Here is a 72,089-nt window from a genome sequence, read left to right on the forward strand (position 1 = left end):
GATATTGGCCATATCATGTCACTATTTGATTGCATGTGATGTTTATCATGTTTATACATCTTATTTGCTTAGAAAGACGGTAGTAAATAAGATGATCCCTCATTAAAATTTCAAGAAAGTGTTCCCCCTAACTGTGCACCGTTGCGACAGTTCATTGTTTCGAAGCACCACGTGATGATCGGGTGTGATAGATTCTAACGTTCACATACAACGGGTGTAAGACAGATTTACACACGTGAAACACTTAGGTTGACTTGACGAGCCTAGCATGTACAGACATGGCCTCGGAACACAAGAAGACCAAAAGGTCGAGCATGAGTCGTATGGTAGATACGATCAACATGAAGATGTTCACCGATGTTGACTAGTCCGTCTCACGTGATGATCGGACACGGCCTAGTTGACTCGGATCATGTAATCACTTAGATGACTGGAGGGATGTCTATCTGAGTAGGAGTTCATAAGATGAACTTAATTATCCTGAACATAGTCAAAAGGTCTTCGCAAATTATGTCGTAGCTCGCGCTATAGTTCTACTGTTTAGATATGTTCCTAGAGAAAATTTAGTTGAAAGTTGATAGTAGCAATTATGCGGACTAGGTCCGTAAACTGAGGATTGTCCTCATTGCTTCATAGAAGGCTTATGTCCTTAATGCACCGCTCAGTGTGCTGAACCTCGAACGTTGTCTGTGGATGTTGCGAACATCTGACATACACATTTTGATAACTACGTGATAGTTCAGTTAACCGGTTTAGAGTTGAGGCACCGAAAACGTTTTTGAAACGTCACGAAACATATGAGATGTTTCGAGGGTTGAAATTGGGATTTCAGGCTCGTGCCCACGTCAAGAGGTATAAGACCTCCGACGATTTTCTTAGCCTGCAAACTAAGGGAGAAAAGCTCAATTGTTGAACTTGTGCTCGGATTGTCTGAGTACAACAATCGCTTGAATCGAGTGGGAGTTGATCTTCCAGATGAAATAGTGATGGTTCTCCGAAGTCATTACCACCAAGCTGCTAGAGCTTCGTGATGAACTATAATATATCAGGGACATATATGATGATCCTTGAGATATTCGTGATGTTTGACACCACAAAAGTAGAAATCAAGAAGGAGCATCAATTGTTGATGGTTAGTGAAACTACTAGTTTCAAGAAGGGCAAGGGCAAGAAGGGATACTTCATGAAACGGCAAATCAGCTGCTGCTCTAGTGAAGAAACCCAAGGTTGAACCCAAACCCGAGACTAAGTGCTTCTGTAATAAGGGGAACAGCCACTGGAGCAGAATTACCCTAGATACTTGGTAGATGAGAAGGCTGGCAAGGTCGATAGAAGTATATTGGATATACATTGTGTTAATGTGTACTTTAATAGTACTCCTAGTAGCACCAGGGTATTAGATACTGGTTCGGTTGCTAAGTGTTAGTAACTCGAAATAAAAGCTACGGAATAAACGGAGACTAGCTAAAGGTGAGATGACGATATGTGTTGGAAGTATTTCCAAGGTTGATCAAATATCGTACGCTCCCTCTACCATCGAGATTGGTGTTTGCGTTGAGCATAGACATGATTGGATTATGTCTATCGCAATACGGTTATTCATTTAAAGAGAATAATGGTTACTCTGTTTATTTAAATAATACCTTCAATTGTCTTGCACCTAAAATGAATGGTTCATTGAATCTCGATCGTAGTGATACACATGTTCATGCCAAAAGATATAAGATAGTAATGATAGTACCACCTACTTGTGGCACTGCCACTTAAGTCATATCGTTATAAAAACGCATGAAGAAGCTCTATGTTGATGGATCTTTGGACTCACTCATTTTTGAAAAGTTTGAGACATGCGAACCATGTCTATTGGTGTATATGCATGAAGAAACTCCATCCAAATGGACCGTTTTGGACTCACTTGATTTTGAATCACTTGAGACATGCAAATCATACCACATGGGCAAGATGACTGAAAGCCTCGTTTTCAGTAAAATGGAACTAGAAAGCAACTTGTTGGAAGTAATACATTTTGATGTGTGCAGTCCAATGAGTGCTGAGGCGTGTAGTGGATATCGTTATGTTCTTACTTCACAGATGATCTGAGTAGATGTTGAGTATATTTACTTGATGAATCACGAGCCTGAATTATTGAAAGGTTCAAGTAATTTCAGGGTGAAGTTGAAAGATCGTCGTGACAAGAGGATAAAATATCTATGATATGATCATAGAGATGAATATCTGAATTACGAGTTTGGCACAGAATTAAGACATTGTGGAAATTGTTTCACAACTAATACAGCTTGGAACACCATAGTGTGATGGTGTGTCCGAACATCATAACTGCACCCTATTGGATATGATGCATACCATGATGTCTCTTATCGAATTACCACAATAGTTTATGGGTTAGGCATTAGAGACAACCACATTCACTTTAAAAGGGGCACCACGTAATTCCGATGAGATGACACCGTATGAACTATGGTTTAGAGAAACCTAAGTTGTCATTTCTTAAAAGTTTGGGGCTGCGACGCTTATGTGAAAAAGTTTCAGGCTGATAAGCTCGAACCCAAAGCGGATAAATGCATCTTCATAGGACAGCCAAGACAGTTGGGTATACCTCCTGTCTCAGATTCGAAAGCAATAAGGGTTTGTTTCTAGAATCGGGTCCTTTCTCGAGGAAAAGTTTCTCTCGAAAGAATTGAGTGGGAGGATGGTGGAGACTTTATGAGGTTATTGAACCGTCTCTTCAACTAGTGTGTGGCAGGGCACAGGAAGTTGTTCCTGTGGCACCTACAACAATTGAAGTGGAAGCTTATGATAGTGATCATGAAACTTCAGATCAAGTCACTACCAAACCTCGTGGGATGACAAGGATGCGTACTACTTCAGAGTGGTACGTGATCCTGTCTTGAAAGTCATGTTGCTAGACAACAATGAACCTACGAGCTATGGAGAAGCGATGGTGGGCCCGGATTCCGATAAATGGCTCGAGGCCATAAAATCCGAGAGAGGATCCATGTATGAAAACAAAGTGTAGACTTTGGCAGAACAGCTCGATGGTCGTAAGGCTGTTGAGTGCAGATGGATTTTAAAAGGAAGAAGGACAATGATGGTAAATGTCACCATTAAGAAAGCTCGACTTGTCGTTAAGATGTTTTCCGACAAGTTCAAGGAGTTGACTACGATGAGACTTTCTCACTCGTAGCGATGCTAAGAGTCTGTTGGAATTATATTAGCGATTACTACATTATTTATGAAATCTTGCAGATAGGATGTCAAAACATTGTTTCCTCGACGTTTTTTTGAGGAAAGGTTGTATGTGATACAATCCGGAAGGTTTTGTCAATCCTGAAAGATGCTAATAAGTATGCAAAGCTCCAGCAATCCTTCTAGGGACTGGAGTAAGCATCTCGGAGTTGGAATGTACGCTTTGATGAGATGATCAAAGATTTTGGGTTTATACAAAGTTTATGAGAAACTTGTATTACCAAAGAAGTGAGTGGGAGCACTATAGAATTTCTGATAAATATATATTGTTGACATATTGTTGATCAGAAATGACGTAGAATTTCTGGAAAGCATATAGGGTTATTTGGAAAGTGTTTTTCAATGGAAAGCCTGGATTAAGCTACTTGAACATTGAGCATCAAGATCTATAAGGATAGATCAAAACGCTTAATGGTACATTCAAATGAGCACATACCTTGACATGATCTTGAAGGTGTTCAAGATGGATCAGTCAAAGAAGGAGTTCTTGCCTGAGTTGTAAGGTATGAAGTTAAGACTTAAAGCTCGACCACGGCAGAATAGAGAGAAAGGACGAAGGTCGTCCCCTATGCTTAAGACATAGGCTCTACAGTATGCTATGCTGTGTACCGCACCTGAAATGTGCCTTGCCATGAGTCAGTCAAGGGGTACAAGAATGATCTAAGAATGGATCACAGGACAACGGTCAAAGTTATCCTTAGTAACTAGTGGACTAAGGAATTTTCTCGATTATGGAGGTGGTAAAAGAGTTCGTCGTAAAGGGTTACGCCGATGCAAACTTTGACACTAATCCAGATTATTCTGAGTAGTAAACTGGATTCGTATAGTAGAACAGTTATTTGGAATAGCTCCAAATATAGCATAGTAGCTGCATCTGCAAGATGACATAGAGATTTGCGAAGTACATAGTGATCTGAAAGATTCAGACCCGTTGACTATAACATCTCTCACAAGCATAAACATGTTCAAACCCAGAACTCATCGAGTGTTAATCACATGGTAATGTGAACTAGATTATTGACTCTAGTAAACTCTTTGGGTGTTAGTCACATGGGGATGTGACCTTGAGTGTTAATCACATATCGATGTGAACTGGATTATTGACTCTAGTGCAAGTGGGAGACTGTTGGAAATATGCCCTAGAGGCAATAATAAATTAGTTATTATTTATATTTCCTTGTTCATGATAATCGTTTATTATCCATGCTAGAATTGTATTGATAGGAAACTCATATACATGTGTGGATACATAGACAACACCATGTCCCTAGTAAGCCTCTAGTTGACTAGCTCGTTGATCAATAGATGGTTACGGTTTCCTGACCATGGACATTGGATGTCATTGATAACGGGATCACATCATTAGGAGAATGATGTGATGGACAAAGACCCAATCCTAAGCCTAGCACAAGATCATGTAGTTCGTATGCTAAAGCTTTTCTAATGTCAAGTATCATTTCCTTAGACCATGAGATTGTGCAACTCCCGGATACCGTAGGAGTGCTTTGGGTGTGCCAAACGTCACAACGTAACTGGGTGGCTATAAAGGTACACTACAAGTATCTCCGAAAGTGTCTGTTGGGTTGGCACGAATTGAGACTGGGATTTGTCACTCCGTGTAAACGGAGAGGTATGTCTGGGCCCACTCGGTAGGACATCATCATAATGTGCACAATGTGATCAAGGAGTTGATCACGGGATGATGTGTTACGGAACGAGTAAAGAGACTTGCCGGTAACGAGATTGAACAAAGGTATCGGGATACCGACGGTCGAATCTCAGGCAAGTAACATACCGATAGACAAAGGGAATTGTATGCGGGATTGATTGAATCCTCGACATCGTGGTTCATCCGATGAGATCATCGTGGAACATGTGGGATCCAACATGGGTATCCAGATCCCGCTGATGGTTATTGACCGGAGAGTCATCTCGGTCATGTCTGCATGGTTCCCGAACCCGTAGGGTCTACACACTTAAGGTTCGGTGACGCTAAGGTTGTAGGGATATGTATATGCAGTAACCCGAATGTAGTTCGGAGTCCCGGATGAGATCCCGGACGTCACGAGGAGTTCCGAAATGGTCCGGAGGTAGAGAATTATATATAGGAAGTGCTGTTTCGGCCATCGGGACAAGTTTCGGGGTCACCGGTATTGTACTGGGACCACCGGAAGGGTCCCGGGGGTCCATCGGGTGGGGCCACCTATCCCGGAGGGCCCCATGGGCTGAAGTGGGAAGGGATCCAGCCCAAAGTGGGCTGGGGCGCCACTTCCCCCTAGGGCCCATGCGCCTAAGGGTGGGGGAAACCCTAAGGAAGAGTCCTAAGAGGGGAAGGCACCTCCTAGGTGCCTTGGGGAGGAGGGATTCCTCCCTTGGCCGCCGCCCCCCTATGAGATTGGATCTCCTAGGGCCGGCGCCCCCCCTAGGCCCCCCTATATATAGTGGGGGAGATGGAGGACTTCTCACCTTGGCCTTTGGTGCCTCCCTCTCCCTCTCCAACACCTCCTCCTCCTCCATAGTGCTTAGCGAAGCCCTGCCGGAGTACTGCAGCTTCACCACCACCACGCCGTCGTGCTGCTGCTGGAGCCATCTTCCATCAACCTCTCCTCCCCCCCTTGCTGGATCAAGAAGGAGGAGACGTCGCTGCTCCGTACGTGTGTTGAACGCGGAGGTGCCGTCCGTTCGGCGCTAGGATCATCGGTGATTTGGATCACGACGAGTACGACTCCATCAACCCCGTTCTCTTGAACGCTTCCGCGCGTGATCTACAAGGGTATGTAGATCCACTCCTCCCTCGTTGCTAGATGACTCCATAGATTGATCTTGGTGATACGTAGAAAATTTTGAATTATTGCTACGTTCCCCAACACGAAGCACCGTCATGATCACCATCGTCACCGGCGCGACACCTTGATCTCCATCGTAGCATCATTGTCGTCTCACCAAGCTTGTGCTTCCACGACTATCGCTACCGCTTAGTGATAAAGTAAAGCATTACAGCGCGATTGCATTGCATACAATAAAGCGACAACCATATGGCTCCTGCCAGTTGCCGATAACTCGGTTACAAAACATGATCATCTCATACAATAAAATTTAGCATCATGTCTTGACCATATCACATCACAACATGCCCTGCAGAAACAAGTTAGACGTCCTCTAGTTTGTTGTTGCAAGTTTTACGTGGCTGCTACGGGCTTAAGCAAGAACCAATCTTACCTACGCATCAAAACCACAACGATAGTTTGTCAAGTTGGTGCTGTTTTAACCTTCGCAAGGACCGGGCGTAGCCACACTTGGTTCAACTAAAGTTGGAGAAACTGTCACCCGCAAGCCACCTATGTGCAAAGCACGTCGGGAGAACCGGTCTCGCATAAGCGTACGTGTAATGTCGGTCCGGGCCGCTTCGTCCAACAATACCGCCGAACCAAAGTATGACATGCTGGTAAGCAGTATGACTTATATCGCCCACAACTCACTTGTGTTCTACTCGTGCATATAACATCAACATATAAAACCTAGGCTCGGATGCCACTGTTGGGGAACGTAGTAATTTCAAAAAAATTCCTACGCACACGCAAGATCATGGTGATGCATAGCAACGAGGGGAGAGTGTGATCTACGTAGCCTTGTAGATCACAACGGAAGCGTTTGGTTGATGTAGTCGTACGTCTTCACGGCCCGACCGATCAAGCACCGAAACTACGGCACGTCCGAGTTCTAGCACACGTTCAGCTCGATGACGATCCCCGGACTCCGATCCAGCAAAGTGTCAGGGAAGAGTTCCGTCAGCACGACGGCGTGGTGACGATCTTGATGTACTACCGTCGCAGGGCTTCGCCTAAGCACCGCTACAATATTATCGAGGACTATGGTGGAAGGGGGCACCGCACACGGCTAAGAATATGATCACGTGGATCAAATTGTGTCTCTGGGGTCCCCTGCCTCAGTATATAAAGGATCAAAGGGGGGGTGCGGCCGACCTAGGAGAGGCGCGCCAGGAGGAGTCCTACTCCCTCTAGGAGTAGGATTCCCCCCCCCCCCAATCCTAGTTGGAATAGGATTCGTGGAGGGGGGAAAAGAGAGAGGGGGGGCGGCCCCCTCTCCTTGTCCTATTCGGACCAAGGGAGGGGAGGGGCGCGCGGCCCATCTTGGGCTGCCCCTTCTCTTTTCCACTAAGGCCCACTATGGCCCATATAGCTCCCGGGGGGTTCCGTAACCTCCCGGTACTCCGGTAAAATCCCGATTTCACCTGGAACACTTTAGATATCCAAACATAGGCTTCCAATATATCAATCTTTATGTCTCGACCATTTCGAGACTCCTCGTCATGTCCGTGATCACATCCGGGACTCCGAACAACCTTCGGTACATCAAAATGCATAAACTCATAATGTAACTGTCATCGTAACCTTAAGCGTGCGGACCCTACGGGTTCGAGAACAATGTAGACATGACCGAGACATGTCTCCGGCCAATAACCAATAGCGGAACCTGGATGCTCATATTGGCTCCTACATATTCTACGAAGATCTTTATCGGTCAGACCGCATAACAACATACGTTGTTCCCTTTGTCACCGGTATGTTACTTGCCCGAGATTCGATCGTCGGTATCTCAATACCTAGTTCAATCTCGTTATCGGCAAGTCTCTTTACTCATTCTGTAATACATCATCCCGCAACTAACTCATTAGTTACAATGCTTGCAAGGCTTAAGTGATGTGCATTACCGAGAGGGCCCAGAGATACCTCTCCGACAATCGGAGTGACAAATCCTAATCTCGAAGTACGCCAACCCAACATGTACCTTCGGAGACACCTATAGAGCTCCTTTATAATCACCCAGTTACGTTGTGACGTTTGGTAGCACACAAAGTGTTCCTCTGGTAAACGGGAGTTGCATAATCTCATAGTCATGGGAACATGTATAAGTCATGAAGAAAGTAATAGCAACATACTAAACGATCGGGTGCTAAGCTAATGGAATGGGTCATGTCAATCAGATCATTCACTTAATGATGTGATCCCGTTAATCAAATAACAACTCCTTGTTCAAGGTTAGGAAACATAACCATCTTTGATTAACGAGCTAGTCAAGTAGAGGCATACTAGTGACACTCTGTTTGTCTATGTATTCACACATGTATTATGTTTCCGGTTAATACAATTCTAGCATGAATAATAAACATTTATCATGATATAAGGAAATAAATAATAACTTTATTATTGCCTCTAGGGCATATTTCCTTCACCCCCAACAATACCTCGTTCGCGAGGTGCAGAATGAGATGTGTCATCGGAGTAAAGAAGCCTGACGGAAAGATCTTCTCTAGCTTGACTATCAACTCTGGTGCCTTCTTATGCAATTTTTCAATCACCTCTTTACTTACTTCTTTAGCACAGAGCTGGCGGAAGAAATGGCTTAGCTCGGAAAGCACTCGCCAGACATGCTCGGGGACATAGCATCGAACCATCACTGGCATTATCTGCTCAATCCATACATGGTAGTCATGACTCTTCAGGCCGGTCACTTTGCCCGTTGAAAGATTGACTCCCTTACTTATATTCGATGCATAACCATCGGTGAACTTCAAAATTTGTTTCAGCCAGATAAGTACTTCCTTTTTTCTGGCGGTTTAAGGACAAAGTCAGCATCTAGCTTGAACCAGTTTTTTCGACCGCCTGTGGGAGGCTTCATGTTCAAGCGTGGTCTATCACAAATTCTCCGTTGATCGGCTCTAGCTTTAACGTTATCCTTCGTCTTATCAGGAATGTTGAGGATCGTGTGGAAAAGGGACTCTGCCACATTCTTTTCGGTGTGCATCACATCAATATTGTAAGGAAGTTTGAGGTCCTTGAAATAGGGAAGCTACAAGAAGGGGGTAATGTGAGTCCAGTTGTGCATCTCACCATATCCCTCGAAGCCGTTGGCTTTGCCTTTGACTTTAGGCTTGAGAGCTTTTAGCTGAGCAAGAACATCTGCCCCCAAAAATGTTGGAATCTCGGTTACTTCATGAACAACCCGGCCTTTCGTGAAGTTCTTCTTGTCTTCCCTGTCTGGATGGTCTGGAGGGAGGAACTGTCGATGCAGATCAAAGGCTACATACTTGCCACCCGTACTCAGCCAAATCATTCGCAGAGCCTGCATGCACACTGGGCATGGCATCTTCCCACTTGTACACCATCCGCAGAATAGAGCATAGCTGGGAAAGTCATGCATGCAATAGTGCAACCAAACTTTCATCAAGAAATTTCTCTGCAGATCCCGGTCGTATGTCAACCTCGGAAAGTACCAAGAATGGTGCAAAGCATCCACCAGCAGCTGCATAAACACACCCAATTGCTTCCCCGGGTATTCAGGCCCTGGAATGATGAGCGACAAGAACATGGTCTTCCGTTGCATTAGGGCACCGGGAGGAAGTTTGAGCGGAATTACAAACATGGGCCAGCAGCTGTATGGATTGGACGACATACCATATGGATTCAACCCATCACCTGATATGGCTATTCTGACATTCCCAGCCTCGGCTGCTTCCTCGGGGTATTCTTCATCGAACGACTTCCATGCTTCCCCTTCCGATGGATGTATGATTTTTTTGGATTGTACCTTATACCTTCCTTGTGCCACTTCATCATTTTGGCAGACTCCTTCGTGATGAAAAGGTGTTGCAGTCTTTTTATAAAATCAAGATACCGAAGAACCTTAACGGGGATGGTTAGCTGCTTTTTCTCACCATCCTCACTGACCACCTCAATGTACCGAGACGAACCGCACTTCCTACAGTACTTGTCATCCGCATACTCGTGCCTAAACAAAAGGCAATTCTTCAGGCAAACATCTATTTTCTCATAATCCATAGAGAGTGCCTTCATGATTTTCTTTGTATCGTACATGCTTTTTGGCAGTTCATGACCCTCAGGGAGGCTGTTAGCCCATACTCCCGGGAATGCTTCGAAGCATTTCTGGCTACAGCGGTACTCAACCTTGACTACAATCAGTTGCGAGATGGCATCCAGCTGAGATATTTTCGCACCCGCATAAAAGAGGTTTCTTCGACGAGGCCAAGACCTCCAAGAAGGCCTTTGAGGTTGCCTCCGGCTCCTCCAGTTCATTCTCTGAAGGTGTCGCATTTGCCGTTTCTGCAACAATGACATCATCTAGCATGTCCCTGACCCCGTCGTCCTCATATCCATCGATGTGTTGTCGCATCACCTCCTCTCTACCACGGTCCTGCTTGGCTATGTTTATCGGCGGCATGTCAAAGTTTGGCATATATCTGTGCGTGCGAAGGTGCTCACTCATGTTCGTCTGATTTCTACGGTGACGTTTGGCACATCTCGCACAGGGGCATGGTGGGATAATTCTCATTGGACGACGGAATATCTCCTTCAAATACACATCGGTTTTCACGATCCACTCTAATGTTACTCGATTCCGACGGATAAAACCACTCTACATCCACTCGTGGCCGTTTCCCCCCTCCGAGACATGGCGGCGACGACGCCCGTGAGGGTGGAACACCCCGGAGCCGCATGTCGGGTGCCTGAGCGTGCCACCATGCTTCCACAAGTGTAGGAGGGCCCACCGCAACACCTAGCGGCATTGCTACCCCCCCTCCCCCGCTCCAGTACCCCGTCCCATCTAACCCTAACACAGACGACCGCCGGATCTAGCTCTTTGACTTCCACCGGAATGGGTCTGACCGGTGGACCGCCGGACAAGTCTGGAAGTGTTGTGGCGGGTGCAAATGCCCGGCACGCGTCTCCGGGGTGTGCCCCGCCTCACGGACGGCGCTGCCGCCGGCACCTGGAGGGGGGAAACGGACGCGCCGGGTCTACACGGAGGGGATCTTGCTGTGGGTCTGGCCCGGATGTTGCTCCAAAGTGTTCCTATGGGCTGACCTAACACAACCGGGTGGATAGGTCCACTGCTCAAAGCCCATCCGTGCAAAGTCAAAGGGCTAGATCCCGTGGTCAAACGCTATAGGGTTAGGCGGGACAGGGGTCCTGGGGGTAGCAATGCCACCCGAGAGTCGCACCGGGCCCTCATACATGCGGGGTGGTATGGTGGCATGTCCGAAGAGGCGACACGCGTCTCCAGGGTGTGCCCCCCTCACGGACGGCGCCGCCGCCGACATCTGGAGGGGGGAAACGGATGCGTCGGGTCTACACGGAGGGGATCTTGCTGTGGGTCTGGCCCGGATGTTGCTTCAAAGTGTTCCTATGGGCTGAACTAACACAACCGGGTGGATAGGTCCACTACTCAAAGCCCGTCCGTGCAAAGTCAAAGGGCTAGATCCCGTGGTCAAACGCTAAAGGGTTAGGCGGGACGGGGGCCCTGGGGGGTAGCAATGCCACCCGAGCTTCGCACCGGGCCCTCATACATGCGGGGTGGTGTGGTGGCATGTCCTAAGAGGCGGCACGCGTCTCCGGGTTGTGCCCCCCTCACGGACGGCGATGACACGGTAGTAGACGTTCTGCGGTAACGATACGGCGTGAATATTATTAAATACTCGGAGCGCGATAAAATCATGAGTTTTTTACACGACGTGGGAACATGTGTTGTAGGACTGATGGTAATTTTTCATAATTGTTCGTGATGGAGAAGTATCTGAACAATTCCCTCTACGTGGATTGCTCTTCGTGTGTCTACGACTGTGGTCGGCGGCCTCTGGGGGATAGCATGCCGCCAAATCTTGCGTAGGCGGCCTCTCACAAGTCTGGAAGTGTTGTGGCGGGTGCAAACGCCCGGCACGCGTCTCCGGGGTGTGCCCCCCTCACGGACGGCGCCGCCGCCGACACCTGGAGGGGGTAACGGACGCGTCGGGTCTACACGGAGGGGATCTTGCGGTGGATCTCGCACGGATGTTGCTCCAAAGTGTTCCTATGGGCTAACCTAACACAACCGGGTGGATAGGTCCACTGCTCAAAGCCCGTCCGTGCAAAGTCAAAGGGCTAGATCCCGTGGTCAAACGCTAAAGGGTTAGGCGGGACGGGGGCCCTGGGGGGTAGCAATGCCACCCGAGCGTCTCACCGGGCCCTCATACATGCGGGGTGGTGTGGTGGCATGTCCGAAGAGGTGGCACGCGTCTCCGGGTTGTGCCCCCCTCACGGACGGCGATGACATGGTAGTAGACGTTCTGCAGTAACGATGCGGCATGAATATTATTAAATACTCGAAGCGCGATAAAATCATGAGTTTTTTACACGACGTGGGCACATGTGCTATAGGACTGATGGTAATTTTTCATAATTTTTCGTGATGGAGAAGTATCTGAACAATTCCCTCTACGCGGATTGCTCTTCGCGTGTCTACGACTGTGGCCGGCGGCCTCCGGGGGCTAGCATGCCGCCAAATCTTGCGTAGGCGGCCTCTCACAAGTCTGGAAGTGTTGTGGCGGATGCAAACGCCCGACAAGCGTCTCCGGGGTGTGCCCCCCTCACGGACGGCGCTGCCGCCGGCACCTGGAGGGGGGAAACGGACGCGTCGGGTCTACACGGAGGGGATCTTGCTGTGGGTCTGGCCCGGTTGTTGCTCCAAAGTGTTCCTATGGGCTGACCTAACACAACCAGGTGGATAGGTCCATTGCTCAAAGCCCGTCTGTGCAAAGTCAAAGGGCTAGATCCCGTGGTCAAACGCTATAGGGTTAGGCGGGACGGGGGCCCTGGGGTGTAGCAATGCCACCCTACCGTCGCACCGGGCCCTCATACATGCGGGGTGGTGTGGTGGCATGTCCGAAGAGGCGGCACGCGTCTCCGGGGTGTGCCCCCCTCACGGACGGCGCCGTCGCCGGCACTTGGAGGGGGAAACGGACGCGTCAGGTCTACACGGAGGGGATCTTGCTGTGGGTCTGGCCCGGATGTTGCTCCAAAGTGTTCCTATGGGCTGACCTAACACAACCGGGTGGAGAGGTCCACTGGTCAAAGCCCGTCCGTGCAAAGTCAAAGGGTTAGATCCCGTGGTCAAACGCTACAAGGTTAGGCGGGACGGGGGCCCTCGGGGGTAGCAATGCCACCGGAGCATCGCACCGGGACCTCATACATGTGGGGTGGTGTGGTGGCATGTCCGAAGAGGCGGCACGCGTCTCCGGGTTGTGCCCCCCTCACGGACGGCGCCGCCGCCGGCACCTGGAGGGGGAAACGGACGCGTCGGGTCTACACGGAGGCGATCTTGCTGTGGGTCTGGCCCGGATGTTGCTCCAAAGTGTTTCTATGGGCTGACCTAACACAACCGGGTGGATAGGTCCACTGCTCAAAGCCCGTCCGTGCAAAGTCAAAGGGCTAGATCCCATGGTCAAACGATACAGGGTTAGGCGGGACAAGGGGCCTGGGGGGGCTAGCAATGCCACTGGAGTGTCGCACCAGGACCTCATACATGCTGTACGGTGTGGTGGAATGTCCAAGAAGGTGGCGCGCATCTCCGGGGTTTGGTCCCCTCCAAGTGACGGCGGCACTGCCTTGCGTGCAGGGGGGCCACACCGCGGAGCCTAGCAATGCCACTGGAGCGTCGCACCAGGACCTCATACATGCTGTACGGTGTGGTGGAATGTCCGAGGAGGCGGCGCGCGTCTCCGGGGTTTGGTCCCCTCCAAGTGACGGCGGCACTGCCTTGCGTGCAGGGGGGCCACACCGCGGAGCCCCAAGACGGGCGTCTAAGCATGCCTGAACACTTTCACATATGCATCGAGACCCGTGCGATGTTTTGGTGACATAGCTACACCCTGAATCCCCCCACTAACCAGAATTCCATCTGTGTCGACCGTTTCCCCCCTCGATGACACGGCGATAGCGACGTTCGTAACGGGGGGCGATCGATATACCAGCGGGGTATGTTTTTTTTAGATAAGGCATAATTATCTTATGCAAAAACAAAAACTAAAATAAAGTAAAAATAACAAAACAAAGTAAAAATAAAAAATGTATGCGGACGGCAAGGCCGTCGACATATGTGTGCACACACGGAGGTGCAGTCCCACAGATCGATGACGTGGCATGGCACATGGATCGATGACGTGGCAGAGGGGCATGGGCCAGGCCTATGCCGACGGCTATGCCGTAGGCATACCTTTGCCATAGATAGTATAGAGAAAAATAAAACTAAAACTAAATAAACATATGCCGATGGCAAGGCCGTCGGCATAGCTGCGCACACGGATTGATGATGTGGCAGAGGGCATGGGCCAGGTCTATGCCGACGGCTATGCCGTAGGCATACCTCTGCCATAGATATGCCGACGGCTGCCGTTACCTCCCGTCGGCATAGTTTCAACGCCGTCAAACGGTCAGCGCTGACCGGGTAGGTGGGACAGGGCTATGCCGACGGCCTTGCCTATGCCGACGGGCCCCGTAGGCGTATCTCGACCGGTCCTGACGGCCTCGTCTATGCTGACGGCCCCGTCGACATAGATGGATGTATGCCGACGGCTTTTCTACGCCTACGGCCTGTTCTTGGCCATCGGCATAGGTCCATCTATGCCGACGGGGGCCGTCGGCATAGATGAGGCCGTCGGCGTAAGCAGTTATTCTGGTAGTGCGAGGGGTAACTGGAGGCTCTACCGCCAATTCCGCCCGTACCTCATCCGGGACATCACAGTCAGCCTGCTCAAAGGCTCCATCAAGTACGTCGAGATCGAGGTTTGCCCACGGGCTGCCCCTGACCACCCTCCCGAGTCCTACGTGGAGTGGTTTCGCCAAAAGCGTCACGAAGAGCAGCACCAGTGCGGAGCGTCTTGTGCAGGCTGGAAGGCCACCACATGGAGCATGTCGACGTCGATTCTTCCATCGGCGGGATGGAACTCTGAATGCACCTTTCATCTTGCTGACATAGCTGTCGACCCAATGCATTCTGAGCTGCTGCCTAGGCCACCGCACGACATCAGCGACAACCCCACCGAGGCAACATTATTGCAACAACTCATCGTTGGCTTCCCCACCCTGAGCATGGATGATGATGTTGTCTACGTGCTGTCTAAGGGCTGCCCCAAGGGTCTGATGGAAGTGGTGATTGCTGTTGACATGAGGAAGAAGAAGGTGCAAGGAGTTGCTAAGATTGTTACTGGAAAGGACTTCACTTTTATGCGTAACTGCACCAGTGAACTCTCCAAATATCTGTAAAGATGGAGGCACGAGAGAAGCTTGGTAAACAAATTGCATGTGATATATGCAAGAATTTACTCAGTAGAAAGAGGCATCCCGGCAGCTGGTCAATGTTTAATGGATAGGAATATTTGCTATTGACAACTTTTTATAGCTGCTGCACAATCTTGGATGTAGTATCTGCTTACTATATATTAAACATTAGTGTAACACCCCGGATGTAACTTTCCCAATTTGTACTCCAACTCTTGCCGTTTCCGGTGTTAAGTTAATTTATTTTCTTGGGTTCGGGTCTTTGTCTCCATGTGTTGTTATCGTTGTCATGCATCTCTTATCATGTCATCATGTGCATTGCATCTGCATACGTGTTCGTCTCATGCATTCGAGCATTTTCCCCGTTGTCCGTTTTGCTTTCCGGCGCTTCGTTCTCCTCTGGTGGTCATTTCTAGCTTTCTTTCATGTGTGGGGATTAAACATTTCCGGATTGGACCGAGACTTGCAAAGCGGCCTTGGTTTACTACCGGTAGACCGCCTGTCAAGTTTCGTATCATTTGGACTTCGTTTGATACTCCAACGGTTAACCGAGGGACCGAAAAGGCCTCGTGTGTGTTGCAGCCCAACACCCCTCCAATTTGGCCCAAAACCCACCTAAGTCTTCTCCATCATCTAGAGCGTTCGATCACGATCGCGTGGCCGAAAACCGCACCTCATTTGGACTCTCCTAGCTCCCTCTATGCCTATTTAAACACCCCCCCCCCCCCGAAATTCGGATCTCCTTCCTCCCCGAAACCCTAGATTTCTCCTCCGCCGCCGCCGGACACGTCCGGACGGACCGGACGCGTCCGCTCCGCCGCCCGCAGCCACTCCGGAGCCGCCACGTGGCACCCGCCACCTCGCCGCCGCCGCGGGCCGGGGAGCCCGGAGCCGGCCCCCACGGCCCGATCCGCCCGCGCCGCCTCCAATCCGCCCGCGCCGCCACCTCCCTCGCCTCCGACGCCCCGCCGTCGGCCATCGCTGCCCCGGGCCCGCGCCCCTCGCTGGCGCCCGCTCGCCCGCGCCGCCCGAGGCCCCGCCGGCCGCCGCCGCCACCTCCGCCGCCAGATCCGGCCGGGAGTGGCCGGATCCACCTCTCCCGCGCCTCCCCGCCGCTTCTTCGAGCTCGCCGGAGCCGCCGCCGCCTCGCCAGAGTTCTCGGTTCGCGTGCGTGAACAGTAACCCTAGATCTCGGAGGTTGAATTTTTCTCCAAGTCCCTGATATTTTCAGTTCAAGTGCTCATGTTCACAGCCCTCTAACTTTGCATCCGTAGATCCGATTCATGCATATAGCATATCAAAATGTTCATCTTAGAGAGTACATCATTTCATTCCATTGCATAATTTTCATTTGAGTTCATCTTAATGCCCGAAATGCTGTTAGAAGAGGGCTACTTGAGTTAATTGTCAGATCTGCTACTCCATTTAGGTTTTTGTCATTTTTGCCATGATTATTGTGTGCATGATATACCCTGATGCTCTACATGTGTTTTGTTAAGGGTTTTGTCATCTTTCCAGAGGTGCAACCCATGTATTTTTGTGATGTGTGTGGTGACTTGTGCAAGCTTGCAAAGTGGTGCACTTGCTAATTCTGTTTTCAGGGACTTAGTAATTTCACTAAGTCCGGGAGCTGTTCATCTCATGATGCCATATGTTCATGTTGTTTCCTAGTGATCCGTGCCTCTTTTGAGGATGATCAGTAAGGGTGTTTTGTTAATATTGTAGTGCTCTATCCATCCATGTCTTTGTTTGCAATTATGGAGCACCCTAGCTTGAGTCAATCGAGCTCTACTTTTGCTACTTTGTGAATCTGGGCAGATTGTCAACTTGTTTGCAATTTTGCCGATGATGTTGTAGTTGATCCGTGCATGCTATGCTATTGTTCTTGCCATGTCTAGCTTTCATTTTGTGCCTTCTTGAATGGGTGTGTTCTTGTCTTGCCATGACTTGCTCTGTAGTGAGTGCATCGAGCTCGTAAACATGCCTACTTGAGTTATATTTCAGCATGTGCCAGTTTTCACTAAGTCTGAAAACTGATTATGTTTTTGCCATGTTCACATGCTTGCAATTGTATTTTCTGATCCCTTTTGGCTCAAGGTCACTAAGGGACTTTTGTTAAGATTTTTGAGTAGCTCCATGCCATGTTTTACCTTGCCATGTTCAGATCCTATAGCATGTAGTTGTGTTGCTCCGAAGAGGGCTACCTGATCTGAAATTCCAGACAAGTGTTAATTTCACCAAGTCTGAGATTTGTTTGTCATATGCATTTTTGCCATGCTTGTTTGAACCGGTTAATGGATGTTTTGGCCGTAGCTCAGTGCTAGACTTTTGTTAAGCATCTTGTATGCATCCCTGCCATGTATTTTGTTGTCATGTTTGGTTGCTGTAGCATGTTCATCTCATTGCATTTAGTTGGCTACTTGCTGTAAATCGCAGACCGGTGTCATTTTTGAATCGCTTGCCATTTCCAAACCGTAACTCCGATTCCGGCGTTCTTTATATCGTTTTCAAGAGATTTCGTCTCATCTTTCCAGTGGCACACTTGGATTTCCAAGTTGAGTCCAGGTTCATGCTTTTCTTGTCATATCTTGCATTTTGCATCCTGTATCGCATTCCGCATAGCATATCATCATTGCATCATATTGCTTGGTCTTGCACGTGGTTGATTGTATCCTTGTTTGCTTGCTTGTCTTGTTTGGGTAGAGCTGGGAGATGAGTTCTCTAACGAGGAGCCCGTTGAGTTTGCTTTCGAGGATCCAGTCAACTCTGAGAACTGTGCAGGCAAGATGATCATACCCTCGAAATCACTACTATCTTTGCTATGCTAGTTTGCTCACTCTTTTGCTATGCCATTGCTACGATGCCTACCACTTGCTTTCAAGCCTCCCAAATTGCCATGTCAAACCTCTAATCCACCATGTCCTAGCAAACCGTTGATTGGCTATATTACCGCTTTGCTCAGCCCCTCTTATAGTTATAGCGTTGCTAGTTGCAGGTGAAGATTGAAGGCCGTTCCTTGTTGGAAAATTTATTTTACTTGTTGGGATATCATTATATTATCTTGTTATCTTAATGGCATCTATATACTTGGTAAAGGGTGGAAGGCTTCGGCCCTCTCGCCTAGTGTTTTGTTCCACTCTTGCCGCCCTAGCGTCATGTCGGTGTTATGTTCCCGGATTTTGCGTTCCTTACGCGGTTGGGTTATAATGGGAACCCCTTGATAGTTCGCCTTGATTAAAGCTTTTCCAGCAATGCCCAACCTTGGTTTTACCATTTTCCACCTAGCCTTTTTTTCCTTTGGGTTTCCGGAGCCCAAGGGTCATCTTATTTTAACCCCCCCCCCCGAGCCAGTGCTCCCTTTGAGTGTTGGTCCGAACCGGGCAGCCTGCGGGGCCACCTCGGGGAAACTTGAGGGTTGGTTTTACTCGTAGCTTGACCTATCTGAGTGTGCCCTGAGAACGAGCTATGTGCAGCTCTTATCGGGATTTGTCGGCACATTCGGGCGGTGTTGCTGGTCTTGTTTTAACCTGTCGAAGTGTCTTGAGTAACCGAGATACCGAGTCTGATCGGAACGTCTTGGGAGGAGGTCTATTCCTTCGTTGACCGTGAGAGCTTGTCATGGGCTAAGTTGGGACTCCCCTGTAGGGATTGAACTTTCGAAAGCCATGCCCGCGGTTATGGGCAGATGGGAATTTGTTAATGTCTGGTTGTAGATAACTTGAACCTTAACTTAATTAAAATGAATCAACTGAGTGTGTTACCGTGATGGCCTCTTCTCAGCGGAGTCCGGAAAGTGGACACGGTGTTGGGGTAATGTTTGCGCAGGTTGCTCTCTAGTTTTTCGCTCGCGCTTTGCCTCCTCTTCTTGCTCTCTTTTGCGAATAAGTTAGCCACCATATTTGCTAGTCGCTTGCTGCAGCTCCACATATTTACCTTGCCTTACCTACAAGCTTAAATAGTCTTGATCGCGAGGGTGCGAGATTGCTGAGTCCCTGTGGCCCACAGATTACTATTACACCAGATGCAGGGCCTGATGATTCCGCTCCAGGAGACGCGTATGAGCTCAAGTGGGAGTTCGACGAAGACTCTCATCGTTACTATGTTTCCTTTCCCGATGATCAGTAGTGGTGCCCAGTTGGGGGGTGAATGGGACCGTGTCGCATGTTGGGTTCTCTTTTATTTTAGCGCCATAGTCGGGCCATGAGTGTTTGGATGATGTAATGTTATTTATGTACTTGATTGACGTGGCGAGTGTAAGCCAACTATGTTATCTCCCCTTTCATTATTATATTACATGGGATGTTGTGAAGATTGCCTAACTTGCGACATATGCCTTCAATGCGATTATGTCTCTAAGTCGTGCCTCGACACGTGGGAGCTATAGTCACATCGAGGGTGTTACAAGTTGGTATCAGAGCGATCCCCAGCCTTAGGAGCCCCATTGCTTGATCGTTTTTAGCGGCCGAGTTGTGTCTAGAAAAAAATGTTTTGAGTCATTTAGGAATTATATATCGGAGAGTTTAGGAATTCTTTTTACTCCCCAGTCTCCTCATCGCTCTGGTAAGGCATCCTGACGTAGAGTTTTGACTCTTCTCTCCTCAAATTTCACTAAAAAAAATTAGGATCACGCGGGTATCTTGGAATCGTTCCGATGGTTTTATGATGAGAACATTGTCTTGGTGCCTCCTGTCAGGGGTTTAGTGGAAGTGTCCCGGGGAGTTGAGCTCTAAGGTGTTTTCATCATAATTTTATCGTTGCAGTTCTGAAATACCTGAGTCTAGTACGCCGACATCGAAAATCTCTTTTATGCAGTTCGTTGGTGAGATAACCTCGACGCCACCCAGTACTGAGGCGGGAGTTCGGGAGTATCGCCATAACTTGTATAACGGATGCTTTTCGAAGGTTGAGGTAGATGGTTTCCGAAGGTTTCTTGGTTATGTGTTGAAGGATGGATACAGCTGGATGTAGGATTTGCTAGATTTGGGTGAGATATTATGCTTCCCCTGTATCCCCAACACCTGATTGCATAACCGGAAAGGTTCAGGAGTTTCATAGGTGGGAATTCTAGTAGCTCTAGTTCTTCTTCCACGGATATTGGTTTGAGATTGGGATTTCTTACCGATTATTCGTTCTTGATCCGTACCTTGTTGATTTATTTCTCTACCTTAATTCTACGTGGCTTCTCAATTTATGGATATGTGACCATTTCAAGAGGAATGCATTCGTTCTTTTGTTCGGATGTGAAGACTATATGTTGCAATTTTCATTCCGTTGGATTCAGCTTCAATATTTGTCTGTCAATGTGCTAATGGACGTCAACCTCTTCAGGATGGCTCCTCCAACGCGCACGACTCCGAATCCTGATCCGCCTCCACCTCCACCTCCACCTCCTCCGAAGGCATGGCAAGCTGTGATGGCCGCAACCAATGCAAACACACAGTTGATCATGCAAATTCTTCAAGAGCGCAATCAAGGCAACCAAGGGAATCAAGGCAGCAATCAGAATCACTTTGCTACACTCAACCAGTTCCTTGCTAACGGGCCAAAGACTTTCAGCAATTGTGTTGAGGAAACCGATGCTGACGATTGGCTTGTGGATCTGTGCAAGCATTTCGAGTGCAGTAACGTCAGGCCTGAGGACTTTGTTAAGTTCGCTTCCTTCCAACTCAAAGATCAAGCTGCAGAATGGTTCCAGCAGTACAAGGATTCCCGAGGTGGACGTGTTATCACTTGGGATGATTTCCGTCGAGATTTCCGAGCTCATCATATTCCGCAGAGCGTGGTTGAAAGTAAGCGTGAGGAATTCCGCAACCTGAAGCAAGGCTCTTTGTCTGTCTATGACTACAACAAGTTGTTCCAGAAGCTCGCCCGCTTTGCCAAGTAGGACGTCCCTGATGAGAAGAGCATGATATACCAGTTCAGGGGTGGTCTCAGAGAAGAAATCCAGCTTGCTCTTGTCCTCTTTAAGCCCTTGAGATATGATGAGTTCTACAACATGGCACTGAAGCAAGAGGTTGCTCAGTTGAAGTGTGATGCTTCCAAGAAGCGAGTCAGAGATGCTACTCCTTCTTCCTCTACTCAAGTGGCCAAGCAGCAGAAGTATTGGCTTCCTCCTCCTCCGTTCCATCAGCCGTTTCAGCAGAAGAGCAAAAGTGGCAGTGGTTCTTCCCACCCACCCAACCCTGGATTTCAGAACAATACTTCGTCTCAAGCTCCAAGATCGAGTGCTCCGTATCACCGTCCGCTTTCAGAGGTCACGTGCAACAAGTGCCAACAGAAGGGTCACTATGCCAACAAGTGTTTCAACCAGAGGCGTCTTCCTCCTCCTCCTCCTGTCAGATCGGCAAGTACAGCTGTGGTCAAGCATAACCCCAAGCACGCCAAGGTCAACTTGATGAATGCAGCTCAGGCAGAGGATTCTTCAGATGTCATCATGGGTAACCTTCCTATTAATGATATTCCTGCAAGAGTTCTTTTTGACACGGGTGCATCGCATTGTTTCATGTCAAAGCCATTTTTTACCAAGCATGAGTTCGTTTCTTCTCATTTGGGTAAACAAATGGATATTGTTTCTCCTGGCAAACGTTTAAGTGCAAGTCTGGAGGTGCCAGATGTTACTATCACCTTGGGTGACTACAAGTTCCTTTCTTCCCCAATGGTTCTTGGTAACTCGGATATTGATCTTATTCTCGGAATGGATTGGCTTTCTAAGCACAAGGCACATCTTGATTGTGGTGCCAGGCAGATTCAATTGACTCATTCGTCTGAGGATGTTATTGTCTTTGCCGCTCGGGATAATACCATCCGTCTGTTTTCTCTCAACGAGAAGGGTGAATTGGACGCTATCTCGCAAATTCCAGTCGTTTGCGAATATCAAGACGTCTTTCCAGAAGAGCTTCCAGGAATGCCTCCGCACCAGCCAGTTGAATTCGTTATTGATCTTGAGCCTGGTACGGAACCTGTGTGCAAACGTCCTTAAAAGCTCAGACCTGAAGAGTTGAAGGAGCTGAAGAAGCAACTCGATATTCAAGAGAAAATGGGTCTTATCCGGCCTAGTTCTTCTCCGTGGGGTTGTGGTGTTCTTTTTGTGAAGAAGAAGGATGGAACGGACCGACTTTGTGTTGATTACCGTCCATTGAACAAGAAGACCATCAAGAACAAATACCCACTTCCCAACATCAATGAGCTCTTCGAACAACTCAAAGGTGCTCGAGTATTCTCCAAGCTTGATCTCCGCATGGGTTATCATCAGATTTGAATCCATGAGCAAGATATTCCCAAGACGGCTTTCAGGGCAAGCTTTGGTTCATATGAATATACTGTCATGTCTTTCGGCCTCGTCAACGCTCCTCCGACGTTCTCTCGCATGATGAACTTCATCTTCAACGCCTACACCAATGACTTCGTTTTGGTCTATCTCGACGACATTCTGGTTTTCTCGAAGAACAAGGAAGATCATGCCAAGCATTTGCGTTTGGTGCTCGATAAGCTCAGAGAACATCAGTTCTACGCCAAGTTCTCCAAGTGTGAATTTTGGCTCGATGAGGTTCTTTATCTTGGTCATATCATCTCCGCCAAGGGCATTGCCGTGAATCCTGAGAAGGTGTCTGCAATTGTGAATTGGGAACCTCCTCAGAATGTGAAGCAACTCCGTAGCTTCCTCGGTCTCGCAAGCTATTGCCGAAGATTCGTTGAAAACTTTTCTAAGATTGCGAAGCCTCTCTCTAATCTTCTCCAGAAGCACGTCAAGTACGTTTGGTCTCCAGAGTGTGATAGTGCTTTCAACACTTTGAAAGAGAAATTGATCACTGCTCCAGTTCTCACTCCGCCTGATGAATCCAAGCCGTACGAGGTCTTTTGTGATGCCTCTCTCCAAGGTCTTGGCGCAGTGTTGATGCAAGAGAAGAAAGTTGTTGCTTATACCTCTCACCAGTTGAAGCCTAATGAGGAGAACTACCCCACTCATGATCTCGAGTTGGCGGCAGTTGTGCATGCTCTTTTGACTTGAAGACATCTCTTATTGGGAAGAAAAATGGACATTTTCACTGATCACAAGAGTCTCAAGTACATCTTCACTCAGCCTAATCTCAACCTCAGGCAAACTCGATGGGTCGAAATGATTCAAGAGTATAATCTGAGTATCGAGTATACTCCAGGCAAGGCCAATGTGATTGCTGATGCATTGAGCAGAAAGGCTTATTGCAACAGTCTGATTCTCAAGCCTTATCAACCCGAGCTTTGTGAAGCTTTCCGCAAACTTAATCTGCAAGTTGTTCCTCAAGGTTTCCTCGCCAACCTTCAAGTCTCTCCTACCTTGGAAGACCAGATTCGCCAAGCCCAGCTTCTTGATGCTATGGTGAAAAAGGTGAAGATTGGGATTGCCAAGAGTCAACCCAAGTACAAGTGCTACCGCCTTGATGACAAGGACACTCTCTTCTTCGAGGATCGTATTGTTGTACCCAAAGGTGACCTCCGTAAAGTGATCATGAACGAGGCTCACAATTCTCTCCTCTCCATCCACCCTGGGAGCACGAAGATGTATCAGGACCTCAAGCAAGCTTATTGGTGGACTCGAATGAAGCGCGAGATTGCTCAATTCGTGAATGAATGTGATGTCTGCAGAAGAGTGAAGGCAGAACACGAAAGGCCAGCTGGTCTCCTCCAACCTCTTGCCATTCCAGAATGGAAGTTTGACCACATTGAGATGGACTTCGTGACTGGGTTTCCTAAGTCCAAGCGTGGCAATGATGCTATATTCGTTGTCATCGACAAACTCACCAAAGTGGCTCACTTTCTGCCTATTAAAGAGTCGATCACTGCAGCTCAATTGGCGGAACTCTATACCTCTCATATTGTCTCTCTGCACGGTATTCCACAAGTGATCTCTTCAGATCGTGGCAGCATCTTTACATCGAAGTTTTGGGATTCTTTTTAGAAGGCCATGGACACTAACATCCGCTTCAGCACAGCTTTCCATCCTCAAACTAGCGGTCAAGTCGAGCGTGTCAACCAGATTCTTGAAGATATGCTCAGGGCTTGTGTGATCTCCTTCGGCATGAAGTGGGAGGATTGTCTTCCATATGCTGAATTCTCCTACAACAACAGTTTTGAAGCAAGTTCGGGCAAGGCCCCTTTTGAAATTCTGTATGGCAGGAAGTGCCGTACCCCTCTCAACTGGTCTGAAACCGGTGAACGTCAGCTTTTGGGTAATGACTTAATCACAGAGGTAGAGGAAATGTGCAAAGTCATTCGTGATAACCTCAAAGCAGCCCAATCCCGTCAGAAGAGCTACTATGATAGTAAGCACCGTGATTTGGCTTTCGAGATCGGAGATCATGTTTACCTCCGCGTCTCTCCTATGAAAGGTACTCGTCACTTCGGTATCAAAGGGAAGCTTGCCCCCAGATACGTGGGACCTTTCAAGATTGTCAGCAAGAGAGGCGACCTCGCCTATCAACTCGAGCTTCCTTCAAACTTTGCAAATGTTCATGACGTGTTCCATGTCTCTCAGCTTCGAAAGTGCTTCAAGACTCCTGACCGGACCGTCAACTTCGAGGACATTGAGCTCCAAGAAGTTCTCTCTTATCGTGAGCACCCAGTTGCTATTCTTGAAGAGACAGAACGCAAGACTCGCAACAAGTCAATCAAATTTCTCAAAGTCAAGTGGTCACACCATTCCGACCGTGAAGCTACCTGGGAACGCGAGGATCACCTCCGTTCTGAGTACCCGGCGTTCTTTCAGTCCTAGATCTCGGGACGAGATCCTTTCGTAGTGGTGGAGTGTTGTAACACCCCGGATGTAACTTTCCCAATTTGTACTCCAACTCTTGCCGTTTCCGGCGTTAACTAAATTTATTTTCTCGGGTTCGGGTCTTTTTCTCCGTGTGTTGTTATCATTTTCATGCATCTCTTATCATGTCATCATGTGCATTGCATCTGCATACGTGTTCGTCTCATGCATTCGAGCATTTTCCCCGTTGTCCGTTTTGCTTTCCGGCGCTTCATTCTCCTCCGATGGTCATTTCTAGCTTTCTTTCGTGTGTGGGGATTAAACATTTCCGGATTGGACCGAGACTTGCCAAGCGGCCTTGGTTTACTACCGGTAGACCGCATGTCAAGTTCCGTATCATTTGGACTTCGTTCGATACTCCAACGGTTAACCGAGGGACCGAAAAGGCCTCATGTGTGTTGCAGCCCAACACCCCTCCAATTTGGCCCAAAACCCACCTAAATCTTCTCCATCATCTAGAGCATTCGATCATGATCGCGTGGCCGAAAACCGCACCTCATTTGAACTCTCCTAGCTCCCTCTATGCCTATTTAAACACCCCCCCCCCCGAAATTCAGATCTCCTTCCTCCCCGAAACCCTAGATTTCTCCTCCGCCGCCGCCCGCAGCCACTCCGAAGCCGCCACGTGGCACCCGCCACCTCGCCGCCGCCGCGGGCCGGGGAGCCCGGAGCCGGCCCCCGCGGCCCGATCCGCCCGCGCCGCCACCTCCCTTGCCTTCGACGCCTCGCCGACGCGCCGCCGCGTCGGCCATCGCCGCCCCGGGCCCGCGCCCCTCGCCGGCGCCCGCTCGCCCGCGCCGCCCGAGGCCCCGCCGGCCGCCGCCGCCACCTCCGCCGCCAGATCCGGCCGGGAGTGGCCGGATCCACCTCTCCCGCGCCTCCCTGCCGCTTCTTCGAGCTCGCCGGAGCCGCCGCCACCTCGCCGGAGTTCTCGGTTCACGTGCGTGAACAGTAACCCTAGATCTCGAAGGTTGAATTTTTCTCCAAGTCCCTGATATTTTCAGTTCAAGTGCTCATGTTCGCAGCCCCGTAACTTTGCATCCGTAGATCCGATTCATGCATACAGCATATCAAAATGTTCATCTCAGAGAGTACATCATTTCATTCCATTGCATCATTTTCATTTGAGTTCATCTTGATGCCCGAAATGCTGTTAGAAGAGGGCTACTTGAGTTAATTGTCAGATCTGCTACTCCATTTAGGTTTTTGTCATTTTTGCCATGATTATTGTGTGCATGATATGCCCTGATGCTCTACATGTGTTTTGTTAAGGGTTTTGTCATCTTTCCAGAGGTGCAACCCATGTATTTTTGTGATGTGTGTGGTGACTTGTGTAAGCTTGCAAAGTGGTGCACTTGCTAATTCTGTTTTCAGGGACTTAGTAATTTCTAATTTCACTAAGTCCTGGAGCTGTTCATCTCATGATGCCATATGTTCATGTTGTTTCCTAGTGATCCGTGCCTCTTTTGAGGATGATCAGTAAGGATGTTTTGTTAATATTGCAGTGCTCTATCCATCCATGTCTTTGTTTGCAATTATGGATCACCCTAGCTTGAGTCAATCGAGCTCTACTTTTGCTACTTTGTGAATCTGGGCAGATTATCAACTTGTTTGCAATTTTGCCGATGATGTTGTAGTTGATCCGTGCATGCTATGCTATTGTTCTTGCCATGTCTAGCTTTCATTTTGTGCCTTCTTGAATGGGTGTATGCTTGTCTTGCCATGACTTGCTCTGTAGTGAGTGCATCGAGCTCGTAAACATGCCTACTTGAGTTATATTTCATCATGTGCCAGTTTTCACTAAGTCTGAAAACTGATTATGTTTTTGCCATGTTCACATGCTTGCAATTATATTTTCTGATCCCTTTTGGCTCAAGGTCACTAAGGGACTTTTGTTAAGATTTTTGAGTAGCTCCATGCCATGTTTTACCTTGCCAATGTTCAGATCCTGTAGCATGTAGTTTTGTTGCTCCGAAGAGGGCTACCTGATCTGAAATTCCAGACAAGTGTTAATTTCACTAAGTCTGAGATCTGTTTGTCATATGCATTTTTGCCATGCTTGTTTGAACCTGTTAATGGATGAATTGGCCGTAGCTCAGTGCTAGACTTTTGTTAAGCATCTTGTGTGCATCCCTGCCATGTATTTTGTTGTCATGTTTGGTGTTGTAGCATGTTCATCTCATTGCATTTAGATGCCTACTTGCTGTAAATCGCAGACCGAGTCATTTTTGAATCGCTTGCCATTTCCAAACCGTAACTCCGATTCCGGCGTTCTTTATATCGTTTTCAAGCGATTTCATCTCATCTTTCCAGTGGCACACTTGGATTTCCAAGTTGAGGCAGGTTCATGCATTTCCTGTCATATCTTGCATTTTGCATCCCGCATCGCATCCCGCATAGCATATCATCATTGCATCATATTGCTTGTCTTGCACGTGGTTGATTGTATCCTTGTTGCTTGTTTGTCTTGTTTGGGTAGAGCAGGGAGACGAGTTCGCTAACGAGGAGCCCGTTGAGTTTGCTTTCGAGGATCCAGTCAACTCTGACAACTGTGCAGGCAAGATGATCATACCCTCGAAATCACTACTATCTTTGCTATGCTAGTTTGCTCGCTCTTTTGCTATGCCAATGCTACGATGCCTACCATCTTGCAAGCCTCCCAAATTGCCATGTCAAACCTCTAACCCACCATGTCCTAGCAAACCGTTGATTGGCTATGTTACCGCTTTGCTCAGCCCCTCTTATAGCGTTGCTAGTTGCAGGTGAAGATTGGAGGCCGTTCCTTGTTGGAACATTTATTTACTTGTTGGGATATCATTATATTATCTTGTTATCTTAATGCATCTATATACTTGGTAAAGGGTGGAAGGCTCGGCCTCTCACCTAGTGTTTTGTTCCACTCTTGCCGCCCTAGTTTCCGTCATATCGGTGTTATGTTCCCGGATTTTGCGTTCCTTACGCGGTTGGGTTATAATGGGAACCCCTTGATAGTTCGCCTTGATTAAAGCTTTTCCAGCAATGCCCAACCTTGGTTTTACCATTTTCCACCTAGCCTTTTTTTCCTTTGGGTTTCCGGAGCCCAAGGGTCATCTTATTTTAACCCCCCCCCCCGAGCCAGTGCTCCCTTTGAGTGTTGGTCCGAACCGGGCAGCCTGCGGGGCCACCTCGGGGAAACTTGAGGGTTGGTTTTACTCGTAGCTTGACCTATCTGAGTGTGCCCTGAGAACGAGATGTGCAGCTCCTATCGGGATTTGTCGGCACATTCGGGCGGTGTTGCTGGTCTTGTTTTAACCTGTCGAAGTGTCTTGAGTAACCGAGATACCGAGTCTGATCGGAACGTCTTGGGAGGAGGTCTATTCCTTCGTTGACCGTGAGAGCTTGTCATGGGCTAAGTTGGGACTCCCCTGCAGGGATTGAACTTTCGAAAGCCGTGCCCGCGGTTATGGGCAGATGGGAATTTGTTAATGTCCGGTTGTAGATAACTTGAACCTTAACTTAATTAAAATGAATCAACTGAGTGTGTTACCGTGATGGCCTCTTCTCGGCGGAGTCCGGAAAGTGGACACGGTGTTGGAGTAATGTTTGCGCAGGTTGCTCTCTAGTTTCTCGCTCGCGCTTTGCCTCCTCTTCTCGCTCTCTTTTGCGAATAAGTTAGCCACCATATTTGCTAGTCGCTTGCTGCAGCTCCACATATTTACCTTGCCTTACCTACAAGCTTAAATAGTCTTGATCGCGAGGGTGCGAGATTGCTGAGTCCCTGTGGCTCACAGATTACTATTACACCAGATGCAGGGCCTGATGATTCCGCTCCAGGAGACGCGTATGAGCTCAAGTGGGAGTTCGACGAAGACTCTCATCGTTACTATGTTTCCTTTCCCGATGATCAGTAGTGGTGCCTAGTTGGGGGGTGAACGGGACCGTGTCGCATGTTGGGTTCTCTTTTATTTTGGCGCCGTAGTCGGGCCATGAGTGTTTGGATGATGTAATGTTATTTATGTACTTGATTGACGTGGCGAGTGTAAGCCAACTATGTTATCTCCCCTTTCATTATTATATTACATGGGATGTTGTGAAGATTGCCTAACTTGCGACATAGCCTTCAATGCGATTATATCTCTAAGTCATGCCTCGACACATGGGAGCTATAGTCGCATCGAGGGTGTTACAATTAGTTTGATGTTTTCTTTAATAATGTAAATGAACTCTTGTGGTACTTTGCTTTAAGAACAAGAAGTAGATGTTCTCTATCAAATGGCTGCACTACGATGCCTTGAGGCTTTCTTTCACAAAAATGCCTATAAATGCTTGCTGAGCAAATAGTTATTAAGGTTGTCAGTGGAGATTGAACGTATGTGGACACAAATTCTACACAACAAATACTTATAATCTAAGATGTTAGCCCAGGTTACCGTAAGCCCTTCTGAAAGGGGCTAATGAGGGTAAAGGACACCTTTTTCCGTAGAGTGAAATTTGTTGTTGATAACGGCACAACAATGAGATTTTGAGAAGACACGTGGTTAGGGAAGACACCTCTAGCCTCAGATGCTAGAGAGGTGGTGAGTGATCTGGTGAATGGCAACCAAGGCCAGCATGATGAGATCATTGAAGAAATCAAATCCAGAGTAGCTAGCTTTGCATGTAATTTTTTAAGGTCGTTTAGTTAATGAGTATGCTCATGAGTTAGGGAGGTTTTTCTCTTTCTTCAGGTCATGATCGTCATTTGTGGCTTATTCAAATCCATGGCCCGAATGTTATCCCATAAACTATTTTTTTCGATGAATAAAGCGTTGATTTACCCCTAAAAACATGATTTTTTGTGTTGTTCTTTTTTTGGAGAATCCTATTTAACGCGCTTTGCGTCAATTAGGTGCCGAAACGCATAGGCGAACGAGTAGCTGGTTTGGCCTATTTGTGTGGCGGTTTGCAGAGATCCCTTCTGATGCTCTCGTTGCTTGGAGAACGATCATTGTGCTTGTGATTGTTGCAACCCATGGTGTCCTCTCAGCTCGCTGGCATGTCGTGTCATCCCGCTTGTCTCTCGCATTGGCACCCAACATTGTCAACCTCCTTCTCGAGGAGAGGCCCAATTAAAATCCACACTCCCTTCAATTGTGCTTCGCCATGGATCTTGGACGTCTGTGGTTTTTTTTGCTTCCGCTAGCCTGGCATCCCCATCCATTGGTGCTTCAAACCGCTCTGGCTGATCAGACCGAGTTGCTTCAAGGTTGGAGACACGAATTGAGAGCTTCCTGGAGCGGGCGGAGGCTGCTTTGAGCAGGCTCTCCTTTGTGTCGGCTAAGTTTCTGGCCACGCAGACACCACTCTCTCCTGTTGGCTCCACTGAGGACGAAGGGGCAAAGCCATATGGTTGTTTCTTCCCTCGTGTTCGGGAAACTTCATCGTTGATGTCCGCTTCGTCCGTTGTGCCTGCCGTTGTGGGTGAGTCCATCGTCGTGCTTACCTCATGCTCGAGCTTCGGGATATATGTTCGATCCCTGCTTCGCCTATGTCCTTGGAGCGGTTGGAGGTGGGCTCGTCGACGACCTTGTGTGAGGGGCATGTTTATCCTTGGTCTTGTGAGCAACTGGAGGCGCCGAAGTCCATTGTGTCGATGGTTCCTGTGGTGGAGGGTGTTGTGTCGTGGGTTCCTCGGGTCGACGATGTCGATGCGGCCGGTCTGTTGGTGTCTGCCCCTAGTAGGAGCCCCTTGGTTGATGATAACTACATCAAGAAGTACAATGAGTTCCATGATTTTCTTGACAAATGGGTGGCTGGTCAGCCTGGACCCGGCAACACAAGTGGCTGCCTCCTCTAGAAGAAACCCAATAGGAAGAAAGCAAAGAGAAACAAAAGCAAGAAGGGTGGTGTCATCCGGAAGACGCCCGCGATTTCATGATGGAGGGTGCTCCATTTTTATCGTGGTCGGTGTTCTTGTGTGAAGCTCCACTGTGTTGTACAAGTGTCGAGGGTTTCGGTTGTGGTGCATTGGGAAGGACACATGTGCGGTCACGATGTTTTATGTTGTGTGAGTAGTACGACTTTGAGTTGTTTGTATGGATTTTCGCCCGGTTTTCTAAAAATCAACTGGGCAATTCTTTTCTTCTTAATTAATCGGTGAGGCAAATCTTTGCCTCCATTTTGAAAAAAAAACAGGACATGGATCTGGTATTGAGAACCATCCAGAAGGATTCTAAATCTAAAAAATAATAATTCTAGAAGGTTTCTGAATGGTTTCTTCACTGGTTTTATTATTATTATTATTATTATTATTATTATTATTATTATTATTATTATTGTTGTTGTTGTTGTTGTTGTTGTTGTTGTTTTTCGGTTTCTTCTTTTTTATGATCTTTCTTTTTTCTTTGTGTTGCTTTGAACTGAAAAACAGAGGTCTCGGGGTCGTGAGAAGACAGAGATAACCCTAATCTCCAAATCCTTCCCGTCCGGCGACGCCACCAGATCCCCACCAAAATCGGAACCCCGTCGTGATGGGCGACGCCGCCGACGCACCCCGCCGGCGTCGGCTGGACTCAATTCTCCTCGCCCGGAAACCGCGCCTCACCGACAGCAGGAACGAGACCACGGCCACAGCCGTATCCATGGATGGCTTCACCATGGCGGTCTCCTTCTGGATGGCCGACCCGCCGCAGCTGTCCATCTTCTCCATCTACTGCTGCCGACCCCCTCATCTGCAAGCCGGGCCGTACTGCAATTTCAAAGATTTGCCACGCGTGGTCGGCGTCGGCGCGGAGGGCCGTTTCGTCCTCTTCCGCGCCGTCTTCGACCGCCGATACACATCCGAATATTTCCTGTACAAGGCCGGCGAGTCGCCGTCGCTCGAGTGGATTCCTTCTCCCTACGAGTATCATGATGGCGACCTCCATGATCTGCGCGGGGTCAGGGAGTTCGGCGTCCTGCAGCAGCTCGGCGGCCACTATCTCGTGGCCGCTCTCTGCCTCGACCCGTTGTCGGATGACTATCACCTTCGGATCTACTCGTCCGAGAGAACGTCATGGAGCACCAGGACACTGCCCAATCCATGTCCTGGGGTCGACAGGATTATACCCGACAAGGTGATCACGCTTGGAGAAGAAGGCTTACTAGGGTGGGTTGATTTGTCACACGGCCTGCTGATGTGCGACCTGCGTCAAGATCATGTGCGTTTCACTTTCATCCCGTTGCCGGAGCCGTTGCCTGGGAACAGATACAAACTAAAAGGTCACATTCCCCCTCCCACCGCAAAGAGAAGCAAAAAAGCAGAGGACGAATCTCACCCAAATCTCTGGTGGTTTCGTGATCTCGCATGGGTTGATGGCGTGCTCAAGTTTATTGAGATGGAGAATCTTGCTCCTGAAAGCCAGAGCGACAAGGGTGATGTTATCTACGATTCAGACTTGATCATGTCGCTCGAGCGCAAGGCCGTGGATTGGCATTGCAAGCAGCTGTCCATTGGGGGTGCCTGGAGGGCTGTGACATGGACTCGGACAGTTTCGTCCAACTGTTGGCGCCAGACATGTGCTGCCAATGTCGCTGACATCTTGGTTGTCGACGGATCAGCACATTCATCTTTGTTGCCCGGGTTAAAGGGCGAAAAGTTGACATTCAGGGACCTCTACTCAGCTTTCCCCATCCTGAGCCCGGATGGTGACGATATTCTTTATCTCAAATCAATGGTGGAACCCAGTAATAAGGATGGATGGGCGGTCGCTGTTGACTTAGGAAACAAGGCAGTGAAAGCAATTGGCAAGTATTGTCTTCCGGATGATTTTTATTATAGCTTCCGTCATGACCCTGAACATCCTTTCCGTGTCTGTACATTGTCCCGCCATCTCGATATGACTCCAGGTAACTGTTACCTGCTCGCTCTTATTGTTTGGCATGCCTATGCAATGCTTACAATCCTTGTCCACTTAGTTATTACTGTCTCTGGTCTTTTTTACTCCGCATATAAGATTTGTTTGAAGTCAAACTTCGTAAAATTTGACCAACTTCATAGAAAAAAAATATCAACATTCACAATACGAAATCAATATCTTTTTTTGAAAGAAATACGAAATCAATATCATTAGATGCATCATGAATTCAATTTTCATATTGTATAACTTTAGTATTGTAGATGTTGCTATTTTTTCATATAAATATGGTCAAACTTTACGAAGTTTGACTTCAGACAAATCTTATATAAGGAGTAATAAAGACCGGAGGGAGTATGTTCTTCTTGTGACTGCGTTGGCGAATTAACCTGGGTGCTATTTGGACCCACTTGATGGCTGCCTGATACCTGCATATTGCTTTGTGCGTCTTCTGCGTATTTGCCAGTTCCCTAAAACCCCGGGATTGTGAGTATGGCGTTGCTTATGAATTTAGCGGTTTCTGTAGGCATAGAAGTCTCAGCGTGTCGCAAGATCACAGGGGATGCTAGCAGCTCTTCAAATTATCCAAGCAACACCTCAGTAAGTATTTTGTATCACTTTTTATTTCAATGAAAGAATTTCCGCCAACTCCAAGTAACTTGCCATCTCTTCTGTGCATAGTTCCGTGCAGGTGAGCTCAATTCCTGCGAACCAAGGAGCAAAATCCAAAGGCAAGTTTCTTATTCTCTAACCTTTCTTCTGCTAATGCCTGGGCACCTATGATCCGATTTAGATCAATTCGTTCTATAATTTGATATCTATTCACCTATTAGTTTTACCTGATATTACCATATTGGGTTATTTTTTCCAATTGACTTTCTGTTCCTCAGGTCATTGGAATGGGCTCGGAAAAACAAGCGTGCACGAAATGCTGCTGGGACTTTTATGCAGAATGATCATATTTCCCAGGTCCATCCTATTGAAAACAATCTGTGGAGGTTTCCATGAGGGCAGTCCAATTTACGTTCTGTTTATTATCGGTGGCTCATCTAGTCTCTCTCTCTCTCTTCGTTCGTGATGCGAGCAGCAGCTTGACGATAAGGTGCTGGAGCTAGAGCAGGAGATAGAGCAGGAGCTAGAGCGGGGGTGGAAACAGAAGAGAGAGCAGAAGGTATATTTGGCCGAGATCCGTGTGAACTTGCTTTTGCGAATTTCATCCTTGTGCTGTTGTTCGCTTTGCCATGCATCGATAGTTGGCAATCCCATATGCCCTGTTTCCAATCAATTTTCCCATCATCGTTCAGCAAGGTTAATTAGAATGCACCATTTCCAGCCACAACAGCAGTGCTTCAACAAGTGGGATGCGCCTTGCTACCCCCCTGGACATTCAGTGTGGCCCCATCAAAACAATCTGGTATGCTGTATTCCATATACCCTGTTTCACATTTATCTATTTTCTCATCATCATACAGCAAGATTAACTAGAATGTACCATTCCAGTCACCGAGGAAATATTTCAACAAGCCAGACGGACCATGTGTCCTTGGGTATGCATCTTTGCCCCCTGTACAGCTGGGTCGTCACAACTACCAACCTCTGTGGCGCAGCCACCACCATCAAAACAGCAGTTGACTTCTAGCAGTGAGTTTGGACCTCATGAGGTAAAGACATTGGTGAAGCTTATGATATTCTGATATCTCCTCTATTGACATGTAGCTCTGGAACAGACCATCTTCACTTGTTAAAAATTACTCGCAAGATACATATTCTAAGTAGTACTCCCTCCGGTCCTTTTTACTCCGTGTATTAGATTTGTATCAAGTCAAACTTTGCAAAGATTGACGAAATTTATATTAAAAAATATCAACATATACAATACCAAATATATTATTATATGAAACTACATTCCATAATGAATCTAATGATATTGATTTCATTCTATGAATGTTGATACTTTTTTCTATAAGTTTGGTCAAATTAGAGATACTTTGGCTTTCAGCTGAACTTATTTGCAGACTAGAAATGACCGGAGGGAGTAATTCTCTCACATGTGCTGTCATGCCGATGGACCCAACTTGACATGTTCCGTGCATTTTTTAATTATTTGTTTTGAAAGTAAAAGAGGGAAACAAACTATGGGCACCAAGTTTAAAAATATGTAATCAGTAAGTCTAAAAGCAACTGCATTATTATAGTAAATTCATTATTTGAGTTCATTGGAATATAATAAGCAACAAAGATGAAATTATCTATTTCTGCTGTGATGTGCTACTTTTGACGTGTTGCCTAGGTGTCTGTTTTTTCATCATCTTACTACTATAAGTTGTTAAGATTTCAGGCACCCCAGCCATGCTTCAACAATTGCAGTGGAGCCAGCTACCATGGGTATTAACAACAATTTTCTGCCCCTAACTCATTTGCCTATGGCGCACACACCTGCTATGCCAGCTACCAACACCAGTGGCTGCAACTCTTACTTTGGAGCTGCCTATTGGTGCGTTTTGGCAGCATTCACCTCCTGTGGTGCAGCGTCAGCCAACACCTAGTGAGATAAAAAAAAAGCACTGAAAAAACCTGTGTTTGCTGACATGTTCCTCTTTTAGACAGTAGACGTGGAGTGAATCTCTCATTAAGATTACTTTTTCAAGATAGTCATTCTTGCAAGTAATTCTGGGCTTGTTGCATATGCAAAACCCTTGTGTGTTTCAAACTGAAATTTAAAGAGGGTTACATAGTGTCAAGACTCAAGACTATGTAAGGTAATATCCTCTCATAGTTTGACATTGTTTCTTGAAACGTAAACGTAACCATTTTGCTGAAATGTGAGCACGTAAGGAAAGGTGCTAACTTTTCAAAAAAGAGGAGGAATCCCATCGAAAGGAGCGAATGCTGGAGAAATGTGTGGTAAGGTTGATGGGGAGCCTGGAGTGGCCAAATGAAGTGTAGATGCTGAACTAAGGAAACTAGTCAACATTTAATATCCTCTTTCAGTTGATTGTGCTGAAAAATATATAATAAAAATATGGTTAATCCTAGTAACTCGAAACATGTGCATTATTTGTTACCATAGAAAAGTTTCGGGAGTTGTGGTTTTAGAGAAGAGGTGACATGTGGCATTCTCTTGCGGAACATTTTTGTTGTTGACTAATTAGTTGATTTTGCCGTGCAGTGATATTACTGGCTAGATTTGACTGGATCAATGGCTATGCTCAGGTGAGAGTATGGTGTAAATGTTTAAGCTTTCTGTGTGTGTACTATCGGGAATTTGTTTCTACCTGAACAGTCATCTTCTGATAGATACGCTTCAGATAAACATGTCTTGTGTTATAGTCTCACAATATTTCTTGAATATAAGTGGAATAATTGACTGAAAAATATTTTCACATGCATGGTAGAATGTTGTGGTGGGTCTTTTCCCATACATGATTGTATGTTGAGGTGGGCTTTATCCCATTCATAATTGTATGATGAGGTGTCATGCTTGTATGTAGAGATAAATAAGTTAATGGGAATGATCCTCTTAGGTATATAGGATGAGATTCCGGGTAGATGAGATTGGAGCCGGAGTTGAGACTCCGGGTAGATGAGATAGGGCTCGATCCGGTGATGCGCGCGGGCGGGGAGGTCCGTTTTACCCCACTCGCTCCCTCCCCTTTGCTCTGTATTCGCACCCACCAAGATCACCGCCATCGCTATACCACTTCGGCTGCCGGTTAGGCCTTGCCGGAGTGCTCCACCCAAGAACTTTACACTTCCACGTTGTTCGGATCCTGTCCCACTGTCGGTGTCGTCCATGGCAGACACCAAGCCCAACAAGTGTTTGGCCAAATGCATTGAGAATTTTTTTTACATTCTTGTTGTTTAACATGAAGCAAGCATGATGGTGGGTACTCGGTGAGGGAGGATGCATTGTTGGGCGATGAGTGATTGGCCATAAGTGCGGTGTTTGTAGGCATGAAGCAAAATGGCACGATATTTTTGCAACATGTGCAGTCTTTGTTTCATGAGCATAAGCACTATGGGCCCTACAATTTGGATTTGATGAGATGATTTCAACTTTAAGTCGCTACCTCATCGGTAGTACACCATTTGAGACGCTGCCATGCAGCAGCAGCAGCAGTCTGAGAGAATGAAAAGTCTGAGAATTACCAGCTTCTGGTTTTGGCTTCAGTGAAGCTTACGAGCATATGAATATAGGGAAATGATTAGCATCAGCCGGCCGATCACGCGTAGCGTTCCGCCACTCATGCAGCCGATAGATCCAAGTTTCATGGGACCGTGCACAACGCACATCTTAGTGCAAAACACCTTACTCGTGGCACCACATCCACATGACTCAGTCCGCGCGTGACGCATGCCTCTGCCACCTTAACAATTTTTTTGCAACACTATTTGTGTTGCAGAAATTCTTTCGCAACAACACACATGTTTCAAAAAATTTAAGACGGAGAAAATATTCCGCAACATCATTTGTGTTGTAGAAGTTGTTCCGCAACAACACCCATGTTATAAAAAAGTTAAGACGAAAACAAATATGCAACATCATCTGTAGTGCAGAGTCGTTCTGCAACAACATCAATGTTGCCAAAAAAAATTGAGACGAAAAAATAATAACCCTGTAACAAAAATTTTACCGCGAATGTTTCTTACGTGCATATAATAGAAAAAAGAACATTTTTGGTCTCGGAGGGGGTTGAACCCTCAACCTGTGGTTGATAAGACCGACGCTCTAACCAATTGAGCTACAAGACCTTGACAATTATGTCTATTTAATTCTTAAATACTAAAATATGTATTAGAAGCTTACGTGCATAAAAATATTTTAAAAAAGATTGGTCTCGGAGGGGGTTGAACCCTCTCAACCTGCGGCATATAAGACCGATGCTCTAACCATTGAGCTACGAGACCTCTACGAATATGTTTATTTTTTAATACTATTAAAAATTTAATAGTTATTGGGTTCAGTGGTTAACCAATACTCTCCTCCGTATACTAGAGAAACATATTAAGAGCAGTAGTTTAATTGAGTTTATAATAAAGAAAACAAGGTGCAACTGGGCAACGGAACCTCTACACTTCTAACCATACGACAAAGAAACAAACGGATTATAGGGAGATTAATAGCACGAGTTGATATTTTGGTTCGTAAATTAATCTCCACACCACCGGTTCTTGATTGCGTTCGCGAGAGCATATATATAATTCGAACTACTATTTCATTCTGCATTGTTGATCGAGTTAAGCAAGCACCATCCGGCCAGCCAACAATCTTACCCTGCTTCGTCCTCTGTTTATACTTGTCTTTTCTGCTGGCCATCGTATCTCTTTTGTGGGAGAGCAATCACGGCCGATCGTTCCCGAGCTTGATGCATGTATGCAACAAAAGAAAGTGAAGATCAAAATACAATATCCAAAGAGAAAATGCACGTCGATCAGAGCGCTCGACCTCCGCATCACCCAGGTCTTCCTACGGCCATATTTGTTTGGGCTTTTGCTTCTACTTTTATAACTTTTTTAATTTGGCCAAAAAACCATAAAAACTCTTAACTAGATGCTTTTGAAACTTTTATGGCTTTTGATGAATCAATATAACAATATTTAGCTTCAAAAGCCATAAAATCTCCAAAAGCACCTATTTAGGAGTTTTTGTGGCTTTTTTTACCAAAGTGAAAAAGCTGCAAAAGTAGAAGAAAAAGCCCAAACAAACAGAGCCTAAGGGCATCTTCAAGACGTACCCGCAAACCTCCCACAACCGTTCGGATCACTTTGTCTGGATTGCGGAACCCATCCAACGCGGTCTTGTATCGGTCAGCAGGGCGGTCCGGACGCGGTTTCTCCCGCAAACTAGAGACAAACGGTGCCGGAGGTTTGCGGGAGTCCGGACCGATCCCATGCCCGCTTCTGACCGCCCTGGCCCGCCAAAACCCCTTCTCCCTTCCCCGCGCGAGTTTCTGTCCGGCGCCAGCTGCCCGCATTCATGCCGCTGTAGAGCGCGCCACTCAACATTGAAGACGGCTCTGGGTGGACGCGACCCCTCACTGCCTCCGTCATTGAAGCGGCGCCGGCCTGGGGCGCCGCTCGCGACGCGTCTACGGTGTCCGTGCCTGTTCAATGCCGGAGACATGTAACTGGACGGGACGGGACAGATATCTACCACGCCCGTTCAATGATTATGTCTGTCCATATGCCACCATTAAGTAGGCTCGCCGACTGAGAAACCCATTCCGGCACCGCGCATTGACGTACTCGTATGCTTCGCCTCACCAGAATCTGCTATATAAAGGCGGCCACACCCGGCTAACTCCACAGCACAACACAAGCCCCTCCACATCCTCCGTTACACTGTATCTGCCATGACCGCAAGCGGGAAGCACTATGGGACAGTCTGTCGCCAGTGATCAAGCACGCGGTGGCCGCCCTTGCCGCCGTCTGGCATAGCTTGCCCGAGGTCTCCGACGACGAGGACGACACCATGTTGGGGATGGGCCTCTTGTGCATGCCGGCTTCACCATGGAGCAGGCGCAGACGCACTTCAACGCTGCCATGGCGGAGGTGCCTTTGTCGGCATTCCAGCAGGCGCAAGAGGAACAACGGTACAACCTGTTCTTTCTGGAGCAGCATCGACTGGCGAGCGCGCGAGTGAGGAGGCCGTGGAGGCCACCGCCACGGCGAACCCAAATTTTGTCGCGGAGTAGCGTGCCATCTACGATGCCATCCACACTCAAGCCACCGCTTGCCAGGAAGCGACAGCCGTGGAGGCGCAGCTGCAGGCGATCGCGGAGGAGAACAACGCCAGATGCGCCTCCTACGCGCCGCCGACGAACCATCAGCCGACCCGGTGGGCTACAGCGCCGGCGCCCGCATTTCCCTCGTGGACCTCACGTCCATCGGGAATGGGCAAGGCACCGACTCCTCCGAGGATGAGTAGGCCATGGGAGGCGGCGGGGCCTGGTGTCCCATGTGGGCCCGTCTGTCTCCCGTGTTCTACTCTTCCTCGTCAGAGACCACACCTTCACTTCATCGGTCTTATCATCGGTGCTCGTGGACACGGCGGAAGGAGGACGACAGGGACTTGGACGCCAGGCGCCGCCACCGTAGGATAGGTTTAGGGGCGGGTCTTTTTTTGTTCTAAATGTAACTAAATTCGCCGCGCTTGTATGAAATTTGTCATGTTTGTATGAAATCCGATCGTGTTTGCATGAATTTCATCTGGTTTGCTGAAAAAGAGCTTGAAACGTATGCGGCTAGCTTTGGATGGCGTCTTTTCCACATACGTGTCCACGGACTGATCCCTCCTGTCCGCGGACGGATGCGGGAGGATTTTTATGGGTTGCCGTTGGAGATGCCTTAAGGGGAAACCCTACCTGATCGGGCACGGAGCCCCCTCCCCCCTCATCTTGCCGCCACCAAACTAAAGGAGCTCGCATGGAGGGAGTTTCGTTGTGTCCCTCATTATGAAATTGTAGGAACACTCTCTGATGTGGTTCAGTCATAAAAAAATACAAGCAAGAAACATGAAAAATGAAAGGAAAACACTCCTAGAAAGAGTTTTGCAGATTTAATGTACTTTTTTTTTGCATTGGCATGTCGAAAAAACAACTTTATCCACGTAGAAGAAGAAAAATCCTCCTAGAAAGAGTTTTGCAGATTTTTTTTGCATTGGCATGTCGAAAAAACAACTTTATCCACATAGAAGAAATTGCTTACCAAGAACAGCTGCAAGTACACAATGTACTAAAACATATCTATGTGTAATTGCCTTCGGAACTTTATAAGTGTAGTTCTGTTTTTGTTTGATGAGCCCACGCCCGAGTGCACTATAATGTCAAAACATATGATGCTTGAAAAAAACAATTGGAAACAAAATATCTACTCATGTCATAATGTCCAAAGAAATTATGTGTAATAATGTACGAAAGGAAAAGAAAATGAAGATCAAAATACAATACCCCACTAGATGCAACTAAGAAAGGTACAGAATAAAAAGAGAAAATTTGATAGAAGCTAAGCACCAACGAACAAAGTGTTTTCTGAGAGAATGGCCATACAAGTTGCTAACTGAGGTGGAGTCTCATAGGAGTTACTTAGAAGCAGATACATGCACTCCAAGACTTTATCTCAGACTCTGCTGAACCAACGGACTCGCCTTTCTAGAAAGGCTTGATGAAAGACAAAAATGTTTTTTCTCGTCGTGGTGCTTTCGACATAGGAGGTGGACATACTATTAGATTTTGGGAGAACACATAGTTGGGAGATGCTTCTCTAGCTTTACGATATCCCTATATTTACAATATCATCCAGCAGAGTGATGTTTTTGTTGCCTTTATGTTGGGACATGTTCCTTTAAGTATTTATTTTCGCCGGGCACTCGTGGGAGTGAAGTGGGCGGATTGGCTGCATTTGGTTAATAGGTTGGTGATAGTCGATCTAACGACTGGATTATATTCCTTCAAGTGGAAACTTGACAATTCTGGCCCTTTTCCGGTTAAGTCAATGTATTGCGATCTCATTTATATTGGCATTCCTTTTAATCACGGTTTCGTTACTTAAAGTGCCTTCGAAAGTAAAGATATTTATGTGCTATCTGGAAGGAGAGTGATCATGACCAAAGGCAACATAAAAGGTGACGATGGCATGGTTGCACAAATGTGATTTATGTGGAAATGAGGAATCGGTTTGACGTCTTTTCCTAGATGGCTAGATTGCCTGCTTGTTAAGATCTTCTGATGTTCTATTCATCTTGCATTCAACTTGCGCCACCAACTAGTATTACGAAATTTCTCAGTAACTGGTTGAATGGGTGCACTCTATGTTAAAGTGCAAATATGGGTGGGAGCCTGTGTTTTACTTTGGGCAATATGGAATTATCGCAATGTCTATGTTTTAATAAGATGGAAGTTTTCCATCTATGGCAGGTCATCCAATAGAGACACTTTCTGGATCCCTATGTGGCCCTATCTACGTCGAGGAGGATCGGGAGTCCATGGTCTCTGGGTGCAATCTATGGTAGTTGGCCGCTTGTGGTTTGTTCAACAGAGTTGTGTAGCAACCTAATGATAGGATGTGTGACTCACAAAGCCTCATATTTTCTTATTTGCAATTGGTTGGAATCTATATGCCCTTTCTAGCTTTCCGTATACTTTTTAGACTTATGGATACTTGTAAACTTTGCAATAAATAATTGAGGGATGTGTGCATCGTTCAATGCAGAAGCCGGGCATTTTTACCCTCTTTTGAAAAAAATAAGTTGTCGTCTCACATTATACTAGATTATGTTGATTACTTATATTATACATGTAAGACAAAACAATACTCCCTCCTTCCTAAAATACAAGTCACGCTCTACCTTTTTTGGTCTTCATCACATAATTTTGACTATGAATTTCAGTTATTGTATTTCGACAAAATTAATATAAATTAAAATGAAACAAAATTGTTTTGCAAGACAAATACGATGATACTATTTATACATGTCCAATCCATGCATTTTGGTACATATTAAGAGTCATTCATGCATCAAAGACTATGCGAAGTCAAGCGTGCCTTACATTTTTGGGAAGGAGAGTACATAATATTGGTGGTAAATTACCTAATATGTCTGCCGATCAAGTATCTCAATCTCTTGACTTATCTTACATAGCAACAACACTCATCGCATCATTTTCTCCTTCTAGGGGTGTAACCAAGCCCCGGCTGCTCGGGCCACGACCTAGGGTGTGGCAGTGAAACATTTCGTTGGTTTATTTTTTTAGGGTTAGTTACAATATATAACCACTATAGCTCTAAGGGATGGTAGTTTGGAGACCGGGTTATAGGATTGATTATCGTTCTATTAATGGGGGGCTCTCAAGTGAGTAGCTTGATCATATCGTTCGTAGAGCTCAAACCATTGCATGCTTGCATAATCTTTCTTGGCTCTTGTTCGGTTTTCTCCTTGTGAGATTTGGAGCTTATGATCATCTTCTTGACAAGCTCGAGTTCATAAAAAACGGAGTTCACATGCTTCTTCTATTGCGTTTTTGGCGTTGGAGGTTTTACCGGTCTTATTCGAGGAAGGATTCTCACCTTTTTCTTATGGGCCTTTTCTAATTTCCTTCTTATTGTTATTTCTATCAAGATTGTGTTAGCCCTTGTCACTAGCTTTTCAACAAACTTGGTTTCGTTGAATTCGGAGTCCGTTTGCAGAAGTTGTGTCAGTTTTGGTGTCCTTAAAAAGGTTGCAGCGGTACTACCGCTCACGGGAGAGGTACTACCGCTTGGAGGGGATATAATTTTTTACTACCTCTCTTGGGAGCGGTACTACCGCGGCTACTTCTGTGGCTACTTCCGCTCCGGACCAAAAACTTGTCTTAAGTCCAGCGGTGGTAGGCACGGATGTATTTTTTTTAGTACCGCTCGCAAGGAGTAGTACCGCTACCCCTAGCGGTAGTACCATGAGGACGAGCGGTAGTACCGCTCCGGCGGTTCTACCAACCTTTTGCCTCCTCGCTGTTGTTTTTTGAAGGGCTTCCACTGCCCTAGCGGTAGTACCGCTCCCATGAGCGGTAGTACCGCTCTGTGCGGGCTGTGAGCATAACGGTTGGATTTTTCCCCACCTATAAAATGTGGTCTTCTTCCCCAATGAACCTTATCCATTGAGCTCGTGTTCTTCCCCCATTGTTGACCTTCTTCGAGCTTGCTATCTCTCAATCCGTCCATGTATTCTTGCTAGTTTTGGGGGGGAAAGAGAGAGAGGAGATCTAGATCCACATTTCCACCAATCACTTTTCTCCTCTATGTGAGGGGAACCCCTTGGAGTTCTTGGTGTTCTCCTTCTTGTTCTTCCTCTCATTTTCCTCCATAGCATTAGTTGCTTTGGTGGGATTTGGGAGAGAAGGACTTGGGTACTCCGTGTGCCCTTGCCATTGCATTTGGTGCATCAATTTGAGTTCTCCACGGTGATACGTGAAAGTTACAAGTTGAGAAGCTTATTACTCTTGGGTGCTTGGTACCCTTGAGCTTGTTCCTCTTGGGTGCTTGGGCGCCCTAGATGGTTGGTGGTGTTCGGAGCTCAATCATTGTGGTGTAAAGCTCCGGACAAGCGCCGGGGTCTCCAATTAGGTTGTGGAGATCACTCCGAGCAATTTGACGGGTTCCGATGACTACCCCCAAGGATTGCCAAAGTGTACGGATTCGGTGACCACCCCCAAGGGTTGCCATTTGTACGGGTTCGGTGACCGCCCTCAAGGGTCCCTTAGTGAAATCACGACATCTTGCATTGTGCGAGGGCGTGGGGAGATTACGGTGGCCCTAGTGGCTTCTTGGGGAGCATTGTGCCTCCACACCGCTCCAAACAGAGATTAGCATCCGCAAGGGTGTGAACTTCGAGATACATCGTCGTTTTCGCGTGCCTCGGTTATCTCTTACCCGAGCCCTTTACTTATGCACTTTACTTTGTGATAGCCATATGTTCCTTGTCATATATCTTGCTATCACATAGTTGTTTATCTTGCTTAGCACAAGTTGTTGGTGCACATAGGTGAGCCTAGTCGTTTTAGGTTTTGTGCTTGACAAATTAACCGCTAGGTTTATTCTGCATTTGTTCAAGCCTAAACTGTAATTATTTTAAAACGCCTATTCACCCCTCCCCCTGTAGGCGACATCCACGATCTTTCACTTTGCTTCCATGGGAACCCACTATCTCCTGCCTCTGTTGCAGCACTAGCTCGTCACAGTGCCTCCTTTGTCACTACCACAAATAGCTCTTCACAATGCTTCTTCCCTGCCATCCTTTGCCCCTACCAATGCCCATTGTTCCTCGCCTGTACAGATGAAGGTAACAACTATCATGGACAACCTCACGCTGAATCTCGAGTTGGACCTCAAAATCAAGCCCTCCACCATGCCATAGCTAGGGAAAGATGGTGATGCTGAGTCGTTGGGGAAATGAGCTGGGCTCACTAGTTCCGGCGATAGTGGTGCTTCGACGAGATGGATTCGTCCTCAACGAGGCCAAGGCGACGGCATCAACATCTATTTTTTGTGATTGTATAAGGTTAGCTTGTTTATAGTTTTTTGATGTCATGTATGGTGTTTTGGCTAGCAACAAGCCTGTGTATGTTGTGTTGGACATGGGCGACATGTTGCGATGATCGTAGGCATTTGTTGCATTCATACTACAAAATTGTTTTGTGTTGTTGCATTTGTTGCATTCATGTTGCCTTGTATGTTGTATATGTTGTGAATGATGTTTCTCAATGATTTGTCACGCTCAACGGGGATTTGCTCATGCATTAAAAAAGTTGCACCGATGTGCTTGAAATGTTGCAATGCATTTGCATTTTTTTCATACTGCAAAGTAGATTGTGATGTTCTTGCATATGTGTAAGAAAATGATGTGCATGGGATTTGTGTGGTTTGGCGAGCAAGCGCACCAGAATCAGCTTTTAAATAGATTTAATAAGGGGCAATTGGAACGGAAACAAAGTGGAACAAAATGGAGTATGTTAGAATGATACTTCTATCAGAATCAAGATCTCAAGCATCCCGGCATAATTTTCTATTGTATACCCCCACCCACCAGAAAAGTTTACTGATTTCAGTGGAAATTATAAGTTACCCCTTCAATTAAAAGATTAGATTGTTCTGATCTCTTGTTTGATCGATGAATACCCTTTTTAAGTAACTTTAAGATTCATGTAAATTTATTAGCACGGTGTACCAAAGCAAAACTCTTTATTTTTTCTTTGAAGTGGGTCAAGCTTAAAACTGTTTGACAAGACAAGTCTACATGAATAGAGGGGGTACCAATCACATCTCAAGCACCCGCACAGCGAAAACCATGTAAGTTGCTGTCAAAAAATCGTGTAAGTTCCAGTTGATATATACATAAGCATTTGGATTATTATTAGATGTTCATGAGGCAACGTTATCTCCTACTATGACCACGTGGAATCTCTTCGACTTACTGTGACTTGTCTTTGCCACAGAGGTGCCACATAAGATTTGTGGACTTGCTCCACGTACGAAGCACCAAGGCGAACACCACATCCACATCGATCTTGCCTCTGCAAGACATCAATCCTTCAACATGAGCTTGGGAAGCAGAGTCTACGAGTTACAACCGTTTCACTGGCAGACACCATCTCTTTGAGTAGAGATGACCGAGTAATCGAATCAAGTTCGAACAAAGCAAAACATCGAGTAACAAAATAAATTGGGCCGGATGTGTTTCTCAGCGTCTTATTCAGAGTACATGTCAAGGGCACTTCTACAGGAAGGCTGGAAATTTTTGTGGTGGCCTCGGATTCTAGTAGTTGCTGGTGTAGAATTTCTTCAGGAACTCGGAGCTCCCTTGGTCCTTTTCCAGGTCCTGCACCAGCCCCTTGTGGCCAACCACGTATTGCCCGATGATGTGGTGGCGCTGCTTCGCATGCTCGGTGATGTTGTTCAGCTCCTCCATCCCATTGAAGAGAAGCATATCAATGACCTGTTTGTTCGCACGCAAGTCAGAACAAATCAGCAGAGATGTACAGTCAGATTGAGGGAGATAGAAATGCTTTCCTGGCATTGTGGTGCCATTACAGTGATATAAGAATGACTGCTAGATGTTTCAGAGGCTGGTGCTAGATTGTATAATGCAGACCACAAAAGTAGTAACGATATAGAAATATCGAAACATGTTAATATCATCTGACGTACTCTACCAAAGGGCAAGATTAAGGTGTTCAGTAAGAAAGTGTGAACTGCAGTTTCTGCTAACTTTTGGCCACAAACTCGATGTAGGAACACAGATATTAACACTTATCACCAGGATGGCAGAATCTTTGTTTTGATAACTGTAGTTGAACATATTAAATAAATATTTTACTGATCCATGCTACTCAATCCCCCAGTCTGCTGGAATTTAAAATAAAATAAAGAAATAAACCTAAATCTAAATGCCTCTTCACTAACCTGAAATTAATTTAGAATGTTGAGTGCAAGGTTGAGGCGAGGAACCAAATCATATTGAACGTAAATTCCACCAAAAGTCAGCACATGCTACTTGTCCAAAGGAGCGGCAAAAAGGTAACAAAGTAAAATAGGCCTAAAGGATAGCAAAACAAGAATTGCTATGGACCGAATATGAGTGCTGGGAACCAGACTTGAGCACTCTTAATCAAACTGGTCAAGCCCAGCAAAGCGCAAACAAAGTCTAGTTACAACTCCAGCTAAATATCAGAAAATTATGCACAAACATTTTCCATAACTCACAACTGCACACAGTTGATAGCAAGTTGGCATTGAACAATCTCCTTTTGATGAAGATCGCAGTATTGTACATCCAAATGGACTAGGATTGATAGCTTCTAGTGAAATCAATATAAAAACTTTAATTAATTATTACACTATCATCTAGAAACTGTAACACTTGGCTCGCAGACAACTTGGTTTTCTGTCCATAGGGCCACAGTAGCCACAAGCCCGGGTAGACCTCCCAGTCAGGAGTGAAATAATTAGGATTGAAACTCTAGCTGAAGAAGATATGCTCAAGAATGACACTTTAAGCCAATTCTTTGGATTCTCCAAGTTACAGTGATATGATTACATGGGAGGATTAAGTTTTACAGACTTACAGAAGACAGATGGATGTTGAAGATTACAACAAACTGCATATATATGTATTGTAGAATCAACTTTGTTTTTTTATTGAGACTAACTAATAACTAGAGATGCAGTTATTTTCCGCTTTGACTAAGTTCGAGTGAAATTTACCAAACTAACTTTGGACTTACTACAAAATATGAATCTACCTTGAGACTCGAGCTTAACTTGCAACCAACATTGTGTATTTGTGAATGCTATGTTTGTTTGTCTTAAAATTGTGTATGATAAAGTCAGTAAACCTTATTCCATCATGTCCTATACTCGTATAAATCCAAATTATTATTTCTTTTAGGAAACGGTAATGCTATTGTTACATGATTAACTCCTGCTAAATTTGGAAGCCACTATGATTTCATTTTAATTGTCGCATTTGATTTCTTCTGTTATAAATTATAAGTATAACTAGAGGTATGTTCTATATCAGAGCATCCGCACATCACAAGGCAGCTCGTAGATACCAGAGGCTGGAAATTTTGGGGAAATAATACTTCGTGGTTTACACTGTAGCCATGTTAGTATGTTACTCATCTAGAACTTGGATGCAGTTCACACTTTTTGTGAAGGATGAACAAATTGTGTGGTTCCCGTTATCTATTGGTGGTCAATAATGTCGATCAATTTAGGAAGATACTGGTCTAATTTATAGTTAACTGCTCCCCACCCCCATGCCCACCCCCATCAGATCTAGATCCCCATTTTATAACCATGCCGAGCTACTTGCATAGCCAACAGTGAAGTAAAGCATATAATGAAGTCGGCATCTAATTTTGCGCGGAAGACGCAACAGAATACAGTTAACTGAATACATAAGGATACTCCTAATTCTGCAATTGGTAATCAACTCCAAAAACATTGAGTGGCCATATATATAATACAAAGAAGCAGCTAGGAATCAGGTTCTTAACAGCATAGAAACAACTCCAAAAACATTGAGTGGCCATATAACACATAAGCATTTTACGGACGTCGTAGCCTCTGGCTAATCCAGAAATCCAGGGCAGTGAGCACCTTCATGCAAAACGGCCGACCCATAGGTGGACAAAATACTACCTACAAAGCCTCGATGCTAGTCCTGGAAGGACAGGGTTGCCACACTGACACTGCAGTCTAAGTGCCGCTAGAAACAAGGAGTTGTCAGCCCGTAATCCTGCGAAAATTACCAGCAAGGTCAACTGCTACCTACCCATCCAACAAGGCGTACCGATTACGCATCGGCGATTCCCAGCCCCCCAAAGAAACATACATCAGATTCCCGCAGAGAGCACCCCCCTCGGAAGGATCGGACAGCGACTGGATCGAAGAGGACAGCAACGCGTTCGTTCTTCGTTCTACAACTATCCATTCGCGAGGGGCAGATCGAAATGGGATGGGAGAGGGGGGGGGGGGGGGGGGGCACCTTGGGGTCGGAGACGCCCTGGTTCTTCCGGATCTGCTGGGATATGCTGGCGCGGAGCTGGGCGGGGGTCACGACGTCGTCGAGGTTGTAGATCTCCATGATGGAGGGGATGGCGCGGCAGGCGTCCCTGAAGAAGTCGAACACGCGGTGCCGCGCCTCCGCCATCGACGCCGAGTTCGGCGGAACCTTCACCGCGCGCATGGTGAACGCCATCTCTTCGCCCGGACCCCGCTTCGCTGCCTATCTCCGGCTGCCGCCCTCTCGCTCGCCGCCCGTCCTCAGGTGGCTCCTCCGCTTGGTGGTGGTGGTGAGATGAGAGGTAGCTCGGTGCTCTCCGCTTGCCAAATGTTCTCCTGTCGATAGCGGGCCGTCCGCGTCTACCTCGAGATGGAGATGGGCGGCGTGAGCACTGGGGCCTTGAAGGCGACCAGGACAAGACTAAAGGCCCAGTTAGCTTTCACACCCAGCAACGCTCACTTTTTTTTTTGAATGCCAACCCCAGCAACACTCACTCTTTGCCTTCGAGTAAACTTACCAACTTCGCACAAAATTTACTGCTACATCCCAGGGGTACCAGATTTTAGCACATGAACAACAGAGAATCATACGATTGTGGATGGACAGTTACAGAAGTACCTAAGGTAACGCTTTCGTGGCATTTCCTCGATCTCTTCTCTCACCAAAATTGTGAAACTTTTGCAAGTCAACCAATAATTAGCGCCGGTTTCGGGGTTGTTCCACTCTCAAAATTACAAGTCAAATGGAGTGGATTCACTATGCCTTGCTCTGCAAAAAAAAAACTCAAATTTGGGGTCAACTTTGTGTTTTTCGTGAAGCTCCTCGAGGGTGAGGGACTCCAAAAACTCAAATTCTTGTGGAATTGAGAAAAAATTACCCACCACGGCCACCCATAAGTGGATAAAAGTTTGCCCCCCCAAATCATGCAAGCTACCCATCTTCCTCCTCACCCGTTCGCCCCCTTCCTCACTCATGCACAAAAGAGCCCCCTCCCCCCTAGCGCCACCACCACCGTGAAATCGGGCTGCCACGAGGTAGGCCCCGACGAGGTAACCGACATAATGAGTAAAATGCACAGAACCACGACTTTAGCGCCATAGCTCTTGTAAAGCCTCGCTTTACAAAATGTGACACTTTGCACCGCACCGAAATTTTGACATTGGCAAAAAACACTGAACCCAAAAATGATCTCTTTTTGACGTGGCCAATCGTGCAAGGGCCAACAGTAGGGGATGGCACACCGCTAATGGTCGTTCGGTCGTAGCCTACTCGGCTCGGTCGGAAGCGGGCAACACGGGCCGGGCGACGCGCTGGATGGCTGGCTCGCTCACCCCTTAGCCAGTCGGTCAATGGGTTCGTTCGTTATTTTCAGGCAACCGTTGGTTATTCGCAGCGTAGCCCTGGCCATTTGGTTTCACATTGAATCCAGAAACCCTCATCTTCCTCCTCCCAGCGTTGAGTGTCCGTCACTTCGCTCACACAGAAAACCACCACCGCCGCTCTCTCCCATCCTCTCGCCCCTATCCTCTCACCACCCACCACTCAGTGTCGACGCCGTCGGCACCGCTGACGCCCCCGCCAATGTGCAGTTGGGACAGGGTCATAGACGACTGGGCCAGCAATGACCCAACCAAGAAGGCTATCGGCTGGGACCTCACCGAGCGGTTCAAGAGCGTGCCCGCGCTAGTCAACCACGTCAAAGGCCTCTGCCGGTGTTCACCGATGACGGTGGTATGCGTCCTCGTGTGGTGCATGCTCGAGTCGATGTCCAGAGATGTACGGCAACGCAACCGTTGGATCATGTATCGGCCGCAGAAAAGCAGGTTTCCGGCAGATCCAACGGACGTGGACATGCTGGTCAAGGTGGACTTGACGGAGTCCTCATCCACAATCCCCCCTACAGCACATCCCAGTGTTTCCATCGACGGTGAGGAGCCAAAGGTCCAGGTCCTCGCTTGCCCTCGCGTCGCGGGGCGACCGTCGATGGAGAGAGGCAGAAGACAATCGACGTGGAGGTGATGCCCGACGTGGAGGTACCATTAATGTAATCGAGTTGAGAGTTATATAATAAATAGTAGTTTGACTTTTTCTTCTTTACTTTAATGTTTCAATCTTAGTAACGAAAATAATAGAAAATATCATATGCTAATCTTATGGAGAATAATGACTTTACATAAAGAAAAGTATAATTTGTAAAATTTATTGAAAGCTAACAAACATATCATTGGTCAATGATGCAATTCATGAAAGAATTAATAAGGGAAGATAAAGTTCACATATAAATATACTACTTGGACATCTTTTATGATTTTGAGCCCCCACTAAGTATTATATGCCAAATTGTTGATGTTGGATAATGAAGACAACGTAATGAGTTATGCTTGCTTATATTATATTGTTATAGATCCTCCAACATGTGGTGCTTGCTCCCCATCTTTGCTAGCCAAAAATCTGCACCAAGTAGAGATACTAATTGTGCATCCAAAAACCCTTAAACCCAGTTTCATGTCATAAGAGTCCATTATATCCACCTATGGATTGAATAAGATCCTTGAAGTAAGTTGTCATTAGTTCATAAGGCAATAAAAATCGCTCTCTAAATATGTATGATACTCCCTCCGTCCCAAAATAAGTGTCTCAACTTTGTACTAGCTCTAGTACAAATTTGTACTAAGCTCAAGACACTTATTTTGGGACGGAGGGAGTATTTTATTCTAAGGGAAAATAAGCTTTGCACAAACTTGTGATGGTGAAGAAATAAAAGGGACGAACTGCATAATAAAGGTTGCTATCACAAGGGGCAGTGTAAAGTTACGTTCCTTTGCATTAAGAGCCTGCACATAAAAAAAGCACACGACAACCTCTGCGAAGGGTCTATCTTTTACTTTTATGTATTTACTTTTTATGCAAGAGTCAATAGTATACTCCACTATTCCTTTTTATTTATTCTCTTTTGCAAGCATCATGTGGCGGGGAAAGATCTAGACATATATATCCAGTTGAATGTAAGTGATCATGAATTATTATTGTTGACATTACCCTTGAGGTAAATGGGTTGGGAGGTAAAATTATAAGCCTCTATCTTTCTATGTGTCTGACTGAAACTTTTGCCCTCTCTCTCTCTCTATATATATATATATGTGTGTGTGTGTGTTAGCAATCATAGAAGATTAAAGGATAGTTGATATGTGGACTTGCTAAATAAAATCTCTTACATGAGATCCTTCCTTAAAAGATGATGAATTGCAATTGCTTTGTTGACTGAGAACATAGTTTGTTAGTTTTCAAGGAATTTTATGATTTATACTTCATTGTTGTGATGAATTGTTACTTTCTCATGATAAGTTCTATGATAATAATATATTGCTGCTATGATATTGATCATGATGCTTCTATGTCCGTATTTTGTTTTTATCGACACCTCTCTCTAAACATGTGGACATGATTATCGATATCGGCTTTCGCTTGAGGACAAGCGAGGTCTAAGCTTGGGGGAGTTGATACATCCATTTTGCATCATGTTTTCCTACTGTTATTTATAATGTTTTTGATCAATATAATACTTTGTGGTGCCATTCTAATGCCTTTTCTCTCTTAATTTGCAAGATGTACATGAAGAGGGAGATTGCTGGTAGCTGGAATTTCGGACCTGAAAAAGCTACATCACAGATACCTATTCTGCACAACTCCAAATGAGCCAAAATTTCATGGAGAATTATTTGGAATATATGAAAAATACTGGGAGAAAGAAATACCACAGGAGACCCACCAGGTGCCCATGAGGTACCAGGGCGTGCCCTGGTGGCTTGTGGGGCCCCTGGCCAACCTCTGTTGCCCATCTTCGGTATATAAGGACATTTTCCCTAGAACAAATGTGGGAGGACACTTTCAGGATGAAGCATCGTTGTCTCGGGGCGGAACCTGGGCAGGAGCACTTTTGCTCTCTGACGGAGCGATTCCGCCAGGGGAACTTCCCTCTGGGAGGGGGAAATCGAAGCCATCGTCATCACCAACGATCCTCTCATCAGGGAAGGACCAATCTTCATCAACATCTTCACCAGCACCATCTCATCTCAAGCCCTAGTTCATCTCTTGTATTCAATCTTTGTTTCAAAACCTCAGATTGGTATCTGTAGGTTGCTAGTAGTGTTGATTACATCTTGTAGTTGATGCTAGTTGGTTTATTTGGTGAAAGATTATATGTTCAGATCCTTAATGATATTTAATACCCCTCTGATCATGAACATGAACATGCTTTGTGAGTAGTTACCATTGTTCTCGAGGACATGGGAGAAGTCTTGTTATAAGTAATCATGTGAATTTGGTATTCGTTCGATATTTTGATGATATGTATGTTGCCTCTTCTCTAGTGGTGTTATGTGAATGTCGACTACATGACAATTCACCAATTTTTGGGCCCAGAGAAGGCATTGAGAAGTAGCAAATAGATGATGGGTTGCTAGAGTGATAGAATCTTAAACCCTAGTTTATGCGTTATTTCGTAAGAAGCTGATTTGGATCCATGTGTTTCATGCTATGGTTAGATTATCTTAATTCTTATTTTGTAGTTAGGGATGCTTGTGAGAGGGCATAATCATAAGTGGGTTATTAGTTCAAGTAAGAACAACACCCAAGCACTGGTCCACCCACATATCAAATTATCAAAGTAGTGAATGTGAATCATATGAACATAATGAAAGTAACTTGATTATAAATTCCCATGTGTCCTCGGGAGCACTTTGCTTTATATAAGCTAACTTTCAGGCCTGTAGTTTGCTACAAAAAGGATTGGGCTACCTTGCTGCACCGTTTCTACAGTTGTTACTTGTTACCCGTTACAAATTACCTTGCTATCAAACTATCTGTTACCGATAATTTCAGTGCTTGTAGACAATACATTTCTTGACGCCATATGTATGCAGGATCCTCATGACACGCTTGTCCACGTGCCTCCGCAACCTGTCCACTTGTTCCAAGACATCTCAGCAAATCGACCAGAAAAAACTTCCATGCAACTGCACAATCTTCTTTCCTCCCACTATTTGCTGTTGTTTCTCTATGTACCTTAGCAAGAAAAGGATCCAACTTCACCCAACCAAACTGCTCTCATGCAAACACACGTGGTCCTGGTAGCTTTTTTTTCTCAAACAAATCTCACATAGTACTTGTACACAAGCGCTTAGGTTTGCCTTGGCCTACCAGCGCTGACCCATATGGTCCAGCCCATGTCGTGACCACGCTGGCCCTCCTCGGCTTCAGCCCACCCGTGCTCACGGCCGCACAGAGCGTACCGCCCGATCAGTGCACAGACATACCCAATACTTAGTAAGAGGTCGAAAAGTTTGACCCTCTTGCTTAGGGTTCACCTACTCCGACGGCGATCCAAATCGACGGTGTGACTTTTGGGATTTGCAAATAGATACCGGTTGTTCGGGGTGAGGGACGGGCCCTAGGTAGCTCGTGGAGGCGGGAGACTATTTCCCAGCGATGGCGGAGGCAACAAAGGTAGGGTCATCCTCAGCGAGCAGTGGAGCGGGTGAAAATTTGGAGGAGATGATGCAGTTCTTGGAGCTGAATAAGGATGAATTGGATGATGTGGTCATCGGGAAGGAGGAGGGGCAACAATTTTAGGCTGGGGCCAGATGGCTAGCGATTGGATGCCTGAATAACTCTCGCCCCATTAGCTCCTCTGCTATGTTTCAGACTCTGAAGTCGGTTTGGAGCCTGGCGCATGTTCCCAAATTCAGAGAGGCAGGTGAAAACTTGTTTGTGTTTCAGATGTTTTGCCTGGGTGACTGGAAGAAGGTTGTCCATGGTGGTCCATGGCTGTTCCGGGGCCTAGGGCTGCTGGTGGAGGACTATGATGGCAAGGTTGATCCGACATTAGTGTTTTTTGATTGTTTGTACGTTTGGGCTCAGATTCACAAAATTCCTTATCTGTACCGTCAACAGGGAGTAGTTGATCAATTAGCCAGGAGGATTTGTCGAGTCAAAGAGACCCAGTTACCACCAAAGCTATATTTTGATGGTGATTATGTTCGAGTTCGAGTTCGTGTGTTAGTTGGGAAGGCTCTTATGAGGTTTACACCACTGAATGTTGTGGGGGAAGGAATGCGTTTATTGCCAGTGAAATATGATAAGATCCCCTACCTCTGCCAGGTGTGTGGGATCATAGGGCACAATCATGAGGAGTGTGGTGATGGCGTGTGGGAACCAAAAGACAAACAATTTGGAAGCTGGATGCTCGCGCAGAAAAAGTTTTTCCAAATGTACAGCAGCAAGGAGGAGGTAGAGCTCAAAGCGGAGGCCGTTTTTGGGGTCGAGAACATGGTACATGGGGTCAAGGAAATCCTACCCAACGTAAGAGATCATCACAGGACGCTGATCTAAATAATGTGGATGTTGATGGCACGACTCCGAATCCTCTAAAGGCAGTGATGGAGGGTGGGGATAAGGAGAATAAGGACATGTCAACTGCAAGGGAAAACCTGGAAGTTTTAAAGGAAAGTGAAATAGATTCAGTAAGCTCTCAAGCCCTAGTGGTTATTCCTCCACCAACACCAGCTTATGTTGAAGGAAATATGCCCTAGAGGCAATAATAAAGTTATTATTTATTTCCTTAAATCATGTATTAACCAGAAACATGATACATGTGTGAATACATAGACAAAACAAAGTGTCCCTAGTATGCCTCTACTTGACTAGCTCATTCATCAAAGATGGTTATGTTTCCTAGCCATAGACATGTGTTGTCATTTGATGAGCGGGATCACATCATTAGGAGAATGATGTGATGGAGAAGACCCATTCGTTAGCTTAGCATTGTGATCGTTACAGTTTTATTGCTACTGCTTTCTTCATAACTTATACATGTTCCTCAGACTATGAGATTGTGCAACTCCCGAATATCCGAAGGAACACTTTGTGTGCAATCAAACGTCACAACGTAAATGGGTGATTATAAAGATACTCTACAGGTGTTTCCAAAGGTGCTTGTTGGGTTGGCATATATCGAGATTAGGATTTGTCACTCCGTGTTTCCGAGAGGTATCTCTGGGCCCTCTCGGTAATACTCTTCACTATAAGCCTTGCAAGCAATGTGACTAATGAGTTAGTTGCGGGATGAAGTATTACAAAACGAGTAAAGAGACTTGTCAGTAATGAGATTCAACTAGGAATGATGATACCGACGATCAAATGTCGGGCAAGTAACATACCAATGAAAAAGGGAACAACGTATGTTGTTATGCGGTTTGACCGATAAGGATCTTCGTAGAATTGTGGGAGCCAATATGAGCATCCAGGTTCTACTATTGGTTATTGGCCGGAGACATGTCTCGGTCATGTCTACATAGTTCTCGAACCCGTAGGGTCCGCACGCTTAACGTTCGGTGACAATCGATATTATGAGTTTATGTATTTTTATGTACCGAAGGTTGTTCAGAGTCCCGGATATGATCATGGACATGACGAGGAGTCTCGAAATGGTCGAGACATAAAGATTGATATATTGGATGACTATATTCAGACACCGGAAGTGTTCCGGGTGGTTTCGGGTAAAACTGGAGTGCCGGAGGGGTTACCGGAACCCCCAGGGGGAACTAATGGGCCTCGACGGGCCTTAGTGGAAAGAGAAAGGGGCGGCCAGGGCAGGCCGCGCACCTCCTCCCCCTTGGGTCCGAATTGGACTAGGAGGGGGGGGGCGGCGCCCCCCTTTCCTTCCCCCCCCCTCTCCTTCCTTCCCCCTCTCTCCCTCTTGGTGGATTCCTACTAGGACTTGGAGTCCTAGTAGGATTCCCCTCTTGGGGGCGCGCCAAGGGGCTGGCCGGCCGCCCCCTCCCTCCTTTATATACGGGGGCAGGGGGCACCCTAGAACACACAAGTTGACATCGTTTTAGCCGTGTGCGGTGCCCCCCTCCACTGTTACACACCTCGGTCATATCATCGTAGTGCTTAGGCGAAGCCCGGCGCCGGCAACATCGTCATCACACTGTCGTGCTGGCAAAACTCTCCGTCGACCTCAGTTGGATCTAGAGTTCATGGGACGTCACCGAGCTGAACGTGTGCAGATCGGGGAGGTGTCGTACTTTTAGTGCTAGGATCGGTCGAATCGTGAAGACGTACGACTACATCAATCGTGTTGTCATAACGCTTCCGCTTACGGTCTACAAGGGTACGTGGATGGCACTCCCCCCTCTCATTTCTATGCATCACCTAGATAGATCTTGCGTGATCGTAGGAAAATTTTGAAATTACTGCGTTCCCCAACAGTGGTATCAGAGCCAGGTCTATGCGTAGATGTTACATGCACGAGTAGAACAGAAAGAGTTGTGGGCGATAATAGTCATACTGCTTAATTACCAACATGTCATACTTTGATTCGGCGGTATTGTTTGATGAAGCAGCCCAGACCGACATTACGCGTACTCTTACGCGAGACTGGTTCTACCGACGTGCTTCGCACACAGGTGGCTGGTGGGTGTCTGTTTCTCTAGCTTTAGTTGAATCGAGTGTGGCTACGCCCGGTCCTTGTTGAAGGTTTAAACAACACACTTGACGAAAAATCATTGTGGTTTTGATGCGTAGGTAAGAACGGTTCTTGCTAGAAGCCTGTAGCAGCCACGTAAAACTTGCAACAACAAAGTAGAGGACGTCTAACTTGTTTTTGCAGGGCTTGTTGTGATGTGATATGGTTAAGACGTGATGAGATATAAGTGGTTGTATGAGATGATCATGTTTTGTAAAGTTATCGGCAACTGGCAGGAGCCATATGGTTGTCACTTTATTGTATGCAATGCAATCGCCATGTAATTATTTCACTTTATCACTAAGCGGTAGCGATAGTTGTAGAAGCAATAGTTGGCGAGACGACAACGATGCTACGATGGAGATCAAGGTGTCGCGCCGGTGACGATGGAGATCACGATGATGCTTCGGTGATGGAGATCATGAGCACAAGATGATGATGGCCATATCATGTCACATATTTTGATTGCATGTGATGTTTATCTTATTATGCTTCTTATTTTTCTTAGAACGACGGTAGCATTATAAGATGATCCCTTACTAAATTTCAAGGTATAAGTGTTCTCCCTTGAGTATGCACCATTGCTATAGTTCGTTGTGCCGAGACACCACGTGATGATCGGGTGTGATAAGCTCTACGTTCACATACAACGGGTGCAAGCCGGTTTTGCACATGCGGATTACTCGGGTTAAACTTGACGAGCCTAGCATATGCAGATATGGCCTCGGAACACTAAGATCGAAAGATCGAGCGTGAATCATATAGTAGATATGATCAACATAGTGATGTTCACCATTGAAAACTACTCCATCTCACGTGATGATCGGACATGGTTTAGTTGATTTGGATCACGTGATCATTTAGATGACTAGAGGGATGTCTATCTAAGTGGGAGTTCTTAAGTAATATGATTAATTGAACTTTAATTTATCATGAACTTAGTACCTGATAGTATTTTGCATGTCTATGTTATTGTAGATCAATGGCTCGTGCTACCGTACCTTTGAATTCTAATGCGTTCCTAGAGAAAGCTAAGTTGAAAGATGATGGCAGCAACTACACGGATTGGGTCCGTAACTTGAGGATTATCCTCATTGCTGCACAGAAGAATTACATCCTGGAAGCACCGCTGGGTGAGGCCTGCTGCAGACGCTACTGAAGATGTTAAGAATGTCTGGCAGAGCAAAGCTGATGACTACTCGATAGTTCAGTGTGCCATGCTTTACAGCTTAGAATTGGGACTTCAACGATGTTTTGAACGTCATGGAGCATATGAGATGTTCCAGGAGTTGAAGTTAATATTTCAAGCAAATGCCCGGATTGAGAGATATGAAGTCTCCAATAAGTTCTATAGCTGCAAGATGGAGGAGATTAGTTCTGTCAGTGAACATATACTCAGAATGTCTGGGTACCACAACCACCTGACTCAATTGGGAGTTAATCTTCCTGATGATAGTGTCATTGACAGAGTTCTTCAATCACTTCCACCAAGCTACAAAAGCTTCATGATGAACTATAATATGCAAGGGATGGATAAGACAATTCCCAAGCTCTTCGCGATGCTGAAAGTTGCGGAGGTACAAATCAAGAAGGAGCATCAAGTGTTGATGGTTAATGAGACCACTAGTTTCAAGAAAAAGGGTAAAGGGAAGAAGAAGAAGGGGAACTTCAAGAAGAACGGAAAACAAGTTGCTGCTCAAGGGAAGAAACCCATGTCTGGAACCTAAGCCTGAGACTGAGTGCTTCTACTGCAAAGGAACTGGTCACTGGAAGCAAAACTGCCCCAAGTATTTGGCGGATAAGAAGGATGGCAAAGTGAAAGGTATATTTGATATACATGTTATTGATGTGTACCTTGCTAATACTCGTAGTAGCACCTGGGTGTTTGATACTGGTTCTGTTGCTCATATTTGCAACTCAAAACAGGGACTACGGATTAAACGAAGATTGGCTAAGGACGAGGTGACGATGCGCGTGGGAAATGGTTCCAAAGTCGATGTGATCGCCGTCGGCACACTACCTCTACATCTACCTTCGGGATTACTTTTAGACCTAAATAATTGTTATTTGGTGCCAGCGTTAAGCATGAACATTATATCTGGATCTTGTTTGATGCGAGACGGTTATTCATTTAAATCTGAGAATAATGGTTGTTCTATTTATATGAGTAATATCTTTTATGGTCATGCACCCTTGATGAGTGGTCTATATTTATTGAATCTCGATCGTGATGATACACATGTTCATAATATTGAAGCCAAAAGATGCAAAGTTGATAATGATAGTGCACCTTATTTGTGGCACTGCCGTTTAGGTCATATCGGTGTAAAGCGCATGAAGAAACTCCATGCTGATGGACTTTTGGAATCACTTGGTGCTTGCGAACTGTGCCTCATGGGCAAGATGACTAAGACTCCGTTCTCCGGAACAATGGAAAGAGCAACAGACTTGTTGGAAATAACACATACTGATGTATGCGGTCCGATGAGTGTTGAGGCTCATGATGGGTATCGTTATTTTCTTACCTTCACAGATGATTTGAGCAGATATGGTTATATCTACTTAATGAAGCATAAGTATGAAACATTTGAAAAGTTCAAGGAATTTCAGAGTGAAGTGGAAAATCATCATAACAAGAAAATAAAGTTTCTATGATCTGATCGTGGAGGTGAATATTTGAGTTACGAGTTTGGTCTTCATTTGAAACAATGCGGAATAGTTTCGCAACTTACGCCACCTGGAACACCACAGCATAGTGGTGTGTCCGAACATCGTAACCGTACTTTACTAGATATAGTGTGGTCTATGATGTTTCTTACTGATTTACCGCTATCATTTTGGGGTTATACTTTAGAGACGACTGCATTCACTTTAAATAGGGCACCATCAAAATCCGTTGAGATGACGCCTTATGAACTGTGGTTTGGCAAGAAACCAAAGTTTTCGTTTCTTAAAGTTTGGGGCTGCGATGCTTATGTGAAAAAGCTTCAACCTGATAAGCTCGAACCCAAATCGGAGAAGTGCGTCTTCATAGGATACCCAAAGGATACTGTTGGGTACACCTTCTATCACAGATCCGAAGGCAAAATATTCGTAGCTAAGAATGGATCTTTTCTAGAGAAGGAGTTTCTCTCGAAAGAAGTGAGTAGGAGGAAAGTGGAACTTGATGAGGTAATTATACCTTCTCCCGAATTGGAAAGTAGTTCATCATAGAAAATAGTTCCAGTGGTGCCTACACTAATTAGTGAGGAAGCTAATGATGATGATCATGAAACTTCAGATCAAGTTACTACAGAACTTCGTAGGTCTTCCAGAGTATGGTCCGCACCAGAGTGGTACGGTAATCCTATTCTGGAAGTCATGTTACTAGACCATGGTGAACCTACGAACTATGAGGAAGCGATGATGAGCCCAGATTCCGCGAAATGGCTCAAGGCCATGAAATCTGAGATGGGATCCATGTATGAGAACAAAGTGTGGACTTTGGTGGATTTGCCCGATGATTGGCAAGCCATAGAAAATAAATGGATCTTCAAGAAGAAGATCGACGCTGACGGTAATGTTACTGTCTACAAAGCTCGACTTGTTGCGAAAGGTTTTCGACAAGTTCAAGGAGTTGACTACGATGAGACTTTCTCACCCGTAGCGATGCTTAAATCTGTCCGAATCATGTTAGCAATTGCTGCATTTTATGATTACGAAATTTGGTAAATGGATGTCAAAACTGCATTCCTGAATGGATTTCTAGAAGAAGAGTTGTATATGATGCAACCGGAAGGTTTTGTCGATCCAAAGGGTGCTAACAAAGTGTGCAAGCTACAACTATCCATTTATGGACTGGTGCAAGCCTCTCGGAGTTGGAATAAACGTTTTGATAGTGTGATCAAAGCATATGGTTTTATACAGACTTTTGGAGAAGCTTGTATTTACAAGAAAGTGAGTGGGAGCTCTGTAGCATTTCTGATTTTATATGTGGATTACAAGAAAGTGAGTGGGAGATCTATTTTGTAGCTTGTATTTATGCTATCCGGAAATTCTGTATCATTTCCAATCAACAATATGCCATCCACATATAAAGTCAGAAATGCTATAGAGCTCCCACTCACTTTCTTGTAAATACAAGATTCTCCAAAAGTCTGTATAAAACCATATGCTTTGATCACACTATCAAAACGTTTATTCCAACTCCGAGAGGCTTGCACCAGTCCATAAATGGATCACTAGAGCTTGCACACTTTGTTAGCACCCTTTGGATCGACAAAACCTTCTGGTTGCATCATATACAACTCTTCTTCTAGAAATCCATTCAGGAATGCAGCGTGTTACAAGGTGTGAAGTTGAGTCAGACTCAAAGCCCGACCACTGCAAAGATAGAGAGAAAATGGAAGTCATTCCCTATGCTTCAGCCATAGGTTCTATCATGTATGCAATGCTGTGTACCAGACCTGATGTATGCCTTGCTATAAGTCTGGCAGGGAGGTACCAAAGTAATCCAGGAGTGGATCACTGGACAGTGGTCAAGAACATCCTGAAATACCTGAAAAGGACTAAGGATATGTTTCTCATTTATGGAGGTGACAAAGAGCTCGTCGTAAACGGTTACGTCGATGCAAGCTTTGACACTGATCCGGATGACTCTAAGTCACAAACTGGATACGTGTTTTTATTGAATGGTGGAGCTGTCAGTTGGTGCAGTTGCAAGCAGAGCGTCGTGGCGGGATCTACGTGTGAAGCGGAATACATAGCTACTTAGGAAGTAGCAAATGAAGGAGTTTGGATGAAGGAGTTCATATCCGATCTAGGTGTCATACCTAGTGCATCGGGTCCAATGAAGATTTTTTGTGACAATACTGGTGCAATTGCCTTGGCAAAGGAATCCAGATTTCACAAGAGAACAAAACACATCAAGAGATACTTCAATTCCATCCGCGATCAAGTCTCGGTGGGAGACATAGAGATTTGCATGATACATACGGATCTGAATGTTGCAGACCCATTGACTAAGCCTCTTCCACGAGCAAAACATGATCAACACCAAGCCTCCATGGGTGTTAGAATCATTACTATGTAAACTAGATTATCGACTCTAGTGCAAGTGGGAGACTAAAGGAAATATGCCCTAGAGGCAATAATAAAGTAATTATTTATTTCCTTAAATCATGATAAATGTTTATTATTCATGCTAGAATTGTATTAACCGGAAACATGATACATGTGTGAATACATAGACAAAACAAAGTGTCCCTAGTATGCCTCTACTTGACTAGCTCATGCATCAAAGATGGTTATGTTTCCCAGCCATAGACATGTGTTGTCATTTGATGAGTGAGATCACATTATTAGGAGAATGATGTGGTGGACAAGACCCATTCTTTAGCTTAGCATTGTGATTGTTACAGTTTTGTTGCTACTACTTTCTTCATAACTTATACATGTTCCTCAGACTATGAGATTGTGCAACTCCCGAATATCCAGAGGAACACTTTGTGTGCAATCAAACTTCACAACGTAAATGGGTGATTATAAAGATGCTCTACAGGTGTTTCCGAAGGTGTTTGTTGGGGCATATATCGAGATTAGGATTTGTCATTCCGTGTTTCAGAGAGGTATCTCTAGGACCTCTCGGTAATACTCATCACTATAAGCCTTGCAAGAAATGTGACTAATGAGTTAGTTGCGGTATGAAGTATTACAGAACGAGTAAAGAGACTTGTCGGTAACGAGATTGAACTAGGTATGATGATACCGACGATCGAATCTCGGGCAAGTAACATACCGATGGCAAAGGGAACAACATATGTTGTTATGCGGTTTGACCGATAAGGATCTTCATAGAATATGTGGGAGCCAATATGAGTATCCCGGTTCTGCTATTGGTTATTGGCCGGAGACATGTCTCGGTCATGTCTACATAGTTCTCGAACCTGTAGGGTCCGCACGCTTAACGTTCGGTGATGACCGGTATTATGAGTTTATGTGTTTTGATGTAACAAGGTTGTTCGGAGTCTTGGATATGATCACGGACATGACGAGGAGTCTCGAAATGGTCGAGACATAAAGATCGATATATTGGATGACTATATTCGGACACCGGAAGTGTTCCGGGTGGTTTCGGGTAAAACCAGAGTGCCAGAGGGGTTACCGGAACCCCCTGGGGGAACTAATGGGCCTCGATGGGCCTTAGTGGAAAGAGAGAGAGGCGGCCAGGGCAGGCCGCGCGCCCCCTCCCCCTTGGGTCCGAATTGGACTAGGAGGGGGGCGGCGGCGCCCCCCTTTCCTTACCCCTCTCCCTCTCCTTCCTTCCCCCTCTCTCCCTCTTGGTGGATTCCTACTAGGACTTGGAGTCCTAGTAGGATTCCCCTCTTGGGTGTGCGCCAAGGGGTTGGCCGGCGTCCCCCTCCCTCCTTTATATACGGGGGCAGGGGGCACCCTAGAACACACAAGTTGACATCGTTTTAGCCGTGTGCGGTGCCCCCCTCCACTGTTACACACATTGATCATATCATCGTAGTGCTTAGGCGAAGCCCTGCGCCAGCAACATCGTCATCACCGTCATCATGCCATCGTGCTGGCGAAACTCTCCCTCGACCTCAGCTGGATCTAGAGTTCGTGGGACGTCACGAAGCTGAACGTGTGCAGATCACGGAGGTGCCGTACTTTCGGTGCTAGGATCGGTCGAATTGTGAAGATGTACGACTACATCAACCGCGTTGTCATAACGCTTCCGCTTACGGTCTACGAGGGTACATGGACGACACTCTCCCCTCTCGTTGCTATGCATCACCTAGATAGATCTTGCGTGATCGTAGGAAAAATTTGAAATTACTGCGTTCCCCAACATATCTCTCAACCAGGGACATGAAGAGATCGAAGAAGGATGTGTCACCCAAGAATCCTGAAATTTTGGCAAAATCGGCGGCCTCCGAGATGGAGGACTGCTGAGCCTAATGGCTACTCTATGTTGGAACTGTCGTGGATTGGGCGACCCCGCGACAGTTCACGAATTTCGTGACCTCACACGGGTTTGGGCGCTGTCGATAATTTGTGTGGTGGAAACTCAAATTGCAAAGTACCGAGTGGAAAGGGTGGCTGGATCTTTGGGTTATGATGGAGCATTTAGGGTAGATAGTAGTGGAAGGAGCGGGGGTTTATGTATCTTCTGGAAAAATCCTTTACAACTCAGCTTGAGAAATTTCTCAAAATGCCATATAGATATGGAGGTGAAGGAACATGGGAAGGATGCATGGAGGATCACATGTTGGGATGGAGAGGCAACAAGATATTTGAGGTATAAAACTTGGAATATGATGCGTTTTCTTAGAACAGATTGTTCTCTCCCCTGGGTATGCATCGGCGATTTCAACGAGGTACTTAGAAGGGAGGAGCAATTTGGCCCAAATGACTGTGACTGTGTAGATTAACTTGTTCAGAGAAGCGGTGGATGTGTGTCAGCTAGCTGACCTGGGCTACAGAGGCTTGGATTGGACCTATGAAAAGAAAATACTCAATGGTGATTTTTGTCAGGTGAAACTGGATCGGGCACTGGCAACAGCTGAGTGGAGCGCCATGTTCCCCTATGCATCGGTACGTCACTTGATAGCTGTCAAGTCCAATCACTCACCAATTTTGTTGTTAAGCGAGATGGAAGCGAGTAATCAACAGATTGCACTGGATAAACCTTTTCGCTATGAGCGGATGTGGGAACGTCACGACAATTTCCAGAAGGTCCTTGAGGCAGCATGGCAGGGTCAGTCAGTTGGGGCGGCATAAGAACTACATGAGAAATTGTCATCGGTTTCTACTGGTCTTATTGTATGGGGGACTACCTCTTTTGGAGCGGTTCGCACAAAGCTAGGAGAGCTAAGAGCCCGACTGCAACAATTAAGAAGAGACCCAACTCGTGAAGGGACTTCCCATGAGGAGGTCAAAGTTGAGAAGCAAATTGTTGAGTTGGGTTACCGAGAAGAAATCATGTGGAGACAAAGGCGAGAGTTCAATGGTTAGCCGAGGGTGATCAAAATACTATTTTTCTCACCAAAAAGCTACCAACAGGAGAAGGAAGAATATAATCGTTAAATTAACACATGATGGTGGATCAATTTGCGAGAATCCACATCAGATTGAGGAGATGGTATCGGAGTTCTATGAATATCTTTATGAATCAGAGGGCACGATAGGGATTGAAGAGGTTTTATCACATGTACCCCAAAAGGTTTCACCGGTGATGAATGAGATGCTAACAAAACATACACAAATGACAAAGTCAAAACAACACTTTTTGAGATGTTCCCCACCAAGTCCCCTGGTCCGGATGGTTTTCCAGCAGATTTCTTTCAAAAGAAGTGGCATTTATGTGGTGAGAAGATCACAAAGATTGTTATTCAGATACTGAATGGTGAGGATTCCCCTGTGGACTCAATCGGACGTTCATCATACTCATCCCTAAGGTACAAAACCCAGCTCCTCTATCTCAGTATCATCCTATTAATTTATGAAATGTGGTGATTAAAATTGCCTCCAAAGTACTTGCTAATAGGCTCAAACAAATTCTCCCTAAAGTTATCTCCGAAGAACAGTCGGCCTTTGTGCCCGACCGTCTCATCACAGAGAATGTAATTACAGCGTATGAGAGTTTGCATTTTATGAAAACAAAGAAGAGCAAGAAGAGTGCCTTTTGTGCCTTGAAACTTGATATGAAGAAAGTGTATGATCGCTTGGAGTGGAATTATTTGGAAGCTATCATAAACAGGTTGGGGTTTGCCCAAAGTTTTGTGGCTGCTGTTATGAGGGGTGTACGATCGGTCTCTTTTTCGGTGTTGGTCAACGGAGGCCGAACTAGAGAGTTTGCACCTTCGTGGGGCATTTGATAGGGGGTTCCTTTATCCCCTATCTGTTCTTACTAGCTGCTGAGGGGCTATCTTGCTTGCTAAAAAATACACGTACAGATGAAGTTGTGGAGGGAATTCAAGTGGCACCTGCAGCCCCAAAGGTGAATCACCTACTCTTCCCTGATGACTACATTTTGTTTTGTAAAGCAGATGTGTGTGAGGCAACAAAGGTGAATGGGGTCCTTGTAAAATATTGTCAAGCTTCTGGACAAAGTGTCAACACTGATAAATCTGCAAAAAAATTGGGAAGGGTGTATCCGAGGCCACCCGTCAAGCCATGAAGAATGAGTTGAGGGTACAAAACGAGACATTGAAAGACAAGTATTTGGGGTTGCCTTCTGATGTGGGGCGACATAAGAATGGAGCTTTCTCATATCTAAAGGATAGGGTCTGGAAGCGGCTGTTGGGATGGATGGAGAAAACTTTGTCGAGAGCGAGGAAGGAAGTGCTTATCAAATCAGTGGTGCAGGAAATCCCGAGATATTCCATGGCTTTGTTTAAACTACCAAGGGGATTGTGTGAGCATATAACCTCTCTGATTAGGCGGTTCTGGTGGGGAAGTAAGAACGGGGAAAGAAAGACTGCCTGGGTGGCGTGGGACTCCATGACCATGCCAAAGTATAAAGGGGGACTCAGATTCAGGGACATTGTGATCTTTAATCTCTCTCTCTTGGTGAGGCAAGTATGGCACATTATTTCTGAACCTGGCACGCTTAGTGCCAAAGTGCTTAAGTCAGTATATTTTCCGTCGTGTGACATTTTTTCTGCTGAGGTGGGATGGTATCCATCACAGATTTGGCGCTCTCTATGCGAAGGAAGGGATATGTTAAAACAGGGCCTGATTAGACGTATCGGGGATGGCAAAACACAACCATTTGGGAGGATAATTGGTTGCCACAGAACTTCAATCTCAGACCGGTGTGTGCTCAGGCACCAAATCCTCCTACTTATGTGTTAGATCTCCTATGTCCAGCAACTAAGACATGGAAGAGGGAGGTTCTAGATGTGTTTTTTCTGCCCATGGACATAGAAACTATTCTTTTTTAAACTGTCACCAGGGGGGGGGAGACTCCCCACCTAAATATATTTCAAAATATAATCTTTTATACAAGAGGAGAGGTGAAAAAAATCCCGCCACAATCCGGCATGGATTTTTTATTCGCCTTTTTAAGGCAACGAGACCAAAGAGTGAGATCAGAGATAATACCCCTAATTACATTACACGGAGAAGGGGAAAAATCCCTAAAGGTTTTGTTGTTGCAAGCGTCCCAAAATTTCCATAATATGAGTAGCAAAATGAAAGGCCAGATTGACTGAGGTAGGCCATGTTGAACCGGTGCGTTCCACAAGTCAGACATGGGAGAGTGACGGGGCAGCAGCCCTATGGCACCCCAAATGGAGGCAGCCGTTGGGCATGTGAAGAAAAGGTGAGCACGGTCTTCTAGCACACACTGGTATGCGTCGGCGCTATACAAACAATTTTTAACCCCTTTCGCGACGGCATTTGGAACTGTCGCCAAGTGAGTGTGGACGATAGGGGGGTCCTTCCCACATGACCTAGAAACCGTCGGGGATAGGCCCTCCTGGGACACAGGCTCGGGCAAAATGAGCTCGTGTGCGATCAGGCGAGGCAACAAAACCCAATCATTTCCGTTCGTATGTACATCGCACACGGTGAATCCTAGAAAAACATTTCCGTTCGTATGTATACCACACATAGTCAATCCAAGGAATACATTTCCGTTCTTATGTACATCTGATACATTTCCGTCGTATCTATAATTTTTGATTGTTCCATGCCAATATTATTCAACTTCCATATACTTTTTGGCAACTTTTTATACTATTTTTGGGACTAACATATTGATCCAGTGCCCAGTGTCAGTTCCTATCTGTTGCATGTTTTTGGTTTCGCAGAATACCCATATCAAACAGAGTCCAAACGGGATAAAAACGGACGGAGATTTTTTTTGGAATATTTGGAGAATCTGGAAGAAAAATCAACGCGAACCAGTGTCCGAGGTGGGCACGAGGTAGGGGGGCGCGCCCCCCTAGGGCGCGCCTGAGGGAGTCCTGGATTAGGGGGTGTCCGGGAAGCCGGACTATAACCTTTGGCCGGACTGTTGGACTATGAAGATACAAGATTGAAGACTTCGTCCCGTGCCCGGATGGGACTTTCCTTGGCGTGGAAGGCAAGCTTGGTAATACGGATATGTAGATCTCCTCCCATTGTAACCGACTCTGTGTAACCCTAGCCCCCCCCGATGTCTATATAAACAGGAGGGTTTAGTCCGTAGGACACAACAACAACAACAACAAAAATCATACCATAGGCTAGCCTCTAGGGTTTAGCCTTCCTGATCTCATGGTAGATCCACTCTTGTACTACCCATATCATCAATATTAATCAAGCAGGAGTAGGTTTTACCTCCATCGAGAGGGCCCGAACCTGGGTAAAAACATCGTGTCCCTTGTCTCCTATTACCATCCGCCTAGACGCACAGTTCGGGACCCCCTACCCGAGATCCGCCGGTTTTGACACCGACATTGGTGCTTTCATTGAGAGTTCCTCTGTGTCGTCATCTTTAGGCCCGATGGCTCCTCCGATCTTCAATAGCGATGCAGTCCAGGGTGAGACTTTTCTCCCCGAACAGATCTTCGTGTTCGGCGGCTTTGCACCGCGGGCTAATTCGCTTGGCCATCTGGAGCAGATTGAAAGCTATGCCCCTGGCCATTAGTCAGATTTGGAAGTTTGAACTACACGGCCGACGTCCGCGGAGACTTGATCTTCGAAGGATTTGAGCCACAGCCGAGCGCGTCACACTGTCACGATGGGCAAGATTTAGCTCTGCAGCTGAACAGTGTCCTGGAGACCGCACCTACATCCGCTCCGACCTTTAATTCAGAGCCAACTGCGCCAGCCGAGGGCGGGTGGTTAGACCCCGCCGCGGAGGCCGCAGCCTCAACGGTGATCGAGCCAAACACCAGCCTTACTCTTTGCGAGGTCCGTGACTCTGCATCGCCAGACTCTTCTCCGGACTCCGAACCCTCCGCGCCCCTGCCAATCGAATCCGATTGGGCGCCGATCATGGAGTTCACCGCCGCGGATATCTTTCAGCACTCGCCCTTTGGCGACATACTGAATTCACTAAGGTCTCTCTCTTTGTCAGGAGAGTCTTGGCTGGATTATGACCGGCAGGATTGGGGTGCAGACGATGAAGAAATTCCAAGCCCACCCACCACCCACTTCATAGCCACTGTCGATGATTTGACCGACATGCTCGACTTCGACTCCGAAGACATCGACGGTATGGACGACGATGCAGGAGACAAACAGGAACCAGCGCCTATAGGGCACTGGAAAGCCACCTCGTCATATGACATATATATGGTGGATACACCCAAAGAAGGCAATGGCGACGGAACAGCGGGGGATGACCCCTCCAAGAAGCAACCTAAGCGCCGACGTTAGTGGCGCCGCTCTAAGTCCTGCCAAAACAAAAACGGTGAAACCGGCACAGGAGATAATAACACCCCGAATAGTGCCGAAGACAACTCCCTCCAGCAAGATTCAACGCAGGAGGATGGAGAAGCCAGCCCCCCTGAGGGAGCGGCAGAGAGAGGAAGAGGATGATAATTACATGCCTCCCTCTGAAGACGAGGCAAGCCTCGGCGACGACGAATTTGTCATTCCTGAGGATCCCGTCGAGCAAGAGCGCCTCAAGCGCAGGCTTATGGCCACGGCGAGTAGCCTTAAGAAAAAACAGCAGCAGCTTAGAGCTGATCAAGACTTGCTAGCCGACAGATGGACTGAAGTCCTTGCGGCCGAGGAATACGAACTCGAACGCCCCTCCAAGAGCTACCCAAAGCGCAGGTTGCTACCCCGATTAGAGGAGGAAGCATCTAAACCTACATCTCCAGCGCATGACGCGGCTGACCAGCCACCTCGTGGCCGCGACAGAGAGGCCTCTCGGCCCACAACTCAAGCCGCACCCCGGCGTCGCTCAAAAAATACCAAGGCACGGGGAAATGCGCTAGACCTGCGAGATATGTTGGAGGACAAAGCAAGGCAAACAATATCGATCTACGGATCGAGTGGGCGCCCCACAACACGAGACGATAACCGTCACACCGGATACAGCAAAAGTAAATCCGTCCGGGCCGAACATAGCAGACAAAACTCAATTGAGATACGTCGCGATATAGCCCAGTACAGAGGTGCCGCACACCCGCTATGCTTCACAGACGAGGTAATGGATCATCAAATCCCAGAGGGTTTCAAACCCGTAAATATTGAATCATACGATGGCACAACAGATCATGCGGTATGGATTGGGGACTATCTCCTTCATATCCACATGGCCCATGGCGATGATCTACACGCCATCAAATACCTCCCACTCAAGCTTAAAAGACCAGCTCGGCATTGGCTTAACAGCTTGCCAGCAGAATCCATTGGGTGTTGGGAAGACCTGGAAGCCGCATTCCTCGACAACTTCCAGGGCACCTATGTGCGACCACCAGACGCCGATGACCTGAGCCAGATAATTCAGCAGCCAGAGGAATTGGCCAAACAATTCTGGACATGGTTCCTAACCAAGAAAAATCAAACCGTCGATTGTCCGGACGCAGAGGCCCTAGCGGCTTTCAAGCATAATATCCGCGACGAGTGGCTTGCCCGACACCTTGGACAGGAAAAGCCGAAATCTATGGCAGCCCTCACGACACCCATGACCCGCTTTTGCGCGGGAGAAGACAGCTGGCTGGCTCGCAGCAATAACATGTCAAAGAACCCTGGTAATTAGCATACCAAGGACAGCAATGGCAGGTCGCGTCGCAACAAGCACAAGCGCCGCATTAACAGCGACAATGCTGAGGATACGGCAGTTAATGCCGGATTCAGAGGCTCCAAGCCCGGTCAGCGGAAAAAGCCATTCAAAAGAAGCACTCCGGGCCCATCCAGTTTGGACCGTATACTCGATCGCTTGTGTCAGATACATGGCACCCCCGAAAACCCAGCCAATCACACCAACAGGGATTGTTGGGTTTTCAAGCAGGCCGGCAAGTTAAATGCCGAAAACAGAGACAAGGGGCTACATAGCGACGACGAGGAGGAGCCCCGACCGCCGAACAATAGAGGACAGAAGGGTTTCCCCCCACAAGTGCAAACGGTGAACATGATATACGCAACCCACATCCCCAAGAGGGAGCGGAAGCGTGCATTAAGGGACGTATACGCGTTGGAGCCAGTCGCCCCAAAGTTCAACCCATGGTCCTCCTGCCCGATCACTTTCGACCGAAGGGACCACCCCACTAGTATCCGCCATGGCGGATTTGCCGCATTGGTTCTAGACCCAATCATTGATGGATTTCACCTCACTCGAGTCCTTATGGACGGCGGTAGCAGCCTGAACCTGCTTTATCAGGACATAGTGCGGAAAATGGGCATAGATCCCTCAAGGATTAAACCCACAAAACGACCTTTAAGGGCGTCATACCAGGTGTAGAGGCCAACTGCACAGGCTCAGTCACACTTGAAGTGGTCTTCGGATCCCCGGATAATTTCCGAAGCGAGGAGTTAATCTTCGACA

At 46.5% G+C, this 72,089-nt stretch overlaps 2 protein-coding genes and 2 non-coding genes across 10 annotated transcripts; 1 reads left to right on the plus strand and 3 right to left on the minus strand.

The window, feature by feature from the left end:
- Positions 1-31,559: 31,559 nt before the first annotated feature.
- Positions 31,560-36,892, plus strand: LOC125536037. 7 transcript variants are annotated; one of them, XM_048699112.1, is made up of 8 exons: positions 31,560-33,033; positions 33,568-33,641; positions 33,723-33,772; positions 33,932-34,010; positions 34,129-34,212; positions 34,375-34,455; positions 34,542-34,702; positions 35,373-36,892. In XM_048699112.1, exons 1-7 carry the CDS (start codon positions 31,677-31,679, stop codon positions 34,671-34,673), a joined length of 1,857 nt encoding a protein of 618 aa, XP_048555069.1. In that variant the 5' UTR covers positions 31,560-31,676; the 3' UTR covers positions 34,674-34,702; positions 35,373-36,892. The 7 variants fall into 7 exon arrangements, with proteins under 7 accessions (XP_048555069.1, XP_048555071.1, XP_048555070.1 ...); XM_048699114.1 differs by having other exon boundaries at positions 35,380-36,892; XM_048699113.1 differs by having other exon boundaries at positions 36,211-36,892.
- Positions 36,893-37,719: 827 nt separating this feature from the next.
- TRNAI-UAU lies at positions 37,720-37,793 on the minus strand. Its single transcript has one exon. It is a non-coding gene; the product is annotated as a tRNA-Ile (tRNA).
- Positions 37,794-37,874: 81 nt separating this feature from the next.
- On the minus strand, positions 37,875-37,949 carry TRNAI-UAU. The gene has a single exon. It is a non-coding gene; the product is annotated as a tRNA-Ile (tRNA).
- An 8,270-nt stretch (positions 37,950-46,219) lies between these two features.
- Positions 46,220-49,425, minus strand: LOC125536038 (NADH dehydrogenase [ubiquinone] 1 alpha subcomplex subunit 6-like). The gene is made up of 2 exons (XM_048699118.1): positions 49,066-49,425; positions 46,220-46,509 (listed from the first exon to the last, which is right to left on the minus strand). Exons 1-2 carry the CDS (start codon positions 49,276-49,278, stop codon positions 46,330-46,332), a joined length of 393 nt encoding a protein of 130 aa, XP_048555075.1. The 5' UTR covers positions 49,279-49,425; the 3' UTR covers positions 46,220-46,329.
- Between the last annotated feature and the right edge of the window lie 22,664 nt (positions 49,426-72,089).

Source organism: Triticum urartu, chromosome 2, assembly GCF_003073215.2.
Source record: "Triticum urartu cultivar G1812 chromosome 2, Tu2.1, whole genome shotgun sequence".
In the NCBI taxonomy this organism is placed as follows: Eukaryota; Viridiplantae; Streptophyta; class Magnoliopsida; order Poales; family Poaceae; genus Triticum; species Triticum urartu.

Excerpts from the sequence above, each read along its gene's own strand:
- LOC125536037 (XM_048699111.1), top strand. The coding sequence starts at position 31,677 with ATGGGCGACGCCGCCGACGCACCCCGCCGGCGTCGGCTGGACTCAATT. Across the intron at positions 33,642-33,722 it reads ATTATCCAAGCAACACCTCA|TTCCGTGCAGGTGAGCTCAA; the intron begins GTAAGTATTTTG and ends TTCTGTGCATAG. Across the intron at positions 34,456-34,541 it reads GGCCCCATCAAAACAATCTG|TCACCGAGGAAATATTTCAA; the intron begins GTATGCTGTATT and ends GTACCATTCCAG.
- LOC125536038 (XM_048699118.1), bottom strand. The coding sequence starts at position 49,278 with ATGGCGTTCACCATGCGCGCGGTGAAGGTTCCGCCGAACTCGGCGTCG. Across the intron at positions 46,510-49,065 it reads AGGGCGTCTCCGACCCCAAG|GTCATTGATATGCTTCTCTT; the intron begins GTGCCCCCCCCC and ends GCGAACAAACAG.